General features: G+C 32.9%; 8 protein-coding genes and 1 non-coding gene across 14 annotated transcripts; 4 read left to right on the forward strand and 5 right to left on the reverse strand.

Annotated features, from left to right (window-relative positions):
* Nucleotides 1-992: 992 nt before the first annotated feature.
* LOC140874880 (calcineurin B-like protein 7) lies at nt 993-4,154 on the forward strand. 2 transcript variants are annotated; one of them, XM_073278345.1, is made up of 9 exons: nt 993-1,035; nt 2,057-2,178; nt 2,294-2,376; nt 2,897-2,956; nt 3,050-3,158; nt 3,270-3,322; nt 3,406-3,486; nt 3,562-3,674; nt 3,927-4,154. In XM_073278345.1, the coding sequence occupies exons 2-9, from the start codon at nt 2,088-2,090 to the stop codon at nt 3,994-3,996; spliced, it is 660 nt and encodes a 219-aa protein (XP_073134446.1). In that variant the 5' UTR covers nt 993-1,035; nt 2,057-2,087; the 3' UTR covers nt 3,997-4,154. The 2 variants fall into 2 exon arrangements, with proteins under 2 accessions (XP_073134446.1, XP_073134447.1); XM_073278346.1 differs by lacking the exon at nt 993-1,035 and adding an exon at nt 1,543-1,680.
* A 4,456-nt stretch (nt 4,155-8,610) lies between these two features.
* Nucleotides 8,611-11,495, forward strand: LOC140875299 (uncharacterized). Of its 2 annotated transcripts, none has more exons than XM_073278956.1 (4): nt 8,611-8,845; nt 8,943-9,098; nt 9,717-10,026; nt 10,473-11,495. In XM_073278956.1, the coding sequence occupies exons 1-4, from the start codon at nt 8,693-8,695 to the stop codon at nt 11,270-11,272; spliced, it is 1,419 nt and encodes a 472-aa protein (XP_073135057.1). In that variant the 5' UTR covers nt 8,611-8,692; the 3' UTR covers nt 11,273-11,495. The 2 variants fall into 2 exon arrangements, with proteins under 2 accessions (XP_073135057.1, XP_073135058.1); XM_073278957.1 differs by having other exon boundaries at nt 8,943-9,044.
* A 4,073-nt stretch (nt 11,496-15,568) lies between these two features.
* On the forward strand, nt 15,569-16,195 carry LOC140871831 (uncharacterized). The gene has a single exon (XM_073274572.1). The coding sequence runs from the start codon at nt 15,569-15,571 to the stop codon at nt 16,193-16,195; it is 627 nt and encodes a 208-aa protein (XP_073130673.1).
* A 1,161-nt stretch (nt 16,196-17,356) lies between these two features.
* Nucleotides 17,357-21,186, reverse strand: LOC140876703 (UDP-glucose 4-epimerase GEPI48-like). The gene is made up of 9 exons (XM_073280510.1): nt 20,634-21,186; nt 20,024-20,073; nt 19,530-19,665; nt 19,336-19,437; nt 18,973-19,200; nt 18,599-18,677; nt 18,179-18,261; nt 17,846-17,937; nt 17,357-17,600 (listed from the first exon to the last, which is right to left on the reverse strand). The coding sequence occupies exons 1-9, from the start codon at nt 20,925-20,927 to the stop codon at nt 17,516-17,518; spliced, it is 1,149 nt and encodes a 382-aa protein (XP_073136611.1). The 5' UTR covers nt 20,928-21,186; the 3' UTR covers nt 17,357-17,515.
* Nucleotides 21,187-21,998: 812 nt separating this feature from the next.
* On the reverse strand, nt 21,999-27,256 carry LOC140893624 (uncharacterized). Its single transcript, XM_073302708.1, has 12 exons — nt 26,752-27,256; nt 26,010-26,179; nt 25,373-25,450; nt 24,464-24,543; nt 24,115-24,199; nt 23,582-24,001; nt 23,219-23,326; nt 23,043-23,110; nt 22,833-22,920; nt 22,671-22,742; nt 22,530-22,583; nt 21,999-22,440 (listed from the first exon to the last, which is right to left on the reverse strand). Exons 1-12 carry the CDS (start codon nt 27,158-27,160, stop codon nt 22,351-22,353), a joined length of 1,722 nt encoding a protein of 573 aa, XP_073158809.1. The 5' UTR covers nt 27,161-27,256; the 3' UTR covers nt 21,999-22,350.
* An 85-nt stretch (nt 27,257-27,341) lies between these two features.
* Nucleotides 27,342-27,414, reverse strand: TRNAA-CGC (transfer RNA alanine (anticodon CGC)). Its single transcript has one exon. It is a non-coding gene; the product is annotated as a tRNA-Ala (tRNA).
* A 9,032-nt stretch (nt 27,415-36,446) lies between these two features.
* On the reverse strand, nt 36,447-41,367 carry LOC140874740 (uncharacterized). 3 transcript variants are annotated; one of them, XM_073278110.1, is made up of 6 exons: nt 41,225-41,367; nt 40,934-41,032; nt 39,702-39,860; nt 38,396-38,656; nt 36,827-37,447; nt 36,447-36,743 (listed from the first exon to the last, which is right to left on the reverse strand). In XM_073278110.1, exons 1-6 carry the CDS (start codon nt 41,261-41,263, stop codon nt 36,654-36,656), a joined length of 1,269 nt encoding a protein of 422 aa, XP_073134211.1. In that variant the 5' UTR covers nt 41,264-41,367; the 3' UTR covers nt 36,447-36,653. The 3 variants fall into 3 exon arrangements, with proteins under 3 accessions (XP_073134211.1, XP_073134212.1, XP_073134213.1); XM_073278111.1 differs by having other exon boundaries at nt 41,154-41,365; XM_073278112.1 differs by having other exon boundaries at nt 40,934-41,103; nt 41,225-41,340.
* A 3,479-nt stretch (nt 41,368-44,846) lies between these two features.
* Nucleotides 44,847-48,052, forward strand: LOC140875824 (putative RING-H2 finger protein ATL21A). Of its 2 annotated transcripts, none has more exons than XM_073279620.1 (2): nt 44,847-45,591; nt 47,307-48,052. In XM_073279620.1, exons 1-2 carry the CDS (start codon nt 44,895-44,897, stop codon nt 47,792-47,794), a joined length of 1,185 nt encoding a protein of 394 aa, XP_073135721.1. In that variant the 5' UTR covers nt 44,847-44,894; the 3' UTR covers nt 47,795-48,052. The 2 variants fall into 2 exon arrangements, with proteins under 2 accessions (XP_073135721.1, XP_073135722.1); XM_073279621.1 differs by having other exon boundaries at nt 47,310-48,052.
* A 651-nt stretch (nt 48,053-48,703) lies between these two features.
* Nucleotides 48,704-53,517, reverse strand: LOC140876646 (endoglucanase 6). The gene is made up of 9 exons (XM_073280506.1): nt 53,091-53,517; nt 52,786-52,998; nt 52,376-52,576; nt 51,203-51,292; nt 50,901-51,065; nt 50,166-50,450; nt 49,733-50,081; nt 49,577-49,639; nt 48,704-49,457 (listed from the first exon to the last, which is right to left on the reverse strand). The coding sequence occupies exons 1-9, from the start codon at nt 53,301-53,303 to the stop codon at nt 49,162-49,164; spliced, it is 1,875 nt and encodes a 624-aa protein (XP_073136607.1). The 5' UTR covers nt 53,304-53,517; the 3' UTR covers nt 48,704-49,161.
* Between the last annotated feature and the right edge of the window lie 17,443 nt (nt 53,518-70,960).

Raw genomic sequence — 70,960 nt, forward strand, 5'->3', positions numbered from 1 at the left:
AAAATTAAAGTAGATTTCTAAATAGATTTTGTGTTCGAGATTGATTATATCCAAATACCTCTCCATCAGCTTGTTTTTTCCAAAAAAAAAAAAAAAAAAAAAAAAAATAAACTAAACTAAAAATGAATTTCCTTGTTCAATTTTTTCTAAAAAAATGAATCGATTTTTTTAGAAACACGAGATATATATGTACTTGTATGTTTGAACTTTTCTTCATGTTCGCGAATGTTTTTTTATGATATTAGAACATGTAATCGTTATCTTTCGGTGTATATTGGTAAACTCTCAACTAATTAACGCAATACTTTGCAAACCACGTTAGTCAGGTAAATCGCATTGGACAAACTCTGTGCGACTAACCAAAAAAAATGTTGATAGAGAAAATCGAACACCTAACCACTGATCAAATGTTTACTTATTCCATCAATTTGAACACCTATTGAAAGTTTCATGCTCATGGATACTTGATTTTAAGGTAGCTTCTTGGTGACTTCCGTACGTGGACACACTTTAGAAAACATGTAATCAAAATTGGGTATGAATTATGATAAGAAAGTATTATCCGAAATCAAGAATATTCTTTTTGGAAATATCAAGTATTATAATAAGGGTAAAATTCCATACATAGTTTTTTTATTCATCATTTCTATGTCATTAACTTTTAACATAACAGGAACTAACGATATTAAAATGCCTAGGCCCATGCTAAGCTAGCTATTAACTATTGCACGTACGTCAAAAATTCAAAATTCAACAAAAGATTAATTAAAGAAATTAATCAATTCAGGCACCAGCATAACATAAGCAATGCATTGTTTTAAACAGCAAATTTGACAGTTTCAAACTTCAACATTTGAAAATTGAATGAATAGAATAAATGAATAATGTCGGAGATGCTAAAAGTCAGATTAATAATTGAATAAACAATTACTAAATTAAATATTTAAATCAGATAAAAGAACATATATAAAGAATCCTTTACAAAGAACAACCTTGATTCACTCCACCTTCACCAGAACAAGAAAAAGTGAACTGGTAAGTCCACTTCATCTTTCTCTCATGTCTCCTTCCATGGAGTAAAAATAGACAAGAACATGCATTGCTCGAGCTTAAATTTTTTTATTAAATCCATAGTTATTTCGCGGTTGTGCAGTTGATATGTGGACGCTCGTTTTAAATTTTTTACGGACATATATATTTTTTAGTTAACATAAAAAAAAAAATTCATTATGTTTGGATGGAACGATATGATTTTGGACGACGCGGTTAAAATATTAAAGTGGCTCAATCCAAATTCATACTTGTATGATCATTTTGAAAGGTTTTAATTAGTTTTCTTTTTCAATTTTCTTATATCAGTATTGGAATGTTTTTAGCTGCATGGTTAATTTTTTAATGCGCATATATTTACGTGGGTGATATTTGTTTCCATGTATGCATATTAAGTATATTTTTAACGACTCTCAAAAAAAAAAAGTATATTTTTAACGAACATGAGCCCTTTATAGATTTCATTTACATTTTATTTGAAAATTTTGGCCTTCTCAAGTTTCTTCTTGTTTTAGGTTCTTGCACATGGAGTCCAAGCTTTAATTCCCATATCTCTAGCCCATATTGTTTGATCCTCGAGAATTCTTGGATATTCAAAGTTTTAATTATTAATCTCCACGCTCTGGGACGGTAAAATTCATGGATTTGAAAAAACTATAAGATTTACATTTTTTTAGGAGAAAAGATATACATTTTCAGCGGCCTGGAAATTGTGTAACAGATTAGGATGATTAATTACCAAGAGTTTAGTGGCATACCTGCAGATCTGATATTGGGAAGAAAGATTTTACAGCATATGCTCTGTATTGCGTTTCATCATCACCATCGCATACCAGTCATCTCTTACATACATTTTGTAAAGATTCTTCATTTGTAATTCATTTCAAAGAAATTGGAGAGAAAAATTTGTGGGTTTTTTAGATTTTTCAATGGATTCAGTGCTTACCCCTTTGCCACAATCGGTCTGTCACCTTATGCTAGTTGTTAACATTTGCAAGTGCTGCAGTTTGCATCTGTAAATCTTGGATTGGATTACTATGCGTTCCCTTGCCAGATGCTTTTGCTCCTCAAAAGCTAAACAACCCCCAAAATTCGAGGAACATGTCATACTTGCTTCTGAGACAACATGTGAGTTGTGAAATTGAACTAAAATCTTGCAATTGAATCTTCAACTGCATGTTTTCGTAGGTTAATTTGTTCGTGATTCTGTGTCTGAAACTTTTTGTTTCGGTTCAATTTGCAGTTAATGTGAATGAGGTTGAGGCTCTGTACTTCCTGTTTGAGCAATTAAGTAGTTCTGCAGTTGATGATGGTTTCATTCACAAGGTACTCTCAGTTTACGGCAAAAATCGAATGATATCAACAACGTATAACCGAGTCTCAAATACGGTTAAGTCGATGCCCTGTGGGTGGCGTGACGGATTTTGAACATGGGATCCATTGATTTTAATCATTCATGAGGTTACACGTCGCCCGCAGGGTACTGTAAGGTGTGTCTTGTCTTGTTGATAAGCCTAGGGGGTGAGTGAGTTGAGCCGGAACGTGACCACATGTGAGTAGTCAAATAACTGCTGGGTCAGAGTTTGAGAAACCCGAACCATTTTCGAGCCGGAACGTGACCACATGTGGTTCAATCTTGACGTTGTTGCATCAGAGACAACTTGGTTATCCACCAATCCACTATATCAAAAGTTATAGCTGATTGTAATATCGAGTAATTCTTGTATCGGTGCTATAAGTGAGCTCACAGGACAGTATATATAGACCATTTTATTTTCAATCATTTCGCACTCTGTACTGATTTCATATCTAGAATATTGAGATGGTTGGTGTAATTTGGTTTCAGGAAGACTTCTTGCTGGCACTTTTCAACTGCAACAGCAAGCAGAATCTCCTTTCAGAAAGGGTTTGTACATCTCCCATTTAATAGCTTCAAAGTTCAAGAGTTTGTGCAGTTATCAACAAAATAGGATAAAATTTTATTCAATGGTCTTTGCAGCTATTTGATTTGTTTGATGCAAAGCGAAATGGCTTGATTGAATTCGGAGAATTCGTTCGGGCATTGCACATCTTCCACCCTGATGCTCCGGAATGTGAAAAAATTTCCTGTAAGCCGATGATATATATAGCTAATTTTTTATGATCTTTTGTTCGTGATCTTAGTTCGTTATTGATGCTACTTTCATTTATAATGACGTAAAGATTAATTGTCTTTACAGTTGCATTCAGGCTGTATGACCTTAGACGTACTGGTTATATTGAAAGGGAAGGGGTGAGTTAATACCTTCTCAATATTCATTTCGTCTAAAGCACATTCCGGTGGCGTTTTTAATCGGTTTTTCGCGTGTTCTTCAGTTGAAAGAAATGGTTCTGGCTACTCTGAGGGAGCTAGATCTGTGTCTCTCGATTGATGTTGTGGAAGCAATGGTGGACAAGGTATTAAATCGCCGGTCGATTTTACTCAGAAAACTTGCAATGTATTATTAACTTTGTTCTGGTTTTTCGCGGTAGACTCTGCAGGAAGCAGATTTAAAAGGTGATGGGAAGATAGATGAAGAAGAATGGAATGATTTGGTTGCTAAGAATCCTTCTCTTATAAAGAACATGACTCTTCCATACCTAAGGTTGGTCCATCCCGGAGAATTTTGATGAGTATTTACTTAGTTTTTATCTTTAGATCGAGTGCAACAGTTTTTGTGTTTGACATATCAAATATTTTTAAAACGATTGAAATTGGATAAAATGTGACATGATTTTATTTGTTTTTACATCCACGTTAGATAGTTTGGTTACATTGAACAAACATTTCAAATTTTGTTGAAAGTTTTTGGTGGATTAATCGGAGGATAATATGTAACGGGTTGATCAAATTACAGGGAAATTACACTAGCATTTCCGAACTTTGTGATGGAAAGTGAAGTACCTGATTCAGAACTCGTCCGCTGAAATTGGAAAACTCTAGGACCTTCGATCTCTAAGGAAACACAGGCACTCTGTAACATGTTAGATCAATGGTGTGTTGATTTTTGCAAAAGTGTGTAAAAACAAGTGTAAAAATGTACGGAAAACAATTATCGTGTCCGTAATTTAACAATTCTTTTTGTCTCTTATTCAGGTAAAAAAAAAAAAAAAACAATTCTTTTTTGTCTCAAGTGTAACGACGTATCATGCCCGTTACAGCATTTTCAATTTTTCTTTTTTTTTTTAAAAAAAAAAAGCAAATAAAATGGCTTTTCCAATTAACAACTTATATGATTTTTCTGGGCTAATTGCATTAATCTCCCATGTGAAAAGTCTAAAAATCATAAATTCTTCTAAAAAATATTAATAGGCTAATGCATCCCTCAGTTTTTTAAAATGTAGCACATTTCACCCCTATGTTATACAAGCTCGCACATTTATACCCTCTCATAGGGGTTTTTATGTTAATTTTTTTATAACATAGGGTCTAACATACTATTAATTTTACACAGGGTGTTTTATGTTTTTTAGACTTTTCACGGAGGGGGTGTAGATGCAATTAGCCCGATTTTTCTTCAACTAACAACTTGCATTATCCTTTCCAAAAAAAAAAAAAACAACTTGCATTATTTTTTATTTAGAAAAGAGCCCAACATAATGGCATAGCGGACAATTTCAAAACCTAAATAAAATATTATTCAAAAAGGGGGGAAAAACAAAAACAAAATAAAATATTACCTTTTTATTTTTTCCTTTCACAATGGAGGTCCAACGGCTCCAAATTCTTCATGTACGAATAAGCAATATTATAATATGGGAGCTGACAATTGACATGACAATACTCAATATTTTTTTTTTATTACTGAATATATGCCACATAATTTATACAAACAAATTAACCAAAAATTGATTTATAAAATTGATTAACCAAGAGACATATTATCAACATTATGTCTTATCTTGTTTAAAAAAACATTATTAATCTTATCTTACTTTTTTCAAAAAAATTAAAAATAAAAATCAACCCCTCTACAGACTAATTTACATTCAATTTGATAAAATTTAATTAATTTTACAAACATATATTCACATTTTCATTATCATTTAACCTCTTTCAAATTTATCTCCAACAATATCTTATCAACTACCAGTTATTATTTATAAGCCACATCTATATTATATATATATATATATATATATATAAAAACAAAAAAGTTACATAAATAGAAATAAAAAAAAAAAATTCGTCAAAAGACATTTTCGAAAATAGTAAAGATATCATAAAATTAAAAAATACAAATAATATATTATTTAATTTAAAATTATATATAGAGATAATATTGAATATTCAAAAAATAAGATAATATTATAAATGATAAAATATTTGATCTAAAAATTTTAAAATATAGATAAAAATACAATTTAATCTTAATAAATTAAAATATATTTTATCGTGATCAAACAAAATTTAATTTTTGCTTTTAGCGTTGATTGTTTTGTTTGCCCCAATACAAGGAAATTTTACTATCAAAATATCATGATAAATTAAATACAAAATATCGCGATAAAATAACAAAATCTTAGGATATTATTATTGTAAATATTATTGTACATGATATTTGTTATACCTTTAGAATTTTTATATATAAAAACAGAAAACTCAGCTACAAATAGTTAAACTATAATTTTGAAAATATAAATAAAAAATTTGATTGAATTAAAAACAAAATTCAAAATAGTATTTTTACAAAATTTAATTTTTCGTTTTTCTTTGAGCCCGTTTGGATTTTGTAGAGATTTTTTAAAATAAGTGCTTTTAAAAGCTACAATTTTTGGCTTTTAAAAAAGCTCTAATTTTGACTTAAAAAAATGTTTATTTAAGCACTTTTTTGGTCAACCAAACTCCTTGTTAACTGAAAAGTACTTAAAAAAGTGCTTTTTTGGCCTAGCTTTTGAAACCAAACGGGTCCTTTATAAAAATACGATAGATTTTTTTTTTAAAAAAATATTTTTCATTATTAAAAAAAATTTAATTTTTGTTCTTAATAAGGTGTTTTGTTTCTTATATATATATATATATATATAAATAAAAAAATATTCAAAATAATAATAATATTATTAGTGGTATGCTATTTAATCCATAAATTTTAAATATACGTAAAAATACGATTGTAAAAAATTTAAAGTAGTCTTTTTTTTTATCAAATAAAATTTAACATTTATTTTTAATAAGATAATTGTCTATATGCATATATAGATATACACAACAAATATTCAAAAAAAAGTGATATGAACGATATATTATTTAATATAAAGTTTTAGTATATAGATAAAAAAACGATTGAAGTTAAATTAAATTAAAAATAAATTTTTTTGTGATCAAACAAAATTTAATTTTTACTTTTAATATGGTGATTGTTTTTGCTTATATATATATATATATATATATATATATATATATATATATATATATATATATATATATTCAATAGAGATTAAAAAACATAGTATTATGAGTGATATACTATTTAATATAAAAATTTTAATATATATAAGCAGCAAAATATGTTAAAAATAGAAACATGAAACTTTTCCGTTCAAAAATATTTTCGAAAAATAGTAAACGATTATCATTATTAAATAATTTTAAAATTACGATAATATGTGATCGAATTTAAAATATAAATAGATATAAAATTAAACATTCAACAAAAGATAATATTATTTTATCTAAAGCTGAAAAGACTGCTAAAATATAAACTATAGTATTTTTCAACCGAAAAATTATTTTCGAAAAGAGTGAAGACATTATCATCAAATTTAAAAATTCAAATAAGATATGATTGAATTCAAAATTATAGAAAGAAGTAATATAGGATATTCAAGAAAATAAAATATTATGATTTGAGTAATATATTATTTGACTAAACAATTTTAAAATATAGATAAATATACGATTTAATTTTTAAATTGTTTTTCATTATCATATTTATAATTTTTTTTGTTTATTTAATTTTATATACTTTATATATTAATTCTTGTTAATATAAAGAACATTTCATACTAATTGTACGGATTTTAATGTAACTTATCTTATAATATATTATGTATCTATATTTTATTATATTTATTTTTATATTTTATATTTTCTATTTTACTAATTAAACTTTAAAAATTTAAATATTTATTTTAAAATTTAAAAAATTTCTATTTTGTTTTTGTATGGAATACAAATATTGCATGCATCAAATTTATAATTATTGGATAAATAAATCCCTTAGAAAATAAAAATAATTTTAATACAAAGATAATATGAAGAAGTAAAATATTAAAATAAAACATTTATAAAAAAAAAGAAGGGTGGAACAACTTTTTCCAATATAAAAACATCTTAAGAGATGTCAAATAGGATTAAAACTGTTTTCTAAAAAGTTTTTCAAACAAATTTACAAAAATTTTAAACTCTGTCAAACATCCCTCCAACCGCAATGAACTCTCTAAGGATTTGAAATCCGTTGTGATGACCTCAATTATAGTATAATAAATATCAAGATGAATTTTTTTAAGTTATCTAAACAATGAAGAGACATTATATTCGTAGATTTCAAATCCTTTAATCCAATTCAAACTTAATTTATTTGTATTTTAATTATTTATTCAAACACTTATCTCTTACTATATTATTAAGTCTAAGCACCCTATACCAACTGATTTTGGTGTCATGGTGAATTTTCACCTATTTATTCCTTTATTACCCCTCAGCACTCTCTCTCTCTCAACTTCCTTCCCACTTCTCACTACTTCCAACAACCTTCATCCTCCGAATTTCTTATCCACTATTTATAATATATATTTTTAATTTATTTTTATTTTTGTTTTGTATTATTTCTGAATTAAAGATATAAATATTTTTAAATATCAAATTTTCGTCATTTTTATGTTTTACACACGCATCGCGTGTGCCACGACGACTAGTATTTACTAATTTTGCCAATAATTACATAAAAATAACACTCTGTGTATCGCACATGTGAAATACTAATATATTTGATAACTCATCCAAATTCTTGAATTTTATTTCGATCCAAATTGTTGTAATTATTAATATTTTAACTATTTGAAATTTATAAAATAAAAAATTATTACAATTAATAATATACATGATTGTTATATAATACATGCATCGCATTTGCTTGGTGCACTAGTATTTTATATAAAAATGTAGATGAATCAAGAAGTCTACTTTGAATACGTTCTCATTCGTATATACTAGTATTTCAATACATGCGTTAGATGATTTTTTTATAAACAAATAGCCACAAAACACAAGAGATACAACACACAAAGTGAATGTCATTTTAGTAAATAAAAAAAATATAATTATTATAACAAGAGAAAGTGATATAAAATAATTAATTTGCGTAATAATTTTAGTTTTGTTGAAAATAAATTATGGTATAATCGTATAGGTCCATGAATTATTTTCTTTTGATGTATTTATTTATTTATTTATTATTAGCATTTAACATGATATTTCATATATTATTGATACAGGAGACGTTTTTTTCCAACAAAGACGACGAAGAGTCAACAGAGAACTCGGACCGTTGGGACATGAACGAACGATCGATGCTGTCATCATAAACGGTACGAAAATCACTCAATCGATCACAGCTGAAAGATGGAACCGGAGAACCCACCAGCTCCGCCGTCTGCACGCTTTGAACGGTGCCTTCCATGCCCCTGCAACGGCGGAAGCTGCCGCCTCGTAACCTCCACCCAGAAATATCTGGGCTGCCTAAGGCAGTACTTCAAATGCCCTCGGCAGCAATTGGTACTCCAGTACTACTTGTTCCTTTTCTTCTGACATTTCCTTTAATGGGTTTTTCATCTCTGATTCTCTTTATGTTGTGGCTGCAATTTTTTTTCAGAAATGTGAATTCTTTAAGTGGGCCGATTCGGTAGAGCCGCATGAGTTCATTAACGTGCCGTACTGTGGCGGCTGTAAGGCCGGCGTTTGCCGCTTCACTAAGGTGAGGGTTGGACCTAATGCCGGCCGAATTTTGTTCACGTGCAGAGTAAAGGAGGTAGAGGTTTTTTCCACCTTTTTTCTTGTTTCACTAAATAACCAAAACATGGCTTTGTTTTTGTTAGCATAGATTCCTCTCTAAGTGTATTTGATTTGATTATAGTGATCCGTCATTATATGTTTATTTATGGTAAAACTTGATAGCAATTAGCCTTAAAAACACAGGCGAAGCACTTGGTTGATTTTAAATGAGTTTTTTTTCAGCACAAGTATGTTGTCCCTTTCTTTTGTCAAATTATAGTACTATTAATGAATTTTGTTTCCGTTTAAGGAAAAACAAAAGGAAAGCAGTTGTTAAGTCAAAAAAGAGTATTCTTTAAAAAGGATCTAACTATATATGTTTTATGCCGGGGTTTGGGGGTTCTAGAGAATTGAGTCAAGGCAATACATAGAAGAGCCTTAATAGTTCAAAATTTCCTACATTAAACGCTTGCATCGTGTGTGAGTTGGCTGCTTTCAGTATTTGGCAATGGGTAGCTAGCATTGCTTGGGAGTGGGAGTTAATGATTGTTTTGTGTCGTTCTTATTCCAAATTATTCTGTCCGGTCCAGTGTTCATGCTTTTTGGGTATGCAAGACTGACCATCCTAGAAACTTTTGTACTGAATCCTCCACAGGGACAAGGGTCTTGTGGATTTAAAGTTTGGCAGGACGAGCTTCACGAAAATGCAACTTTATTTACCGGCCGTGACAACGACACTGGCCCTGTAATTGCTGATATGGTTGTGGATTTCAACCTGATAAGTGACGAGGAGCCAGACGATGAGCCAGTTGATGAGCCATATTTGAATGAAACTTCAATAAATATGAAATCCCCTTGTCCTGATGTGAAATCTGGGAAGATGGAGCAATGGAATTGTCACGAAGACATATCGGATGAACTGTTGAGGACACCCTCCAAAGAATCTATAGCTGGAGACAATAGAAGTAATGAATCCAACCTTGGTTCTTTGTTGAGTTGCCAACAGTTAATGCAATGTAGGCAGTAGGATAAATAGTTGAGGAAAAGATTGTAGCTTTTACTCTGGAATCTTAAGAAATTTCCACTCCTTGTGCATATGCAAAGGACTCCTTTTGTGCATGTTGGTTTTCATGGAGGGTTAGTTTCTTTCTTTCTTTCGTTTTTTTCTTTTTCTTTTTTGTTCTTGAAGGAGCTTTAGAGCATCCTAACACAAGGAGTGGATTTCAAAATGTGACTTTTAGAGTTTCCTGCTTCTTATTGGCATAAGGAAAGAAATTCATTTTCACTGTTATATCTGATTAAATTCTGCTTCTATTTTTTCGAAAACCAATTTAAGAAGTCGTACTTGCAAAGTTTTATTGTAAATTAAGTGCTTCCGTATCTTCTATCAGCTCTTCTCTTTATTATGCAGGCTTCTCCCCTCTGTTACATCCCATTTCCGAGTCGAAGGAAGAATATTCAGTAAACGAGGGTTACAGCCCTTCCCAATTCACTCCAGAATTCAATTCTGAGCTCTCATGCTCTAGAGCTACCGAAGTTGGTGTTGATGCACCGTCATGTGCTGAACTTTTCCCTGAAACCACAACCAATAACATTATGACAGAAGCAATCTCAAAGTCATTCGCGCTGGCAGCTGAGCACCTCCAGAAGGGCCTCATAACTCGTCTGGAGGTGATGGATTTCAAAGAGCATGAAGCCATGACGCATGCATCAGAAGCCACTTTTGCTGCTCTAAATCGCCTGTTCCACAATTACCAACCTTTCAAGGAACGTGTGAACGAACTTATACATTCTGCAGTTTCATTAGCTGAGGTCGAAAAATCCATTCCCGACGAAGATACTTACCAATGTTTAATGGATCATTGTCATCGCGAAAGACTAAAGCTAGGTGAGATGGATAAAGCACATGCTAAAGTTGTGGGTACTGTTGATAAACATGGGAAGCGTTTGATAGCTCTGCAGAAGGAACTTTCTTCAATGAAGGAGTGGATTTCCCGGGCTGAGGCCGAAATAATGTGTTGCAAGGCGGAGATGGGGAATATGGAGAATCAGGTGGTAGAAATATCTAACCAGAAACAGATTTTGAAGGAATACATTCTGACTGCATCTAAGGAATGGGAGGATCGTTTGAAACTCCGGGAACGAAAAGATGTTGAGAAAAGTGTTGCTAAGGCCGCATTCGACAGGGCAAGAGCCTTGCTTCGAAGATGAATTCGAGCCAAGTTTTTGTTCTGAATCAGTGTTAATTATTGGAGCTAGCTTACTACTGAAATCTTGGACATGTTTTGAGTAGGCTTTTCATGTATGTATATATATCTAAAACTATTGTTTGAGCCAGCAATTTGTATCCTTATTAAGATGTCGGCTTCTACCTCGAACACTATTGTGTCAAGGATTCCTCGTTGCAGTTTATTTCAAACTTCCTATCATATTATTCAGTGAATATCCGCCAATCGTCATAGATATAAAACATGCATGTATGCTGATTCTTATTTTATTATTTTTTCGGGGTTAAATTCTGTGTGTGTTAATGTTAAAGATTATAATAATTTTTGAAATTATTATATTACAGGTGTTTTTAATTATTAATAAAATAGGATAATTTTACTTATTTTCGAAAGGCATGTAGTTGTATTATAATAATTTGTTGTATATAACTGATAACACATATTTATTTCTATTGTCTAGCTAGTTCATTATAATATCAAAAGATAATATATATATATATATATATATATATATTATCGAATATATGTATTTTTTTAAAATTTATATCATAGTAAAAGATAAAACATGAGAATTCTTGTAAAATTGTCTCACTGATTTTTACGTTTTATTATAAATATGAGCCAAGTCGACTCGATTCACGATATAGATGCCTAAGACGGTTTCAGAGGAAAACTACTTTAGTTTTTATTATACTTATTAATTATCTCTAGCGCATTGGCTTGCTAGTTAATATTAGTTAGGAGCTTATTTAACATACCCCCATAAGTCAAATCTAATGATACAGCGTGTTATAATATACTTAGGTAGTCTTTTGGGATAACTTGTACATCAACTTTTTCTTCACAATATTTCAAATATAATTGGAAATTAATATCAACTTACTAATATAGAAAACTTTGATGATAATTAAAATATTTTTTTTGAGTAAAATCGTTTGATGCAAATTCAACCAACCACGAAGAAAACTCCCCATTAATCCAAGTAAAAGACGAATGGGAGGAAGAAACAAATTGTATAATAGTATGAGCGACATTGTTTGCCGCTCGAGGTTCAATAATTGTTTTTTTTAGTACAGTTCAATAATTGTTTTTTTTTGTTCGGCACTTCAATAATTGTTAAATTGATACATGAACTTATATTAACTAGTAAAAAGCACGTGCGACGCATGTGAGTACACATAATTTATTTATAATTTGTGAGTCATATAATTTTGTCATTTCATTCATAATTTGAACATTTTGCTTTTGGTAGAAAATTACATTTTACATTGCTCATGAATTCAAAAATATTTATTTTAACCAATAAAAAATGAGTAATATTAAGTTTATATAATTATTAAGTTTGTATAATTATTATTTAACATTTTGTCTTCATATCTATCTATACAAAAATTTCAAAGTTTCAAAAAATATTTTTTAATTCTATTTTTTTAAAAATTATTATCGGAAGTTTTAATTTTTTGTTTTTATATTTTGAAATTATTTACAAAAAAATTTCTTTTAACTGTTTTGTTTGAAAAAATACTCGTTATATTGTTCATAGAGATGAAAAATATTTATTTTTAGCCAATTAAAAAATGAGTAATCAGACTGATATATAATTATTAAGTTTGTTATTTGTATAACCTCTTCATATCTACACAAAAATATATAAGACTCATAAATATATATCCGTATTTAATATAACATGTTTTTAAAATTACTATGACAAGTTTTAATTTTTTGTTTTTCTCTTTTCAAAACTGATTTCTTTACAAAATTATTTTCTTTTATTTTAGTTATTTAATTAATTAATTAAATGAAAACAAATCCCACCCATTTTGTTTTTCTCTTTTCAAAACTGATTTCGTTACAAAAATATTTTCTTTTATTTTATTTATTTAATCAATTAATTAAATAAAAAAAATCCCACCCAAATTAGAGCATGAAATTATTAAAAATTATTTTAGGCTTATTATATTGTAACATCTTTTTGATTCATTTATTTTAATCAACCAACTATTACTCAGTAATGAATGCATTTAGTTAATGTGTAATAATTAACAAGCCATGTATTTTGTATTTATTTATATAAAAATTTATACATTTACTTTTATGTCCTAGCTAATAATTGATTTTTACATTTATATCCTTATTATATTCACTTTTACATAAAATTGTGTAGAATAAAAGGACAAAATTGTAAATTCACAATTGTAAAACTTTGTCCTTTTATTCACATATAATTATTAAGTTTGCATAATTATTATTTAACATTTTGTTCTTCATATCTGTCTATAAAAAAATATCAAGGTCTCAAAAAAATATTTTTTTAATTTTTTTTTTAAATTACTATGGGAAGTTTTAACTTTTTGTTATTATCTTAGAAAATTTTGTCATTTCATTCATAATTTGAACATTTTTTTTTTGGTAAAAAATTACATTTTACATTGCTCATGAATTCAAAAATATTTATTTTAACCAATAAAAAGTGAGTAATATTAAGTTTATATAATTATTAAGTTTGTATAATTATTATTTAACATTTTGTCTTTACATCTATCTATACAAAAATTTCAAAGTTTCAAAAAATATTTTTTAATTCTATTTTTTAAAAAATTATTATCGAAAGTTTTAATTTTTTGTTTTTATATTTTGAAATTATTTACAAAAATATTTCTTTTAACTGTTTTATTTGAAAAATACTCGTTATATTGTTTATAGATATGAAAAATATTTATTTTTAGTCAATTAAAAAATGAGTAATCAGACTGATATATAATTATTAAATTTGTTATTTGTATAACCTCTTCATATCTATACAAAAATATATAAGACTCATAAATATATAACCGTCTATAAATTTTAATTATAACATGTTTTTAAAATTATTATGACAAGTTTTATTTTTTTGTTTTTCTCTTTTCAAAATTGATTTCTTTAAAAAATTATTTTCTTTTATTTTAGTTATTTAATTAATTAATTAAATGAAAACAAATCCCACCCATTTTGTTTTTCTCTTTCCAAAACTGATTTCGTCACAAAAATATTTTTTTTTATTTTATTTATTTAATCAATTAATTAAATGAAAAAAATCCCACCCAAATTAGAGCATGAAATTATTAAAAAATTATTTTAGGCTTATTATATTGTAACATCTTTTTGATTAATTTATTTTAATCAACCAACTATTACTCAGTAATGAATGCATTTAGTTAATGTGTAATAATTAACAAGCCATGTATTTTGTATTTATTTATATAAAAATTTATACATTTACTTTTATGTCCTAGCTAATAATTGATTTTTACATTTATATCCTTATTTGTATTCACTTTTACATAAAATTGTGTAGAATAAAAGGGCAAAGTTGTAAATTCATAATTGTAAAATTTTGCCCTTTTATTCACCTCTTCATATCTATACAAAAATATATAAGACTCATGAATATATAACCGTCTTTAATTTTTAATTATAACATGTTTTTAAAATTATTATGACAAGTTTTAATTTTTTGTTTTTCTCTTTTCAAAACTGATTTCTTTACAAAATTATTTCTTTTTATTTTACTTATTTAATTAATTAATTAAATGAAAACAAATTCCACCCATTTTGTTTTTCTCTTTCCAAAACTGATTTCGTTACAAAAATATTTTTTTTTATTTTATTTATTTAATCAATTAATTAAATGAAAAAAATCCCACCCAAATTAGAGCATGAAATTATTAAAAATTATTTTAGGCTTATTATATTGTAACATCTTTTTGATTCATTATTTTAATCAATCAACTATTACTCAGTAATAAATGCATTTAGTTAATGTGTAATAATTAACAAGCCATGTATTTTGTATTTATTTATATAAAAATTTATACATTTACTTTTATGTCCTAGCTAATAATTGATTTTTACATTTATATCCTTATTTGTATTCACTTTTACATAAAATTGTGTAGAATAAAAGGGCAAAATTGTAAATTCACAATTGTAAAACTTTGCCCTTTTATTCACACTTTTAGATAGATAAAAATAATAGATTATCTCAAATTCTCAATATCCGTAAACTATCAAATGTTTTTAAAAAAATAATGGATAAATAAAAATAAGTTTTATTAAAGTGCTTTTCTTCTTCTTTTTCTTTTTTTTATTTATTTTTTTATTAAAGTCATTTTTCTTCTTTTATCCTCTAGTTCCAACAAAAAGTACGTAAATTCATATTATATCCATTAATATAAGTGGAGAAACTTCCCGTCTGCAAACATACTAAAGTGGAATTTGGAAGCACAGATCTGATCAAGAAATGGGCAAGTCTGGTCTTCCCCACGAGCCACCGAGCGGCGATGATGACGGCGGCGGCGGCGCTAACTTTGCTTCCTCATGTGTAGTCGCCGCCATTGTTGTTATTTTCCTAGCCGTCGCCGCATTCACCGTCTACTTCACAATTTTCAGGCCCAAACACCCAACACTCACAGTCAATGCCGTCCTAGTCCCCGCCTTCTCCGCCGCCAACTCCACCGCCAACCTCACTTTCTCCCAATACGTCACCGTTCACAACCCCAACCGCGCCGTCTTCACCCACTACGGCGGTTCGGTGCAGCTCCTATACGCCGGAAATCAGGTGGGTTACCTTTTCATACCCGCCGGGGAGATCGAAGCAGGCGGGACTCAGTACATGGCCGCCACCTTTGCCATCAAGTCCATCCCACTTTCTGTTCATGAGCCGCCAGAAAGCATGGTACCCTCTGCGGCGGACGGCCTTAACGGGTTCGGGTCTGGGTTCGGGTCGAGGATGGAAGTAGAAACAAGAACTGAGGTGGCGGGTAGGGTACGGGTTCTGCACTTGTTCACGCACCATGTGGAAGCCAGAGGCGAGTGTAGGGTAGCCATTGCTGCTACTGATGGATCTGTCTTAGGTTTCCACTGTTAATGTTAAGAGTTATTTATTTATTAAAAAAAAATAAAAAATTGGCCACACTTTGGTGAATGGTGTTATGGATTTTGGGATCTTGATTAATTCAGTATTCCTTAAAAAAAAAACGAATCTTAAAAACAGATCCTAGGCCTACGTTGTAGGCTAGAGTTAGTGAATGCATGCATCTTGTACAAACAAACAAATAGAGTTAATTAACTGCATGGACAGTACGTAAACTACAGTTATTAGATTTATGTAGTATTTGGAAGAGCTTATACGAAGCACTTTTCAACTTGTCATTAACAAAATATCACAAAATTTTAAAATTTTATTAATAAAAAGTGAAAAATATTTTCTAAAAATTCTCTCGAATACTACCTTAGTATAATCATGTTACGAGGCAGTTTAAATAAGATAAAGCATATATATAAGCTTAATTGTCCGGACCCAACACAAGGTGAGGTTACGGTGCAACTCACGTGTTATGATTTTGTTTCGAAGGCAGAAAACACATAAAGAGAAGATGATGATGTGACGCTGGAGGAGTGAATATATATGCATGAAAAGATGGGCCATGTACGTCTTCAGTGGGGCGGTGACAGTAGTAGGGATTCCATTTTAATTTGTGACACGCTCCCCTTCCCTTCCTTGGGATCTGATTTATTACTTTTACATTTTTTTTAAAAGATTGAATTTCAAATTTATAGATTTTGACTATAATTTTATTGTTTACAATTAAAAATAAATCAAATCATGAATTTATATTTTGTTTATCTACACATTAATAAATAATAATACAAAAGATAATGATTTCAAATGATGTCATATGAATTTAAAATTCATTGTAATTAACAAAGTACTGTGTAAATATGTAAGGAGTAAACAATTGGCATGGGCAATTAAGGGGGAAAATATTATTTATCATCCATGTGAAAACAAAAAAGAACAAAAAAATCCTCTATAAAAAAATAAATTATCATAGCAACCCTGTGTTTTTTTTAAATTTAAGCACAAAACCCCTCTCTGTTTTGTCTGCAACTGTTTTTTTTTTTTTTTGGCAAAAATTAATTCAGTATACGAATTTCAACTAGAAAAAACTACTGTAGGATAGTTGAACAATTATGTAGTTCAATATAATATGGTCTTCATTAAATTATGTGCAAGGAGGAAGAAGGATTTATAGGCCAAATTGTCTTTGCATTTATTGTCAACACATACTAAAAGATCTTGTATTGTGTTCATTCAAAGATTACAACCCACAGAAGAAGATATGAGACATCAAGATGAAAAACATCGTCGATGATGATGATAATGTGGTTAGGGGGCGACATGGTTTCATTTTGAAGCCTCGTAGCCATAAGGGTTTTTGCTAGCCCAGTTCCATTGATCCCGGCACATCTCATCGATGCCAAACTTTGCCCTTCACAAAAGATGAGAAAAGACGTCGCGTAAGTCAAGTGGAGTTCAAGAGCACAAACGACTGTTTACCACTTTATCAAAAGTTATAGCTGATAGCTTGAGTGTATCGCAGAGACTTTAAACTGATAATTAGAGTGAATCTCAAGGAGTTAAAACTATGCAGCGAACTGAACAATTAGAATTGCATATAGGCAGCCATGTAAGAGACTGGGGGCGGATTTGACTCAAAGTAGTTGAGACACTTACTTCCAGTTCAATTCGCGTTCAGCTTTGTCAGTTTCAGCATACACGACCTCAGCATCACCAGGACGTCGTTCAGCCATTACCAAAGGAATTTTCTATATGAGCAGGCAAAAAAATGTTATCACGCGTGGAAATAACAGAGCGACGAAGAGGTATCAATGACAATGCGTAGAAGTAGATCATCATTGTTCCAAGAAAATAGCTCCTACACAGGTCAATGGTCATTAAATTATCGGATCGCAACTACTGCAGACAGTAGAAGCGAAAGACAGTGTGTTGCATGGATCAAAAAACAAGTATAAAGCGTCATTTTTGTACATCAACTGAATAATTTACCTTCCCAGATGCTTTCTCAAAAGCTGCTACCATTTCCAGCACAGATGTACCCTTCCCAGTCCCCAGATTATACACCTCGCAACCTGCAGTTGCACATATTTCATCAATACTACAAATTGAAAAGGCCACTGCTTTTCAAATAAAGCTGGAATAGTAAACACAATCAGTTAGCAGAAACTATCTAGTGAATATTACAAAGAACCTATCAAAGGAGAAGACTCATAAGGAAATATACATCTCTGTCTTGATTATAATGACAAAGAACTGCATTCTACATTCCGTTGGATACTGTTTGAATTGGGAGTAGGAGCTGGTCTTTACACATAAGAATAAACGTCAGGGCGTAGAAGAATACTAGTCCAACCATGTGGAAGCAAGTACACCGTAGTAAAGAACGTAGCTACTATTCGGAGATCATACCTACAGAAGGGTCAGAGAGCTTGTTCACGGCAGAAATATGGCCATCCGCTAAATCCACAACATGAATGTAATCGCGTACCTGACAATATGGAAGCAAGTAAATCCCACTTAAATGCAATCGCATACAATGTGCACAGAGTTTAAATTAATTCTCTGAGTGCATTGCATGCAGACTGCAGTACACAATGTTTTGAGAAGGTAAACATGGTACAAATATCAAAATAATCAGAATTTAAACGATGATAGATATAACTATCCATCCACAAATTTGAGAATAACCCAGCTAACTCGAATATTGACATGTAGTGAATACCAAAACAGAAGATAAAGAATTGGCAATGTATTCCAAATATAACCCCCTGCAACATACTTACCCCTGTTCCATCCTTTGTTCCATAGTCAGTTCCAAAAACTGTCAGTGCAGGTCGCCTTCCAACGGCTACTTGTTGCACGAAAGGCATAAGGTTGTTTGGGATCCCGCGAGGGTCTTCACCAATATAGCCGGTGGGATGTGCACCAACTGGGTTGAAGTACCTCAGCAATATGATTTTCCATGATGAGTCAGATTGGTAAATGTCACGGCATATCTCTTCGATGAAAAGCTGGAAAAATTGTTAGTGTCAAGCGAGTTAGCTGATAAAGAAAGACACGGTTCTTTTTTTTAATTTATTCTGAAGCTGAGGACTACCCCATCTTTATTCTCAAACCATTCACATAGAATTGTCTGAATAAATCACCTTCGTCCGTCCATAAGGATTTGTAGCGCCAATGGGGAACTCTTCTGTGCATGGCACCTCTTTGGGCCAACCATACACAGTGGCTGATGATGAAAATACAAGCTGAAATTAACATACAAGAAAACCCGGTAATGACAAGATATAAACAGGAAATGAGGAAAAGTATGAAGCTGAAAGGTAAATCCGACAAGTACTTTTTTACATCCATGTGCAGCCATAACTTCTAGTAGAACAATGGTACCAATAAGGTTATTGTCATAGTACAGCAAGGGTTTCTGCACACTTTCTCCAACAGCTTTTAATCCGGCAAAGTGAATAACGGCCTCAAACCTTCATTCAGTGCATTAGAAACAAATATGAAGTCAACAACACTTGCTGTTTTGGAAGGACCAAATAGAAACAAAAAATATCTCAAATAATTTGTTAAACCATTGTGAACATAAAAAGCCATTGGGGTCGTGCTTTAAGGATCTAGCTCATCTGATGATTCAAAAATCTGAATAACAATGAAATGTGATGATTATGGAAAGAACTACAAGGCAAAAAAAAATTGACACCGAATTTCTGATTAAGTTTTCTTAATGAAGAGTGGATGGATACCAAACAATTCGACTCACAACTTTAAACAGATTTTACGCTTTTTTCAGATACAAGGACGAGTACATAACATGACTTCAAGAAGACTCACTTTTCAGAAGCAAATAGCTTCTCAAGTGCTGGCTTATCCCGAAGATCTATCTGCAGTCAAATACAAAAATCATCGAAATGGACGCTAACAAATCATCCTCGTCAAAAATTATATATCAGAACTTCCATAACAAGACGAGACCGTCTCAGATACTAAAATAGATTGCTAAAAAATTAGACGATCATAAACACCATGCCTTGTAATTCACTATCACATCACGAAATGCTTCAAAAGATTTTCACGTAAAGATATCGACACAACCCGGTCATTGTTCTATTAGATGATCGACACCCTAAAACCAAACCAATATTGCCAAGTATTCCACGACTATCTAAAACTAAACACAAACAGCAAAATCAACCAACACATTTATACATAACAGAGACCGAGTCCAATAAGGGCATTGCAGATCAGTGACCAAACGGATCAACACCAAAAGCAATAAATGTGCCAGATACGCACATTCCATTTGTCCCAAAGAAAACACAGATCCAACACATGAAAAAACAGAAATAATCCAAGAACTGACTATCCAAGATCATTCCTTTCCAACTTTCCAACCAAAAATCACAAAACCCAAAAAGAAATGAGCGTAATAACAAAAGCGGACCTTGTGAAAAGTGAGATTGGAGCCACGTTCAGCGGCGAGTTCTTTGACTCTCTTGATGGCAATTTCGGAAGAATTGTCCAGATTGTCCACCACTACGGCCTTGTATCCACCCAACAGCAACTGCAACACAGTGTGACTTCCGATATATCCGGCACCCCCTGTGACTAATATACTGGACGGCATCTTTCTTGAGGGTGGAAGTATCAAATCCAAGAATTTAATGCGATATTGGCACACAAGACTGAGGAGTCTGGACAAGACTGAGCTTAGATCAGAGACAGTGAATATATACATCGACTCACATTTATATATACATGCACGTGATGTCTAAATAAAGGATTTTTAAATATTGGTCGTGTTTGGTAGGCTCTTAATTTGGATTTCTGCTCTTGTTAATCTTTAGACAAGAGAAATTGGACATTTTGTTTGGTGGGCATGTGGCCAAATTGATTATATTTAAGGGAGACACGGCAAAATCTTTGCGTCACCTGGGAGTCAAGAATCTTGAACATGGAAAGAAACATATAATTTTATGATTAGTCATTGTTTTTTTCCTTTGTTTTTTTTTTCCATTGAGATCGATTAATCTTTGTTATCAAATGAAGAATAAAAAGATATATAAAAATCTAATCTTTCATTTTGTTGGAACACTTCAATATAGTTGGAGAACAATATGGGAATGCCCTTCATTTATGGCGGTTTGTCGCATAGAGAGGTTCGGATTCTTCACTTTTCTTGTTTTTACTTGCTTTATTCACATTCTTCTTTTATCTACAAATGAATGAATATTCATTCTACCAAAGAAAAATAGATAAACAATTACTAGATAGAGTAGTCTTTTCTTATAGGGAAAAAAATTGAGTAAAGTAAGTTTTTTAAGTTCTAGTAAATTTTTATAAATAAATCATAGACAGTTGAATTAGATATAATTCATCATATCTAATACAACATTGTATACCTTTACACATTTTCACCTTTTTAGTGGCTCGACCAAACAAGTAAAGTATACGTGTTTCACACATTTAATTTCTTATTATTATTATTATCACTCTATTTCGATTAGGAATCAAGATTCGAATATAACTCCTTGAGGCTTGAAAGAGAGGTGAAATACTCAGATTCCACACGCAAAGATATTCCTTTTTTCCCATTCTTTGAAAACTCCTACTTTATTCCTCGGTCATCGTTAAATGTCAATGGGATATGATATTTTTTTTGGTTCTTCGCTTTCAAAAACGTCAGGAAAATTTTGCATGAAAATATTACTTTTTTTACGAAAACATAAACCGAGTCAATGATCATGTACAAGCTCATTTCAACCATACAAACACATATCAAATACCATAAATTATAATAATCACATAATAATGTAGCAACTGTCCAAAATTACTCGTAAAAGTACAGTCATTGACTTTGGAAGCTCGAGAACTCCGTTTGCCAAGATTTTACTCAGTTTCATAAGAGCAAGATCCACAAAAGAATGCTATCCAGAAGTACTTAACAATAACAAAGAAGTATACATCATTTTATCAGCAGCTTAAGTCACCTTTTCGCGTTTTCCTTCATAAGGCTGCAACCTGACTGCCGAGAATGAGAATGACTTTTCCGATTCCATGTTGACAAAACCAGTGCATTCGTTCGGTAGAGAAGCCAAACGCCACTCGGGATCATAATTTTTGGAAGAACAGTAACACAATGCTCCAAAATTCTTGAGTTACTATAGGTCCAAACCCTGTTCTGAAGAAACAGGTTCGGAAGTAAGAAGCTTTTCAGCTTCATCATTTGCCTCAACTTGGATTCTCCATTTCTACATCAAAAGAACAACAAATCGATCATGTTAAGAGGGAAGAGGGTAATTTTGCTTGTTATAACATTGGTAAACAGATAATGACATGCCTCTTCAAGATTCTCAATTTCCATAATTTGCTTAATCTGATCGGCGACATTTTCCTGCAGGTGATGAAAGGTATGGATATTTGTCTGGAATGAGAGAAGTTAAGATAACATGGTGTCGTAATTTATTAATTTGGTGTATACCACATTGCCGACGGCTTCGGCAGCAAGAACATCAGAATCCAGTTCTACTTCAATTTCTATCATTGAAGAAATCTGAAAACAAAATACCATAAAATAAACTGTAAGGCACAATCATTTTCAAGTGAGTTTTAAATATTTTAATTTTTTTTATGTGTAACATACTCTAGCATAGCTTTCAATCAGCTCAATTCGATTCTTGAGAGAACTTTCCAATCCTTCGCGTACCCTTTTAACTTTACTTCTCCTAGCGCTAAAAGCAAAAGGCAAAAGCAAGTTAAGTAAACAAAAATGAAGCTTCTCTAGCGATTATGAAAAAGAAAAAAAAAATGGCACTGAAGTTGAGACGTGCTGCGTGAAAGATTTAGAGCTTACCGATAAGAAGGTTCTCCAACAGCATAAATTTTGTTCTCTAACTGGCACATGCGAGCGAGCATCCAAACCTTTTTTTACATATATAAACTTAATTTGGTCATATAATCAAATGGCAATTTCAAATTCAGTATAATGAAAGGATTATCGCACAAGAATTCGTCGAGTCTACAAATTACCTCATTTTCCACAGCTTGCTTCAACTCTCTTATCCGAGACTGAAGTAAATCATACTGAGACAGAAGTTGTTGTCTAATGGCCGTTATCTCAACTGATCTTTGAGGTAGCTGGAATCACAACACACACAATTTATAAACATAGGACCAAGCATTTTCCATTGTCTGAAGGTAACGATGCAATTCAAATATTATAAATGTATAATAGCCCAAACATCATATCGTCGAACATTTAGCCACATTAGACATAGTTGCCCCCAACAATGATGATAGGACCAAAGCAAACTCTTGTTTGATATGAAACTATGATTCTTTTAAAATGCCGAAAAGATCTTACACCAACTTGCTATTAGCATATGAACTTGCCTTGTTAAGTTGTGGAAGAACCAAACCACTAAAAGTTGCTCCGATTGCAAGTGAAGAAATTGCGGCAAACGATATCAACTGCGGCAAGCTAGGATCTATTATTCCAGAGGCAGCATCTCCTGTGGCCAGCACCGCAAGAACAGGAAATAATATAGAGGGATTAAATATGGATGGGCCCGAATCTTTTTGTGGGGCTCTCAACAGTTGAGATTCTCGGCCATCCCTGTGATTTTTCAGGCACATCGGCTCCTCAGGGTAGAATTTGGGCACTCTTGAACTCAATTTCAATGGGCCAAATTCTCGGTAAACACTCAATGGAGACGCTAGGGCAATTGTCACTCTTTCACCTTCCTGAGCCGGTAAATCAACTGTTTCAGTGGCAAACCTGTGAGTTCTAGCCAATCCAGATGGAGTTTCCACCTGCAAGAAAGAAATATTGTATGTTATTGAATTGAACCTTGTAATATCAACTAAAAAACGATGATCAGAGGTCTGAACAAAAATGTGATTATATTTAATACTAAAATATTTACCACAATGGAATGAACAGCAGCTGGAATGTTCTGCTTTAGTATCTGCAAGAACTGTAGCCCACGTTTCCATGCAGGAACATCCATGCTGCGTTCGGTAGGAGGAGATCCTTAGAAAAAGTGAATATCCCAGGATCAACACCATATGTATTTACATTCTGATTATTCTATTACCAACCGGAGAAAAAATAAACAAAATAAGTTTCTGGCCACTGACGATTGATTTACCGACTCAATACCATATAGGTTGTGGACATGATTGATATCTCAAATCGTAAAGGTGACACAAAAGTATATAAACGAAAACATGGCAATGAAACGAGAGAAAACAAATCAAAATGAAGTAACCTACCTGATTTCTTCTGATTCAATGGTGAGGATGTTTCCTGAAACTAGTTCATACTGGTAGCGGCACTTTGAACAAGACACAATCTGAAAAATTTTCGAGTGAATGTGACCACAAATAGTGTCAGAAAACATTTTCATTCTGCCAAAAGAAAAAGTAGCTGGAGCATGAAACAGGACTCTTAACATATCATATCGTAAGAGATAATCACACTTGCATTACCCTATTAAGTGAACTAGTTCGACGGAATAACAAGCAATTTATGCTCATTATAAAATGTCAGGGCAAAAAGAACTACTATATCCATTCATCGTGACTGTAAACAACCGAAAGAAAAGGATTGGGGTGACTTCTTTTGGAAGGTAATTGCCCAAATATTTTATATCAATAATACTGTAAAAGCCTATAAAAGGAAGGATATACACTGGAAGTCGGTATAGATAAAAATTACTTCAATGGTACAGTAGAACCTATCTTTATTTAACATACCCAATAAACTTAGATACTCTACAGTCACGATTCAATAAACTTAGATACTCTATAGTCCCAACTCAAGTCTGATTTATCGGTAATTAGAATCATAAAGTAGCTAAATTATGACAGGAATTGAAGGGCAAGTAAGCAGACAAAACTGGCAAATTCGCAAAGAGAATTATACTGTTCAATAAAGACCATTAGTTTGCTAACAGTAGCAGAATCATCATCTTTGATCCATTATATCGTGAATGTAATCATAGAAATTAAAGAAATGCAGTGACAGCTTTTCTTTGCTCTCCTTCACAGACATTAAAATCAGCAGACAACAAAAATTCAACACTGATTTTATGCAGCATTACTTCCAAAAAGAATCAAGATATTTCAAGAGTATTCGGGATGATGAGTGATTGAGTATTCAGACAGATTAAATGCACATACCTGAATACCATGCTGTGGTTGAGCAACAGCAGCAGCAATCATACAAGTTGGGCATCGAACCACCATTCCAAAAGGAACCTGCGTATTCATACTCAATGTTATTAATAAAAAAAGGTTAAGACTTATAAGCAGAAATGTGCAATTATTTCCATCAACAATATAAACACGTTAAAACCAACAAGTTAAATATTTCTAAATGATCTAACATATACTGCCATTTGTGGATTTCCAACATATGACTACTCGAAGATCGAACTGATTCACCAATGGCTAATTTCATATAGGTTCCCTCTCTCTTAGTTCGTAGAGTGGTCCAAGTTCCAAAATGTCAAAGCTACAGACAAGAATCTGTTTTAGATATACCACATAAACATGTCATTGTATCATCAGCACTAATTACATTCCTCTAAATGGGAAGGTACAAGTATACATAAAAGTTGTCAGGACGCAAACTAGGAAAACACAATATATTCAATCCAAGAACAAAGACCAGTCTGCCATATTTCTCACTTATCAATATTACCAACAGAAAGTAGGTGCAAAAAAGTTGCAACAGGCATCAAATCGATTGCTTCTGCTAATTCACCCTCTACATCTACAAGTCGCAAAACAGATTCTATCACATAGAAAAATATACCTCTTCACCGGGTAACACCCCAACTCGGCAAACACAGTCAATTATCCTTATGGCATCTGAGACCCTTAATAATGCTGCGAGACCCTTGACTAGTAATGCATAAGTAATTACATCTGGCCTTGACCACCTCCATCTTTCAACTGATGTAGCATTTTCACCCCGTCTTGCACCTTAAAACAGAAGTCGTGATGTTCACATGGGGAGAATCAACAATGAGAAAGATATAAGTGGTTGCAACCAGCAAAATTCAATATTCAAAAGCATGAGGATGGATAAAATCATTTCAAAGAAATGACATTCTAATTCTTCATCTGATTGCATCAGTGTGTTACAATCCTGTAGTTTTTTTTATCAGAAAACAGAATGGTTTTCATTTGTTGAATGCGAGCATTGTCATAGGTCCTCTCTGCGCACAACTTGGTGGGGACATAATTTGAATCCCAAGAACAATCATACAAAAGGAATTAACACAAAGCACGTGGCTGCAAGGATACCATGACAGCATACATCAAACTATAATCACACAAACATGCATACTAGAACAAATAGAGACCAGGATATCTCCCAAAAATGTTTCACTTAAGAAACCAGTATTAATAAAAGAGCTTATCGAAGCCCCCATCTTTTTCATATATATATAAACCGCATTACTCCATAAATTTCAAATAAACATTCTTCACCACATTTCCACAAATCCCATAAATATAATATCACGCATACATACGCACACGCAGATTTATACCAGAGCCAAAGCTCGAGCGCATGGAGGAAAAAACAGAGAGAGCCAACTCAGCATTGCCACGATCAAGCGCAGCAGAAAGAATCAAATGACAGTCAGAAGCACTCACAACACCCCCATTCTTCTGACTCTCTTCCGCAATCAAAGCCAGCACCTCAGCCGCATCCTTGGCGGCAGAAACCCGGCCCAACAACTCATCATCCAACAGTTCAGAAACCAACTTTCCTCCCTCAGATGACGACACCGGATTCGTAGCTGCCGCAACAAGATTCTTAGAAAGATGGAAACTTGGAAACGAGGTGGGATGGCTGTTCTTTGTGGGAAAAAGAAAGCAACAGTGGTGGTGTTTTGGTGGGTAGGAAGCGGGAAGAGGGAGTGACGGGGAGAAGCAGCAGCACAGCTGAAGAGTCATGTGCGTTGGTTTTTTGGCTGGAGCATACGGAAGAAAGAAATGGTGGGCTTTGGGGAATTGAGCGAGAAGAACAAGAAAGAGAATGCAGATTGTGGATGAGGATTGAGAGGTCGTGAGGAGGAGAAAAAATGTAATTTTATGGCGTAAAAATGGGAATTGTTTCAAAGCAAGAAAAAAATTATGGAGGTGCGGGGAATCGAACCCCGTGCCTCTCGCATGCGAAGCGAGCGCTCTACCATATGAGCTACACCCCCTTGTAATATAACCTGTGACTGGATATATTTTAACCAATATTCAAAACATGAAGCTCTGATTTTTTTTGAAGCTCTGATTTCAACCTATAGGAAGTAACACCGTTAGGCCCTCAATTAATTATTGATCGATTTATATGTTTTATATTCTAATATGAGCGGAATTTTATTTATAATATATGCATGCTAAGCATTTCATGAACCAAATAGAGAATAATATATAAATTTTATCATCCAGCTAAAAAAAACTTTAGTTGAAGTTTATTCATGGACTAGATAGATGGAGCAACACATCTTTTAGAAGGAAAATGGGAATGATAGAATGTTTATTTTCTTTTTTCTATCTAATTAATAATTCTTCAAGAAAGCATTTTGATTGAATAATTTGATATTCAAATTAATCTTATATTTATTTAGGCTGTGTTTACTTAGTGGGATGTGATTACATATGGATAAATCATACTAAAACTATTAAAATGACTTTAAAGGATGTGAAATAATAATGGATAAACAGTAATATGTTTACTTTGAGTTATTAATTTTGAGATTGAAATAATGATTGAGGGATGAATTACATTTTTACCCTCCATCTATAATAAATAATCTTAAGTTTATTTTTGTATTCATAAAATTTGGATTGAATTATTATTGAATATTTTAAATTATTATTGATTCACATGTGAAACATTTTCATTTAACAAAATTATTGGTATAAAAATATGTATTTTTCATAGTTAAATAAAATTGATAAATTTAAGAAAAAAAAATCTTCCTCTCATGAACGAGGAAAGTAAAATGGTATATGATACATCAAATACAATTCAAAACATTTACCACATGCATCATAATACGATAAACTATAATATGCAAGAAACAAAACTAACTTTTTAGCCATAAATACAGTGAGGTTGTAATTAATTTTGAAAATTAAAATTGCATAAAAAAATTAATTTAACAATTAAAACTTCTATAAGCATGAATATCCTCTAGATAAAAATAAACATAATATGTTATTGATATTTATAAACAAAATTCAAAGATAGAATTATAAATCAAGAGAAAGTAGATTAGGTTTTATGTAGATTTTTTTTCCACAAATATAGATCAGGATGAGTTATTATACCTTGAGAAATGAAGGATGAGGTATCACGTGAAATGAAGGTTGAATGAAAGGCAATTAGATTTGTGGAAAATTAACTTTTTGTAAGTAAACAAAAGATAAAGTTGAATTAATAAACTCATCATAAGTTTATCAAGCCAAGTAAACGCAACCTTACGTTATAATTATACAGTTATACTAATCACAATGAAATTCGAATTCTTGAGCAAAAGATAGAGTTGAATTTTTTAAATTTTTTTAAGTTGTCTAAACTCTTAACAATGAAAATGAAACTCTTTTTTAGTAGAAAATATATCTAGCCTATCATATTTTATCGTCAGCTCCGATCCATATTCAAATTATTTTGAAGAAAGGTCAATCGATTCAGAATTGAAGCCAAGAATTGACTTTAACTAAACCATCAAATAATCATTGGATTTGGTTCAAATAGAGGGGTGGATATGAAATCTTGGATCTTGGTGACAAGTGATCTAATCTATTTTGAGAAGGCAAACTAATTTGTATTAGAAAGTCGTGAATGGAAATTCCTTTATTTTCCCCCATTTTTAATGGAAATTCTTAGCATCCAAAATCCAAATGATAAAATATATATCATGATCTCGACTCCTGTATTATTAAAAAAAAAAAATTGATTTCGTGTGATATACGTCACTTTTTAGTCTCCTCTATTTCTTCGTTGTTCTGTGTATCGTAATTTTATTATTTTTAATTTTGTTCAGGGACACCCACTTGTTCCTTGTTTCTTGCTTAAAATTAAAATCCACATTCAATTAATTTGCCCCTTCAGTGATAATTCAAGTTTTCTTTTTTTTAAAAAGAAAGAACTTTCTTGGTATAATGATAATATTACCATGAATAACTCTCATCCAGTTAACGCCTAACGGGTGGTAATAGAATTATTAGTTTATTACTTAGCTTCACACATTATTTGTTTTTTTTTAAAAAAAAGGAGTTATTTGATTCAAAATAAGTTAAAATAAATAAATTTAAGGTTCTGTTTGGATTAATGGATCTCATTTGATTTGAGAGACCATAAATTTAAAATGACACTCATATTTGAAATCTATTACGATTATTATTGATAACTTTGGTTGAACAAGAATTTGTGATGTTTCACCATCTCAAATCCATTCTTCTATGCTCAATATAATAGTGGGAGATTTAATGAAAAACATATTGATTATTTTATGTTTTGGACATGATCACAAAGTTTAATTCAAAATGAGACGAAATACACAAAATTTCATAGTGGGGATTTAATGAAAAGAAAGGATCAACAAAACCATAGAAGCTATAAAATATAAGACAATATTGATGCACAATAAAACATACATTCAAATCAAAATAACTCCACTACAAATACGTCTCATATGTCTACATATCATGAAACACATCAAAAAAATTTATACAACCCACAAAAGTAAAAGAAAAAAAAAAGATGACATAATAAAAATTTATCAAGATAACTAAAATAACTTAGCTCATCTATGTATTCATCTATATAATATCTCCCCATTATTCCATATCCTCTTGCATTTCTTCAACAATGCTATCCAAACGAGGCCTCCGAGCCAAACCATTTTCCCTACTTCTTTGTATCTCTCTCAAAACATCCTCTAGCCTTTTCCCTCCTGTATTTTTCACCTCCATCAAAAGCCACTCCAATTCATCCTTTGTTAGCACTATTTTCACTCTCGTTTTCCCGCTCTTCGTAGCCTCGTCCGAATTCGGATCCTTTTCACGGGGTTTCCTCTCTTTTTGTGGGGTTTTCTTGCAAGAATTCATGCAATTTCCCATTCTTTTATTGGGACTTTGTAGTATCCCTCTTGGAGAAAGATATATGGGCTCGTCTTGTTGTTTGATGAACAAAGAATGAGTAATTTATTCAGTCATGGAGTAGAGTTGATAGGAGTGGTTATGGTGCATGTGAGTGTGGGGGCTTACACCCCTTTTTTTATAGAATTTTTAAACACAATAATCAATCAACTTCTTATTGATAAATTGTTGGTGTTTTGTCTTGACACGTGATTATATATAATAGAGAAATAGTGACAAATAAATATATAAACTAATACACGATTAGTAAATATATAATAGATGGAGTTGAAAGATACATAACATGTTATGCGGAAATTTTGTATAGGTCGGTCACATTAAGTGAATTTCAATGTATGAATATGCGACGTTTATTTGCTACGGCTACCAATACAAATGCTACCGTATCATACAATTAATTTGAATCGAGATATTAATATATTTGAAAACGTAAGAAATACCTACGAATTTCATGCATATCATTGTTGAAGATCGGTTTTTCAAATATGTATATATGTCACCCAAATTTAACTAGATGGGTAGATTATGGATATATTAGTTTTTTGAATTAAGTCGATATCAATTTAATTAAAAAATTATTATGCAAATATCGATATTTAAAATTGTCAAATTGAGTGCTTAAACTATGAGAATAGAGTATTGGAGGTGCATCGTAAGGATTAAAGTTTGCCAAACCTCATCTGTAGTCAATGGGAGAGTCAAGAGAGACATCCAAATCTCTCTGCTTTCTCTGTATTTCATTTTTGCGATGGATTTTTAAGTATAAGCTCTTAGATTCAAATTTATAAGATAGGCTGACGCTGAACCGCTGACGTTGTAAATTTGGGACGAATTCTCGAGTTCGACACCCATATAACAAATTTAGTCCTCCATTAATCTCAGCTTTAAAAAAATTTAAAATTGAAATGACGGTGATTATGCTCTAGGGGATAAATTATTAAAAATCGTGGAACGGAACAATATCGTCTAAGTGTGCAAAAAAAATTTCAACTATTGCCTCAACCACATAAATTGGATTTTTTTTTACTTTGCAAAAACTTCTATAAATATTTTAGGGAAAACAGTTTTTTTATCATGTATGTTTATTTCTTTGACATTTTGGTCGTCTGTCTTGTTAAATATCAATATTATTTTCGATATATATATTATAATTTTAATCTATTTTCTGACATGACACTGCAGTTGTGATGTAACTGATGTGTGTAGTAGTGTCGCATCAACAATCTCAATGGAACAAAAAATTAAAATTGCCAAAAATCGGATAATAGACTAAGAATGAAATTTAATATATATATATATATATATATATATATATATATATATATATATATAACATATATGATCAAAATCACAAAATGACAATTATTCATTTACGAGATTAATTTAACCGTGAATTTCCATTGCATCAAAAATACATTATCGAGTGACAATAGACAAGAGATATTAAATTGAACTAATTTCTATCCCGTGGCCAAGAAAGACATAAACAACCTCACAATTCAATTTCAAATATTTACTTCTAGATGCCACGATCATTGGATTATTAATCATTAATTAACCCCTAGGCTACGCTATTAATTAACCAACTTTTACTGTACAACAATGGTACACATCAAGAAATTTTGGTGTGAACTCTTAAAATTTTGGGATAAAATATCGTACTTGGACCGTTTCAGCCTGAGTTGCTAAAATCATTTGTCCTAATGTATTTTAGCTCTTACCATTGACGGACTAATTTTCATGTGTTTGCCGACTCATTTGTATTTTTCTATTAACAGTTTTGGCTTATATATGAAGATCATGAACTTATATATGAAGATCATGAACTTTCTGAAGATTGTTGAGCATGTGTCTTGACACATTGTTCGATTTACTTGGTTATCGTAATTTGGTAGATTCTTATTTGTTCGGAAATTTTATTTATAGAAAGATTGACTCTGCATGTTTCGCATGTATGGGTAAGTAAAGATTTTGATGAGAAATTATTTTATGTTTTTTAATTTAAGAAAATATTCTTTTCAAAAGATTTATATATAAAGAATTTGAGGAGATATCATATAATATCGAAAGCAATGTACTGTCTTTTTTAAAAAATGAAATAAAATAAAATAAAACCGACTCCTAGAGTCACCTTATTATTAACAATAATAAGGTGCAGTGTAAGCATGACAACATGTGACGTAGTAAAATAATTTGATATAAAATGCGTAAACACTATTACACTAAAATAGTAATCTTTATTATTTATTTAGATCGGAAGGCTGTGAGTAATCGGTGACGAAAAAATGCATGGTCAAGATTATGATAATTATTTTTAATCTCAATTTGTCCTTATTAACGTGATTTTTCTTCAAATGTAACTGTCACGCTTGAGAGAGAATCTAAATATAAGTCTCGTTTTTCGTAATATATATAAAAATAAATAAATAAACAGATTATAAGTATTTCTATTTTTTTAAAAAAAAAAATCATCGTTGCAACATTTTTTCCGGTTGTCTTATAGCACATGAGTTATCCAATTGAATTTATCTAATTAAAATGATTTGCAAGTTATATTATGTTAGTTTAAGAGTTTATTTCGTATATACAAAAAAAAAAAAAAAAAAAATAGCGACAACATATTTCATGAAGCCTCATGGGGCTATATTGGGGCTGCCTCTAAATTTTTATGTCAAAAAAATTCATAGTTTATAAAAATTGTATAGTAAATTTATTAATAACACAATAAAATCTCGTTCAAACATCTTTATCATTAACCATCAATCCACGTTTAAAAAATGAAAAGAATTTATCTTTATTTTTTATTATTTTAATTCATCAATTCTACATTCGAACGCCGACAATTTTTCGAGATAGATCGAACTATTGGAAGAAATTGGAAAAGAAAGACAGAGTCAGAGTGGGATCAAAAAAACTAGCGAAATGATCACTAAATAGATCAAAATAGGTGAAAATTCGGAGTTCGGACATTACAACATCACACTTCATTCTTTCGCTCCTTGATCGCGGAGCGGCATACCCAAAAAAGAAAAAAAGGATTCAATCCAACCATTGGGAAACCTATGACTACCTTGTTACGAAGGCGCGCATTAAAGCAAAGCGCATGTACTACATGTTAATATATTAAGGTTGTATTTATTTAGTGAGATTAATTATATATAGATAAATAATACTAAGACTATTAAACTAATTTTATAGGATGTTGAATAATGATGCATGAACAATCACATGTTTATTTTGATGGATCAATTTTGTGATTGATATTATGATTAAATGATGAGTTACAATTTTGCCTTTTGTGTATAATATATAATCTTATTTTTAGTTTTTATTTGTAAAATTGAGATTGTGATTTTTATTAATAATGTAAATTATTATTAATCCACATGTAAATTATTTTAATTGACCAAAATTATTCAGTATAAATATTATTTATTTTTTTAAAAAAAATTAATAAATTGAGTTAAAAAATATTTCCCATGAATAAGGATAAAATCTAATTAAATGTATTAATCATATATTAAATTATTAAAATTTTTATTCATGTTTTATAATTTTTAAATGGATCGATTTTTCATATATTAAAATCAAATGAAGTGTATTAATATATCTTAAAGTATTTGAAATTTATATTCATGTTATATAATTTTTTAAAATGAGGTTTTCATATATTATTTTTTGGGAAGTAAATTAAGGATATTAGTGTAATTTTTTTCAATTGAAAACATAATTAGTTAAAAATAATTATTTATCACACCATTTATTTGTGATAAATCATCAAGGTTTAAAGTTTAAATTAGGTAAATATGATTGGACTTTATGAGTTAATACAGGCCCTCAAAAAGTAAGTAAACATGTAATTGTATAATATTATTAATATAATCTTATAGTTATCATAACAAGTAAACACAGACTAAAAGAAATATATATTTTGTATCTTATGAATATAGTCTATTAGTTATTTTAAAAAAAATTAAATTGTAAGGTTGTGTAAGCCAGATCTGAAATTAAAAAATATTATTTATATTTCGTTATTATATTTTAATTTTGTTTATATATAGATGATTATATATACACATACCTTGATACCTATCTAGGTGTGTTTTCTTTGGAACGAACAGTATTTTCTTGTACATCACAATTATATGTATGTTATTAAAAAAATATATATTATAAAACATTCATAATCTAACCAAATTAAAATGTTACCCCAACCATTATCTTTATAATTTGCCTAGTTTAAAAGCCCTCCTTGAATCTCGTGCAAGAGAAAGTTAAAAAAACTTTTAGACCATTTCAGTCGATCAACACTCATCAAGTACAGTCGCACCAATTTTGAATGTCTATTGTCTAACATCGTGTGTGTAGATTATATATATATATTATTGGAGTAAAAGATTGTTATAATTGAGTTTCGAATGAGAGAGCTCGTCATGTTAGCTTATATTTTAAGAGCTATACCGACAAAGTTGATCTATCTAAAAATAAATAAATAAAAGGCAATGCATCCAAACAGTTATACCATGGAACAATGGCAACAAAACTAATTCAGCCAAGTGCATGTAAGCTCGAAATTGAACACCTTTACATGGTCAAGAGGATCATACAAACAAAATTTGACAGCGTTGCCCTTCAAAATTGAGACGGAGTTAGAAAATTTCATTGATGGGGTGAAATTTTATTATTGTTGTTTTTAAAAATATTATTAAAATAAATATTAATAGTAAAACTATTTTTATTTATCAATTTTGTTGCAGTTATAGTTTTTTTTAACAAAATATTAAATTATTAAATTTAAAAACTTGTATTTAAATTAGTAGGACTTTGAGAGATTTTGACTAGATTAAAAGGAGGACGGGGATGTTAAAAAAAATAAAAAAATAAAAAAGCCTTAATAAAATAGGAATAAGAAGAAAGATTGGGAAGTAACGGTGTTCATCGACCAGCTCGATTTTTATTTTTTATTTTGAATTTTTCAGTTTTCGATTTTAGAAATATATAATCCGATATCCGAACCATTTTCTTTCGGTTTGGTTCGGTTTTCTACTAAATCAGTTCAGTTGTATCGATCGGTTATTTAGGTTTTGATATAATTATTTTAATTAATATTATAAATATATTTTAAAATATAATATGTTATCTTGATTTCTTTCTAAAACTTTCAAATTCAAAATCTAAATGACTTAAATAAACAACAATCAATTAAAAATTATAAAGATGATTCTTTATTCACTAGATATCATCTCATTAAATATATAATATAAACAATTATATAAATAAAATTATTATTTTAATAAAATTTCGATTTGTTTGGCCGTTTCGATTTTGAGATATATAATCCGAAACTGAATTAGATAAATTTTGGTTTTAACATTTATATCCTAATTTCAAATTTCGACTTTCGGTTCTGTGTTTGGTTTTTCCGGTTTGAATTTACGATTTTTTCGGTTTTATCCGAAGTTTGAACACTTCTATTGGGAAAAGTTAAGGGGAGCGGTCGAACTCACCGCTTCTTTTGGTTTCGTGTCAGCTTCAAACTGACACAGTAGAAAACGAAACATGGTATGTACCAAAATTTTAAGCTTTTTTTAAATATATATATATATATTACAATTTGGAACATCTCTATTAGTTGATTAAACTTAAGTATTATGTAAAAACTATCAATATATCATTATCTAACTCTTTAATTCGTTTATTCAAATATCACTTTTTATATCCACACTTTTTCGATTTTTGTTCTTTCAAATTGATAATTTAGAATGCATGTTGCTTTTTCAAGAAGGGGAAAGTATCCTTTTTTAACAAACTATCATTTGTTCTAAATTAGATTAATATATTAGATAAAATTTTCACGGAATGCTATTGTAATTATATAATAATAATATATAACATTAGATATTCATTATTTGAGTTCTTTATGCTTAAAGTATATGTCTCTATGGCTAGTTATTATAAAACCTCCACGCTGCTTCCATGACCCATGAACAAACATGAGCCTGAGAGAGACGCAGATAACAAAATCTGAGTGCACGTTTCTCCCTGAATCTTCGAAACATCCCCCGAAATGCATGCAATATATAAAAACACTAGAGTATCAACGATATGAGGTCGAAAAAGTTACTAGTAGTTACAAGAAATCCAAGGTACACAACAAAACATCTAGATCGTCAATTCTTCTTATAGGGAGAGCCAAAAACTATGCAATCCAGATTTTTCGAGAATTGAAGAGTACATGCACCAAGTACGTACAGATCATATGCAGCAACAGTTAGATTCCAAAGACTTATGGCATACGTTTTCTCTTCTTGGCAAGATTTTCGAAAACCTGCTTAATATCTGCAGGTGTAACAGCCTTCGAGGGGTCGGAGGATTCCTGCTAACAAAACGTCAGATGCTTTTTTATAAACAAAATACATGAATTGCATTGTTTTCGGATATATTTAGTAGCAGACATACCAGGAAGGCTCGAAACTCATTCTTCATGTCAGCAATACCACTTAATAGCTCCATTTTCTCCACATGACCAAGATCATCGAGAAGTTTCTTTTCAACACCCTCCTGTTTCTGTAAATTTTCATCTCGTTTCTTTTTCCCCATGCTCTCATACTCAGCAATTGAGTCCTCTTTGTCAAGCAAGAAACCAACTCCCCTCTTGGCATAGAAGTCTGCACATTTTTTACATTTGCAGATGATGTCTCTCCAGCCTTTGGATAGAAACATAGCCTTGCTTTTGTCAAGTGATGGTGAATTTTCAACCAGGTCTATTTCAAGAACACATTTCGTATCCTGACCATTAACTGCATCTCCTGTATTAGCTTCTACAGGTGCAGTATCAGAATTAACATTATCAGAATTAACATTATTTACGGCATAGCCAAGGGAAGAACTTCCATTATCAAGCTCATTGGATGTAATGACAGTAGGAGCGGTTTCCAGAACTGCCTTTTCCTTCAAAGATTTTGAGGGATATGGTGCTGAAAGAGTTTGGGGATAGCACGTCAAAAAAGAGCAAACAACAGCACACCCCTGACAGATGAAATCCTCATATTGAGGCTCGCCGTCATCGTCTTTTGGGATCTGTAAAAAAAGGATGGTGTTAGGTCCTACAGTTGTAGAGCACAACAAAATAAGAAACTTTTGAGATACAGAGTGAAACGCTCTCAATTGAACCTAGGGGATCAAATGCCATTGCCCACCTTGATTTAAAAAATTTCAGTCAAGATATATTTTCCCTGTGACATACAGGTAATTCCCAGTGGAACAACTTTAAGCAGCAGTTGCAATTTTAAGCTTTCCTACAAAATGACAGAAAGGACTTTTGCAAGATGGAAACAAAACTCTGAAGAGACAATTGTCTGTCTCTGAACTTCGAAAGAATCCCAGTTCAATATTTACATCTTCACGTCTTGCATAGAAAACAACTTTTTCATGAAGGGAAGGGACTCCACTGCTTCCTCTTGCCAGTTTCATGAACAATCCGCTATAGAGATTTTGAAAAACAGCTTATGGAAGATAGTGAAAAGAAAATGGAAATTGTGAAGATTTCATATCAATTCCCAAGTGCGTTTTCATAAGGTATATCTAGGAAGTAGGAACTAACCCAAATGCGGGAGGGAAACAATAGTGATACTGAGAATACACACTTGATGATCTCTGCAACAATTCAAATTTCAAATCCCACCCAAGGTTTTAGCAAATTCAATATTTACGATTTCCCGATATGTTTATCTACGAAGATCATTTCACACCTGAGGAAAAGGGAAGGGTGCTCGGGATAGCATAATTCATAATGTATACATTATCATACAAGAATTGGCTACTTTTATGTGACAATCACGTTTAACACTCTCACATATCTCAAACTTTCAAATCTGGCCGTAGGCAGGCATTTGCATTAAAAACCCTATATGTATTCTAATCTTAATTATGAGTTGGATAATATAGAAACCTATTAACACTCCAGCACGTTAGAGTAAGCATCCATTACGGCTCTGGTAAAACATAGTCATAAAAAAAGCTGCAAACCTTATCGAGGTCTTGAAGAAAAATATGCTCCTCATGAAACCAATCCTCGCAGATACAGCATTGAATCATCTCTACTTGTTCTTCAGCATTTGGATCGGGGTAGGGCAGATTACATGTGCAGTAAATGCCTTTGAAGTTATGATTGTACATGTTCTCTGAATTTTCCACCTCTTTGTTCGCTAAAAGCTTGCAGAAGAACTCCCCAAATTTTGAATTTCCACAATCACACCTAAAATTCCTTTTTGTCCACAGTTCCACGATCTTTTTCAAACAGTAAAGAGATTAATTTAACATCCATAATAAGATAAGAAACGGATGCCCAACATCAAGCTAGCAACTGAAATTCGAAAAAGCGGAGACCGATGTGTTTAGAAGCCACATCCTCTTTTGAAGCACAATAGTCAATCATTCATACACTTCCATAGTTCCATTAGGGTCAGGTTATCATGAACATTCTCTGTGTTTCAGCATACAGCACACTTGCATGTATAGTAGTTAGTTAGTTAACATTTTATGAATCTCAGATTAACAAACCCCAACAAAAAATGAGTTGCCTTAATGTTAGGTGCTTAGGTCCATGGGCCTTAAGTGATCAAGAGAGTGATATTGTCATAAGCCTAAATACATTGGGCCGAAGCTATTATCTTAGAAGGGATGACTTGGGAGAGGGGCAAGAGAAATATATTAGGGGGAAAATGGTTAGAGTTAGATATTCAGTTATTTGGCTTTTGCTTGAATATTACTAGCTTATGCCAGGGCTAGCTTTGGCTGGGGAACAGAGATCATCTCTGGGTTTTTCTTTACTATAATTCTCTTCTATTATATATATAAATTATGGTTCCTAACACTTAACATCAGTTTACCCTGCAAATTTATATCTGAGGCAGGGTAATTGCAGAGAGAACGTTTCCAATACCAGTAGCAATGAGCAGGTAGAATGAATATAAACGGAAGAGTTGTAGAGCTATCGAACAACCTTTTTCTCTTTGAGAGAATCAAAAGATTGAATTTAGGTAATCACAAGCGAAAAGAACATAAACAGATATACATTCAAATCATTCCATGTTAAAGCATAGATAGTGTTATGAGATAAAATTTTAATACTTATGTGGAACATTGAAATGCATAGTCTGCAGCCAATTCTATTTTTGCAACTACTATTGCAAATCATATCTTTACTCACAACAAAGAAAAAGTACCTAAATAACATCTGCTGAAACTTCAGTCTACAATACTTCCAATACTTGTGCATTTTAAAAATTTATGAAAAACAAGCAAACATTAATGAAAATTCTCTAAGACATACCTCATGGCCATCATGGCATGACAAGCTACAGGCTGTACACACTCCAGCATTTCCATCTGGTGTGCAGGTCAAACATGAGAAAATTGCCTGCCTCTTCATATAACCTTTACCATAGGTGCACTCCTTGCCTTCATCACCTCCCAGGACCAAATCTACTTCCTTTAGAATATATTTATGCAAAAGAAAAGGACCAACGATACTTAGAGCACGTCACTATCCTCAAAATAGGAAGAAAGAAATTAAAATAGAACGGAGTAAACAATAAGCAATCAAATAGGTCATTGATTCTCAAATTCAGTTTCATTATCAATCTAATTGATTTCAAACCAAAAGCAGACCCATCTGTTACTCAATTGTAGCTCAATTTTAATCTGCTTAAACTAATGAGTAATGACATCCAAAACATCTGGCATTTGCACATTCTAAACTGATTGGTTGACACATTAAGCAAGTCTTATTAGCAACTAACAAACACGTGATTTGCATCAAAATATGAAACAATAAATGAATGTGCTTTTAGGTAGAAACAGTTTGAGTGAATGTATAAATTCCCATATTCGATTTGACTGGCGCTACTTTCGAAACCAACAATTCCTTACCAACCAACGAGTGGCCACACGGACTCGTAAATAGCACTACTGCAATTTAGTAAAACTGGAAACAACCACAAATGAAGCTCGAAAGGGACACGTGGACGCCATCAACAGGTTATATAAACAAGGCAGGCTTGTAGAGTTTTAGAATAACACCAAGAACTCCAAAAAGGGCAACTAGAATTAAATGCTAGTTGGTCGAAAAATACGCGGAAGTCATACCACTCTCAACCATCAGAATTTATACCCTGCTGGTTTGCGCATACAGTTAAACTTTAGATGTCATCAATTACTAAAGCCTATGAAAATATAATAAACAGATGTATAAACTCCATAATTGCTTGTTCCAACATTAATTGAAAATTTGAATTCTCTTAATTGAAAATACATCACATATATTAAATTCAAGCCTCAAATCTTCACACGAGATCAAATCTAAATTTAGGGATATCTTTCAGCGTCATTTCCGCAACTACATCCGAATTCCATCGTAAATCCAGACTAATATTATTTTTCACCTTGACAGGTCCAACATCTCAATAACAAATAAACACCACTCTACCAAAATCAGATCTTCCCACGAAAAAACGAAATAAATTGTAACTGGAAACGACAAAGATAACCACAGAATTCACTGACCAGCTCTTCTTCTTCGACGGCCTTGAGGTAGTCTCCGATTGAAATCGTGGGCTCAGTATCGGCTTCATCTTCAAACATGTCAGCCATTTTCAGCAAACCCTATCAAAGAAAGAATTTTAAAAAAAAAAAACGATTTTACATGTATATCGAGATTGAAACCCTTGTGACACCTGAAAAGTAAATAAATTAAATTATTTGACAAGGAAACGTAAGTAAATACCGAGCTTTATAAACAGAGAAGAAACCCTATCTTCTAGAGCAAGGGGAGATAGAGAGAATCGGGAATTATACTTTCTCGTGAAATCCAGTAGTGAAATGCACGGAGAGCATTAATTCATATTGAATTAGGGTTCCACGGGGAAATGAATCATTTGGTGTAAAAAACACACACTGGATGGATATTTTCCCGCCAATCGGGGCTATCAAACGAACTTCGCTGCAAATTTATGGAAAAATTAATTACTTGTGCCGCAAAATATAATGTGAAAGTTACGAACCCATTGATTTATTATTTTATCTAATTTTGTATAAAGTGGAGACAAAATTAATTTTTCTAAAATCTTTAGATAAAGATTGTATAGCTAGGTGTTCGCGGAATCGCGTATGAGAAACAATTTAGCAATACATTTTGATTTTCAATTATATACAAAATAATAGGTCTCTAGTATAAAAGTGTCGTACAGAGTTATACTCGTAAAACAAGTTGATCGGATTGGACTATTCATATCTACACTTGTAAAAATAATATTTTTGAAGCAGAAATTTAATTTGAAAGTTGAAAAATAATAAAAGACAAAAAAAAAAAAGAAGAAAAGATAAACTATTCATTTTTTATCCCAAAATTGAATAGGGGGGGGGGGAACTTATGAATTGTTTTTTGTAATTATAGCACCACGCACTTTTCTTTTCTTTTAGTTTTATGTCCCTTTAAAACTTTCAAACTAATTTTTTAGAAATTCTAGAAAATTGTTTTTTAGTCATCTATGTTTGTCGTTTTGCGATTTCGATTATCTATATTTTCATATTTCAGTTTTAGTCCGATATCTTTGTTTTTCGCCAATTTTAGTCATTTTTTCGATGTTACGTTGATGTGACATCAATGCAGTGCTGATGTAGAGCTGGCGTGTATAGTGCTACGTTATCATTTTTCGAAGAAAAATGATTAAAAATCTAAAATTGTAAAAAATCGAGGCATACATGACTAAAACTGAAATATGAAAATATAAATGACCGAAATCGCAAAGTTGCAAATACATAAAACCAAAATTACAGTTTTTCCTTAAAATTTAAATATTTTCTTTTTACTCCAATTTTAGCTCTCAAAAGAATACATATATTACGCAATAAATTTTTTATGTTATAACTAACAATATATATATATATATATATATATTGTAGTAAAAATGATATTTTTAATATAAAAATTAATTTATTAGTCGAATCACCGTATATTGTATATTTTGTGGTACCATAACTAACCCAAAAAAATAAAATTTTACAATAAAATAATAATAATTTTGTCGTAAATAATAAAAATTTTCAATGAAAAAGTATCACATTTTGCTACAACAATAAGGCATACGCTATTAATTAAAGTGTTTAGAAAAAGCAATCGGCATATATCAGAAAGCAAATAAATTGATATTCAAATTAATTTATTAAAACAAACACATCGAAGTAGAGCTAACTAGTCAAAAATGATATTTTACAATAAAAAATAAGACTTTTCAAATTGGGTCATATTCAATCAAGTCGAAGTTGCGGCACGCAAAATTAACTTGTGAGATTATTTTATGTTTGATTTTGTATATAAAAAAAGTTAATTTAGATCATTAATATTCTCATTACTCATCCAAGATCGATGTTTTTTTTTTCCAAATTACATATAATATTTTGAAGATATAAATATCGTTATATTTTTGTATTGATTCGTATATCTGAACTTCAACGGACTAATTACGTTATAAAATGAAGACTAACCCATTTGCTTCATCTCTTGAATTGATTTTCATGCTCAAATCAACCACGACTCATTCCATTCTAATTTTTTTTATGTGTCTCGTTAAAAATAAAAGTTTTTGTTTCTTACTTATGATATCAATCATGATGCATCCTGCAATCCGTTTGATCGAGTTTGAACCTATCCCATCAAAATGAGTTTAATACGGGTTGGGTTTATCATTATCATCCTTATAACATAAAATTATTATTCAAGAATCATATTTAATGTAATCAATGCATCTATGAGATCTATCATTTCATTTTAAAGGAATTTTTATTTACTCTTCACATTTTAACTACTATATTAAATATTTAATAGATATTTAATGTAATCAATTAATGCAGAAATGTGATCTATCATTTCATTTTAACGGAATTTTTATTTACTCATCACATTTTAACAACTATATTAAATATTTAATAGAAATCTCGTAGAGATGCTAAACTAATTATATATTAATGAATGTATAAGAAATATCATTTTTGTGAAAGTGATAAAATATTATCATTACCATGTATAGATCGTAGACAAAAATAAAGGACGAATACAAATATTTAGAGTGTAGACTACACGTTTATTTGAAAATTAACTCAAATTTATTTTATTATTTTCTGATTTAATATCGAATTTAACCTCTTACTTAGTACCGACTCGACATTTCAACATTTGCTACGAATTTATACCAATCTAGAAAGTCCAAGTTCAAGTCAACGTGGATATGTGTCCTTCACCACATTTTCATAAAATTTAAATTAATTTAGGGAATTTTTTTTTTGCTGGGTATATTTATTATTTTGTGATTTCGATCATTTAAGTTGTTCAATTTCAATTTTAATATATTATTTTTGTTTTTTTAATAATTTTAATCTTTTTATGACATTGCGCTAACGCACACCAATGATGCAAAAACTGTCAAATGGGTTGCTCGTTTAGGTTGGCCCGACTCCAAACGAGCCATTAAAGCCCCAACCCATCCTAATCTTAAAATACAAATTATAGTCTATAAAAATGAAGCGAAGATAAACTTTTTCAGAAAACTATATGATCTTGAATTTGTTTAATTTGTTATGATAAAATTATAGTTGATTGTAAATAATGTGGAAAAAAAATTGTGTAATCACGTATGCAACACACTTTGATTCTTTAAGTTGTCATCCCCACAATACCACAAACTCGTAACTCTTGAAATTTTGGATAAATTATTTTTTTGATTCTGTATGTTTGTTATTTTACAATTTTGGTTATCTATGTTTTTAGATTTCAGTTTTAGTTCGTCATCTTTATTTTTCTTGCAATTTTATTCATTTATCCGATGTGGTGCTGATGTGACACCAATGCAGTGCTGATGTGGAGCTGACGTGTAAAATCTACGTAAGAATTTTCGAAAAAAAAATGACTAAAATTGTCAAAAATCGAAACATACATAGCTAAAATTGAAATCGAGAAACACGGAGGATCGAAATTGCAAAGTGACAAACATACCTATCAAAATTGCAATTTTTCCTAAAATTTTTAAATATCACTAATTAATGAAAACCGCTCAATTAAATATTTTCGATCTTAAATTAACTCAAGAACGTCGAAAAGATAGTCATATGTCCCCTTCAAATCTAGAAAATTAATTTTATCGAAAAATACATTAAATAAAAATTGCTCTATTTAAATACAAAATAATAAAATAAATACCAAGTTATGCCACTATGTTAACAGGACCAATAATTGTATTTTTATTATTTCGTAGTATAACTGCATGATAGAATGTCTTTATTTATTTATTACACACTCTTTAATGGGTACAAAATAAATTTCGAACTAAAGCAATTTAAATTTTTTTTGTTATGTTCATATAATATGACCTGACTTAAGTGCTATATATATAATATAATTCCCTTCAATTAAATTCCCCAACCCCAATATTCAGCTATCCATTTTTCCTGGGAAAAAATAATAATAATAATAATGGAAATCATATTCCAAATTCTCTTATTCACATTCTCCATCTTGATCATCTTCTCCATTCCGACCCAATCTGTTGCTTCATGCAAACCCGAATCATGCGACATCGATCTCGGACCCGAAGTCCGGTTTCCTTTCCGGCTGACCCGGCAACCCGTCCGATGCGGGTATCCGGGTTTCGAACTTTCCTGCAACAGCAAAAAAGAAACCATACTAAAACTCCCAGTATCCGGCGAATTCAGAGTCAACTCCATAGACTACATTTCCCAAACCCTCTCCATGAGAGACCCGGGTCCATGCCTCCCGATTCGGATCCCGGGTTTCGACCCGTCGGGCACACCTTTCCGTGGAGCTCATGCAAAGAACTATACTTTCTTCAACTGTTCTTCTGGTCGGGTGGAGACCACGGGCGCGCACGCGTGGGAGCCGGTTCGTTGCCTTAGCGGGAGAAACTACACAGTCTTGGCGACGAGCCCGCTTTCTCCGGAAGAGGTTCGGGTGCCGCCGACGTGTCGACGGATCGCGAATGCATGGGTCCCGGGTTATATTAATGGGTCGTGGAGCAGCGACTGGCGCGAGGATTTTGATCTTCAGTGGAGTGATCCAGCGTGCTCCGACTGTGAGAATCAGGGTCGGGTTTGCGGGTTCAAGAATGATTCCAGACTTCAAACTGGTTGTTACGAGCGAGCTAGACGTTCTGGTGAGTACGTACGTGTGATGAATCTTTGTCCCCATTTTACTTGCGTGGAAAATAGTTTTTTTTTTATATAGTATTTGTCGGGTTTAAAAATAAGTGATCGTTGATTTTTTTTAACAAATTTGTGTAGAAAAAAAAATTCAATAATCACTTATTTTTATACTTTTCAAATTAAACCCTACCTAAATTGTTTATGTTTGGGTTTTGGTACACTAGTTTTTTATTTTCAACTATTTTGGTCTAAATTCTGACGTGTCATTGAAAAATGATGCATGAAACCGTAAAATGACGATGTGGAACTTGGAAATCCTGACATGTCAAAATCAAATGACAATTTTGGTCAGTAATTTGGCTAAAATAGCTGATAATTAGAAGTTAGTGTACTAAAACCAAACTTTAAAAAATTAATGAACCAAAGTCCAATAAACAAATTAATTGACAAAAAAAAAAATCATTTTCCTCAATTATGCCAAGTTTAATATGTTTGTGTCATACGGGATGTTTGAGTTGATGGAATATGTAAACTATTAACAAGTAGTTAAGAGTTCGATTCTTTTTGCTAACACTTTCGGGTGAGCTTGTCGTACAGGACTTGTTCAGTGCGGTTTATCTAGCTATCATAGTGTGTAGGCTATTGCGCTAGCCTAGAGTTCATCCAAAACGCACCGAAAAGTAGTTGCGGCAGGTTCTCATGTAATAAAAAAATAATTTAATATGTTTAATTGTTAGACTCTCTTTTAAGTAATATTATTATTTTTGGATTCAAATGGTTAATTTGAAATTTTGCTGTCATATTCTAAATTTGTTTAGTCATATATTTTGACTCAATGTAACGATTCGAGGTTGCCCTATAGTACATAAGTAGGAGTATATTTTCAATAAGTCAGGACCAATAGATAAAAATCGAAAACTTTAAAGTTTTCAAGAATTTCAACTTGAGTAATTTCACATTTAATTCAAGAAGAGATGAAGTCTATATTACATTGAATCAGATTTATTCTATCTAGGAAACTCATTGTCCAGTGTTTACTGGATGCCACGTGAAATTCAAGTGAAATTTATATAAATCTATCTCCCAACCTATATAGTGTGACAAAATCCTGAATTAGCTGCGAAATAATTAAATCAAATATTGCACCTGCTTGGTGACCAACTACGTGCATGGGCGTTTACTTGGAAAAAGTTGTGGACGAAAATGGCTTTGATGTCAATTTAGAATTAGTCAAAGATAAGAGGAGGGCCCATGCATTTTTGTGTGATATATGCGCATTCAGGCATGCAACATTGATGCTGCCAACTTAATTAATTTTAAATGAGGTGGGAAACCGTTGAAATTTATTATAGGTTTCGGATTTTATGCCTTCATGATATTTTAATCCACGGTTCGTATAGATCAGATCTTTTTTCATAAGTCAAATCAAAGCTGTCTCATAAAATTTTACTTTGAGACCGTTTCAATAGAGTTTTTATACAATAATTAAGTTGCTTTTTTTTTTTCCACCATTGACTTGAAAGTTGGCATGTGACAATTGAGCTTTTTGTTTTGGGGATAGTTTGCAACATGACTTTGCTTTTTTTTTTTTTTGAGTTTAAAAAAACTAGTTTGACCAAGGTCATTTATTAAAATATTTCAATTCGACATTGTGACCCATGAACCATGACTTTAGCCCATTCTTGATTAATCTTTTGAGTTTGCCATTAATTAGAAAATCTAACAGCAGGTATGTCAAGAAAGACAAAATATGGTCTGATAATAGGAGTGGGGATACCGGGACTAGTGTGCATCATCGGGCTCGTGTGTCACACTTGTGGCCTCATCAAGTCAATATGGCTCAGGCCAAGGCTAAATTCCGAGCTCCCCACGGTTATGGTTCCCGATCCACAACTCGTCACCCATGGCCTAGACGAGCCCACGATCGAGTCATACCCGAAAATGGTGCTAGGTGAAAGCCGTCGGCTCCCCGAGCCAAGCGACGGGACTTGCCCGATTTGTCTTTCTGAGTACCAACCCAAAGATACACTGAGAAGCATCCCGGAGTGCAACCATTACTTTCATGTTGGCTGCATAGATGAGTGGTTGAAGCTTAATGGGACTTGCCCGTTGTGTAGGAATTCGCCCGATGGCTCGACGGTCACGCCGTGCTCTTCGCTGTCGTCGTTGTCTTTGATCACCCCCTCGTCGACACCATCATCACGCAATCTTTGATCGGGTTTCTAAATTCTTGGCGACATGGTTTGTAGTGCATCAATATATGTGTGTCTGTTCAAAAAATTTGAAATATAAAATTAAGTAACAAAATTATTTGTCGAGGGTTCGTAATTCAATATATGTGTGTCTGTTCAAAAATTTGAAATATAAAATTAAGTAACAAAATTTATTTGTTGATTAACTAACTTACGAACCCTCGAACCATCGTATGACTCTGGTATACTATGTTAAGAATGAAAGACGCCGTTAAAGGGAAAAAAGAGGGGAAGAAATTTTATTTTCTCTTCGTTGAATATGAATGTCTGTTTCACGAACGATCAGTAGATTAACATTTGTATCAAAGAACAGGTTGCGAGCGTTGGCACGAAATTAAATCTTAAAGAAACAACACCGCATATATATCGATCATTTGATTGTAAAATGTACATTAATGTGAAGGTATCATATTAACAAGTTTTTGGACACCAAATATATGATACTTGACTTCAACTACGAAACATGTCGGAAAGATATTGGATTACGTTTTTTTGTCAATAGGCAGTTCTGCGTGTGAATGCGCGTGCGGGGAATTTCAAATATGAACCAAAATGTTCGTTTGCTGAGTGACCATATCCATAAAAAATAAGAATATATTTTTAATCTTTACGTTCAAGAATTTGAAAATATTTTCTTTGCAAATTAGAGAGTGAGTCCTTTATTGTCTTAAATGCTTGCTTTGATTTTAAAATTTATATATATACATACAACGATCGAGAAGCACTTCAGATTTGAAAATCCTCCATGTTCCCTCTCCCCTTCTATTCCGATATTTGGCTCTGTTGCAAATGTTATATTCAAACTCGTACTCTTTGATTGGGCTTTCCATGAAACGTAGAGAAACAATAAAATGCAAGGGATTTGCCTCAAAATAACACATCAAATAGCAAAATATAAGCTGTCATAAAGTTTACAACATCAACCACAAAACAAGGCGACACAAGAAATCTGAAATCTCACACCTTCTCTGAAGAACAAATAATAAAAGACACTGATAATATTGAGAAGTAAATTATAAATCTTGACTTCTCATTCTCACTCTTTTGCTATCTATATCTAAATATTTCTGGATATATGTATCCTATGACTGGTGAAGTGGAGAAGAAAGAGGATGAGCACCTGTTTTCAACGTCTCGTCGCTCCTTTCTCTCCCCGATTTCCAACCTTATGCACCAAGACTTAATCTAAAAACCCTACTCAAATCACAAATCAACAGGGAATTGAAACTAATAGTCACCGAAAAAAACAGATGGAAATAGAGATTTTCTTGTCATGTAGCTGCAGAATTCTTGATCACCATCTAGCTAAAACAGATGTGATGACACAGCTTAAACAAGAGTATAACTTGATACTGAGACCTCTGCTGGTGAAGCTGAGTGGATATAAACAAACTCCATGCTTCTTCCAGCAGCCAAATTGTTGATCCATGATGGGAATAAATAAGAATCACCAGCCTTTGTGAGACCCCATATAGGACCATATAGTTTAGAAATGTTGAGCTTCAAGTTCTCCACATTCTTCGAAGATTTATTGGTGATTGTTGTTGAGTATCTGTAATAAGTTAACCCATTTTGAACCCATGAAGCTGTCAGCTTTTGAGTGATAGAAATCGGGTTTGGTGTCGCTGCAAAACAGTAATTTGCTGTTAATATGCAGTCCAAGAATCAATATACTCCTCTATCTAAGAAGTTTCTCACAAGTACACAGACACCTTGAACAAGAAACAAGAATGACTGATGGTACCTGAAGATGGATTTACAGCTTCCTTTGGAGTCATATTATTCGGTTCAAGGGCAGGTAGCTCCACTGAGGTTACAAATGGTAAAAAGCCGTTAATTTTCAAAGGAAACTCCACATGAAACCTTGCAGAAGATGCATATTTGAATATATTTAACTAACCTGGAAGGAGCTGATTATAGCCACTGTGACCACCATGTAGTCTTGCCAACAAGCCCATGAGTGGAGCGTTGTTGTAAGTAGCTGGCTCGGTTTGCTCATAATTGTCTCGTTCATCAGCAAAATTGTCGTAAGCATCAGGTCCACCCACAATTGCACCAGTAAGAAGATTTGGGTCGCTTCCCTTTCGGTTATACCATGTGGCATATCCTCCCCTGCAGCTGACAAAGGAAGGGTTTACCTTAAAAGACACAATAGAGGAACCCCTATGGTGCACTTGTCTTGGATAATTGTTTCCATATCCAACCATGTAACTCGTAGCTCGCGGGTTGTCTCCAAGAATGTAGTCCACCTAAAGATCACAAAATATTCATTTTATACCATGTAACCATAAGTTCTTTGACATCATATATATAATAGTTGTGGGTAAACACACCTGAGATTTGGCAAATGAAAGAAGCTCAGTGGGTGAGACATTGCCGGATGCACACTTAAGGGACTGGCCAGCAGAAGAAAGATAATCAGAGTAGACTGTCATGAGAAATGAAGCACTGGTAACAAACTGCATGTTATTCCATCTCTGCCGGAAAAGGAGACCTCCGGGAGTTCTTTGAACATTACGTGTCCCCTTTCCAAGACATGAACACATGAAAAACTCAGCCTTTTCTTTATACTCCTCAAAGACTGATGTATGTTGACCACTTTTCCCTGCCATCAAGAACTGCGAGAAGACAAAAAGAAGACCAATAATCAGTAAATATACTTGAAATTCCCTGTGATTGTCTCAAATTCAAAGCTCCAATCACTTTTTGCAGAACGCCTCAAACAAAACATGATTTTTTTTATAAAAAAAAAAATTACAAGTTATCCAGTATCGTGATAAAATAACTGTACCAAATGAAACATATCATCCACCAAAACAGAGGTAGTATGATAACAGGCACTAATCTGGATTTGTGCTAAACGACCCAAAAGATTATTTACACACACGGGCGCACACAAAGTATAGGGTGGCATTCCATAATGTAAGATCAATAGATCGTATTTGATATACCTTTTGAACATTTTATAAATGAAATCCCACTTGGAAAAACTCAAGATTATAACTAAATTTCGTTACATCTTCTTAATTTTCTTTTTCTCAATCACATTCCATGCGTCAATAATGTACCTTAGCCACGAGGGTCTGAACACCAGCATACTTAACGTCCCAACCGAATTCGGTCATAGCCCAACCCGTTCCTCCGAGCGAATCGCCATTGTTCCCCAAGTAATTCAAGTAATACTGATTATTCGTAGCCTTGTACAGCCATGCAGCTGCCCACAACAACTCATCCTGCCCAAAAATAAAAATCCAAATAATCAAGAACAAAGAAAAGGAAAAGGAAAAGGAAAAGGAATTAATTTTTGTTTATACATATATAGATATTAATTTCATTAATCCAAGAATTAATTAATGGCAGAATGACGTACAGCATATCCGCTAACAGATCGGTAGTACTTCTGTGCAATAGTAATGCTATTGTCGTATTTGCCCCTGTATTTGTCCGCAAAATCAAACAGCTGAAACAAAGTAAAGATAAGGTCAGATAGAATAAGGAAAGGGCAAAATGGACATTCTGAAGTAGTTCCCTTGCACCGACAGCCATGTCACTCCAGATGCAATGAAATTTTAATTGGACGGTCGGGATTGAAAGCTCACCCTACACGTACGGTCCTAGACAAGGCCCGTGATCTACGGCCAGATTTGCACATGACCCGTTTTATGCGCCGAAAGATTTTTAACCCGCATTTATTTATATCAGCTTTTATTTTAACTTATTTATTGTAGTAACATAATTTCTTTGTTTCAAAAAAAAAAAACATTATGATAAACATATTTGGATATGAGTCTTATTTATCTGGTTTATGTTGCTTTTTTTTTTAATGATAGATAGTACTCGATTGAATGCACATCTAATAATATACTCCCTCCGTCCCATATATAATGTCAACTTTGAATTTTCACATAGATTAAGAAAAATGTATTGGGAAAACAAATTTTATATAAATTTTATATTTTATCCCTATTTTATGTATTAAAAAATGATTGCACAATTTTTAAAGTGTAGTTAATAGGGATATATTAGTAAAAAAATGTAAAAAAAATATTACTAAATATGGTATATGACTATATATTTGGGACAAATAAAAAAGTAAACATGAATAATATAATTGGGACGGAGGGAGTAATTACTAAAACATAATCAAATATGTAGAAGATTGAACAAAGGAGCCTTTACTATTGCATTAGTTTCTATCCAAATTAAAACAGTATTTGCAATTTTTAAAATGGTTACAATTTTTAGATGTTGTAAATATTCATAATTAATTAGGCAAGGAATTAAATGTCTTGTTATAATATATGTAATATATATGGTGCTAAAATGCGCACCAAGAAGCAGATCGCTTTGGCATGCACAAATCACATCACAGTAGATTTTAGAAATAAATGTGGTGCCCACTTCTATAATGCACCGACAACAACCTCACTCACTAAAAGCTGAACTCCCCATAACTAACTAATTTACTGCGACCGTTTCACACCCAACCGTTTGCTAAAATACGCCCAAAATCACCGAAGAAGAATCAATAAGCTTAGCTTACCTGGTACGCGTGTTTAAGGAGCAGCGCCGAGTAGGAGGGATTGTAGCGGCGGAAGACGATGGAGGCTGCCGCCATGGCCGCGGCGGTCTCTCCCGCCAGGTCGGATCCCGGACGGCTGGGGTCGATCCTGTAAGCTGCTCTTGAGGTCGTCATGTCCTCCGGCCTTTGCCAGCAGTAGTGGTCTGTGTTTCCATCTCCGACCTACACATATCAAACATTTCCACCATGAATATCACACAAATAATAATTAATTAATCCTAATTTTCAAACCAGATTTGTATAATATATTCAAGTTCCTTTCAGTGAAAACGACAAGTGGAATTAAAAATCTAATCGTTTCTTAACGAATCGGTGTAGTTTCACTATTAACAGTAAAATGGATAGCATATATATTATAACTTGGGGTTTACCTCTCCGTAGAGAACGTAAGGTTGGGGATGAGCTTTGATGAGATAATCAGTGCCCCATTTGATAGCATCAATGGCGTGGCCAAGTTCGCCGCTACCACCCATCTGCCCGCCGTATTCTATCACGCTCCATGACATCATGGTAATGGTGAACGCCATGGGCAAACCGAACTTCACATTGTCCCCTGCATCGTAGTATCCTCCCACCAGATCCACCTGCGAAATTTCAACGATTAGACAAGCTAAATCCAGAAAACGGGACAGAAAATTGTACAACCATGAGCTACAGTAGTAGTACTACTACACACCCCATTAAGTTTTCCATCATTGAGCCCAGAATTACCCCTCCATTGCACTCTCTGGGAGCTGGGCAAGTAGCCAGATCTCTGAGCTTCAAAGAAGAGAATGCTCTTAGTCAGAGCTTGGCCATAGTCATGTGCAGCCATTGCAGGACGAAGCAGAACCCCAAGTACCAAAAACAGGGGAACCATCGAAAAACAAAGTCCCACAGATTTCTCCATTATATTCTTACAATGAACTCAGAAAACGATGAAAAACTCAAATTTTGTAGTATACAGATCTGTTTCTCTATACAATTCGCAATGTAGTATTAGATTTACGAGCTTAAACTAAAGAAACCCACAAAGGGAAAGAGAAAAGAGAAAAGAGAAAGGGGGAGAGGGAGTGAGAAAAAGCAAGAGCCAGAGAGCGGTATATATGGAGAAAGGAGTCCGCCATTGGTAAAGAAAAATGGGCTGAGATAATAAATAAATAAATTAATGGGTTTGTAATTAATTTTAAAAAGGGAGGAAAAAAAAATTTACTGCAATTAATGCATTCTTGATGATGGGGAAGATGCATGTGCTCTTGTTTGGCACTTTGTGGAGGAAGAAGGGGCCGTGCTTTGGAGTTTTGCACGCTTTCTGTTCGGTGCTAAATTGAGATTTATTGATTCTGTGCATGGCATCAGCATCTTTGGTCTTTAATTTTTTCAAGAACATGTGAAAATTCAAATATGTTATTTCAATTCTTTTGAATTGTAGCAGTCGATTGGCCTAATTTTTGGGATATTAACTGATTTGGAGCTTCATTGGCACCGAGTTTTTGAAATGTCCAAAGGAATTGTGTGCTTTTTTTGTAGCTGATGTATCGTGATTTGTGGTGGTTCAGAATATAGGTTTGGTTTGTGCATGAGTTAAATCATTGGGTTATCATTTGGTCAAAGTCGTCCTTGTTCCGAATGGGGGGAAAATTTTGAGTGGAACTCGAAGGGATTTATGTACTTTGTGCATTTAAAAGTTGAAAAGGGATTTGCTACCAGCAAATTGTGATTGTCATATGTACTACGCATGAATGTCTTCATACTGTTAGTAGTGGGATGAATGATGATCGTCCTCTTTAGACTCGGATATCTTGTAATCAGTTTGTCTCCCTCCGATTTTCATAGTAGATCAAAAGATATAGTTATTAGTACATGTGTGATTTTGTTTATTTATAATGTGACGGTATATAACTCATACTAAACGACGGGTGGACATGAAGGATTTCACCCATCGGGGTACAAATGAGTCATGAAAACATATTTGAAATGGTACTCAAACAAGGCTTAGGCATCCCTTCAATTAAGCACGACTTTTAAGCTTTGAACAACTTTCACGACAAAAAGAGCTCATCCATCCGTCTATCGATAAGAAGCATGATGATACAATAACAATAGTACAACACCCTGGTGATTGGGTGGAATTTTTGCCAAAATGCAAATGTTCCATTGGTCATAAGATGAAGCGTTCGAGCATAAGCCAAAGCTCTTTATCCCAAAGAAAGAAAAGCAAGAAAGGAAAGTTGAATAACTCTATTATGCATAAATGGTAAGTAAAAAATAAAGAAAAAAAGTTGCACTGTGTGAATGTGGAACTAAAGATTTTCTTTTTAAAAAAAAAAAATGGGAATCGTGAACCTCAAAATTAGAAAAGGCAAAAGAAGAAAAAATAAAAGCCCCAATTACTTGCACTTTATTCCCAACCGCAATCAACGCCCAAAACAAATACATCCACACATTTTTTTAAAAAAAATAATAAAGAGGAAAAGAAGAAAGTAGGTCTACGGTATTAATTTTTTTGGGTAACCCCAAATCTGAACACGACATGGCACAAGTCAACCGGTTGGGGGGTCTCCGTTAATTCCGGTTCGTCTCCGGTTTACGTACGTTCTCACCATTTTGATTTCCGGGCACACTAACTAGAAGCAGGTGCAATATTTAAATGCATTTTGAAATATTATACCCAAAACGACGTCGTATCTCTCTCAAAAGCGGTACATACGGTCTCCCACCATTTTGACTTCTTTTTTACGAGTTATTTAATTTCTAACTTGGAATTTTGAAATACCCTCGCATTCACACCCCACCAATATGTACCATTACCATATTATAAGTGAGTAATGAGTTCATGGGAGATTAGGTAAATTTTGGATCATGGAGCACAAGTGCACAACCAAATATTGGCAAAATCGTGTTTGTTGAAATATTAATAACTGTATTAGTTATTCGAAATCAAACCGCTTGTATCGAACATAGAATTAGCAATCTATTACTCTTTTTTCAATATAAATCTCATCAACTTTGATAATTTTATCACAATGTTTCATTCCATATTCCTAAAACTCTGAATCAAACATAACCGCGGCATCGTTTCTCCATTTCCTTTACGGCTTTACATTGATGTTATAACTATCTGGGACATACATTTTCTTTACATTTCGTTACACACAAAATATATGCAATAACGGCAGATGATCGACGTTAATTAAAGTAATTCTACTATATATTCATCACCATTAAATCATAAGATATATAATATAAAAGATTAAAATGTTTACATTTATAGATCAAAAATGATCACGATAGCGATTGTAACGCACATAAGACGTTGTCGTCGACTGCTAAATAAAAATATGCAAAATGAGGAGGCACACATCATTAGTTAGCTATCTAGCCAGCCGTAGAAGGATTTGTAATGAAGCCTCACATGTGATGATTATTAATGTGGCTACTGCCGATGTAATATTGGGTGCATCGCCAGTTTCGGTAACATGGTCGATTTTAAGATTTTCATGGGACCCTATGTATATCCTTTTTCAGATCAAATCTTCATTCAAATCCCGACACTTTCACACATTTAAACAGTAAATATTAGTCCAAGAATTGTAATATCTGATGGGCCTCAGTTGTCTTTACAAGATTATTATTATTGGAAAAAGGTTTTAGTATATTAAAATACATGTGGTATATTATATATACAATAATAATAATATTAATATTAATATGGATCTATGGGAGTTCTGTAGATCGTTTCAAGGTGTTTCTTGCTGGATATATTAAAATATGATTATCAGATTAAATAATATCGTGGCGCAAACATGTATTTTTGAACCCGTTTCGAGGAAAATGCATTTTCCCCAAAAAAAATATTTAATGGATAGCTCAGAAATTGTTTATGAAAGAGTGTTAAAAATTGAAGTCAGAAACCAAAAGATGCGGATTTTCTGGTTTCTGCTTCCATCTTCTCTTTGAAATAAAATGGAAATAACAAATTGTTTGGTTTTTCATTTTTTAAAAAATTAACTAATACCACGCGTGGTGCAGTGATTAGCAATGTTCTAAAAAGTGCTAGGCGCTAGGTAGACGGTCACCCACGGCTTAGCGCCTACGGCCTAGCCGCCTAGGCAACTGCCTAGGAGAGACCTTGACGGTTTTTTCTTTTTAAAATCTAAATAATAAATAACTTGGAATATTCATTAGTTTTACTATAAAATATAATTTTTATGTCTTATATTTTTCAGTTTTTGTACGAAACTCTTATAAATTAATAATAATAATAATAATAATAATAATAATAATAACAACAACAACAACATAAATATTAATAGATATCAAATTTTCATATGTAATATGAGATTAATCTTTTGTTTGGCTTTCTTTTCTGCGCTTCTTTTTTTTTTTCTTTTCGTTCTCGCTTCGTGTTTCTCTTTTAGTTTTTTATTTTTAATTTTTTTAATAAAAAATAATAACCGCCTAGACGGATTTCCGCCATCCTGGGCGGCTTGGGCACCGCCTAGGTGGAAAACGCCTAGAGACATAGCTTATCAAGAAAGCGAGACGGTGGGCAACAGCCTAGGGCCTAGACGACGCCTTTTAGAACACTAGTGATTAGTGAATATAATATATACCTATCGCCCAATAAAAAAGAGGTTTGAATTCGATCAGAGCGATTAAAAAAAACTCAGTCCCTATATAATAATAATTAGTACTCGTGTGTACGTATGTTATTGAACAGTCTATTTTTTTAATGAAAACAAAAAAAGGAAAATTTTAAAAAAAAATAAAAAATATAGTGATTTCGTAAACAAATAATCACCAAATTAAGCGCTTATATACATCAATTATATGTAAGTGAGTGCCATTTTTGCAATTAAAAAAAATCAAATGATACAAAGTGAATGTCATTGGGAATAAAAAAAAATATAATGACTAAACAAAGAGAAAAGTCATACAAAATGACTATTCTGGCTAATATTTTGTTGGAAATTAAAATTATCAAGCAGCTTTACCAATGAATTAAAAAACAGTTAATTAAAATATCTCCTATATTAAGATAGTAAGAAATATGTTTTTTGTTATTACTATTACTATTTACAATAAGAGTAGCTATCTTGTGAGACAATATATCTCACGGATCTTTATTCATAAGATCTGTGAACCTTGTTCATATTTATTATAAAAATTAATATTTTTTTGAATGATTTAATTAAGAGATTTGTTTCACAAAATATATCGAAATATTTTGTGTAATAATAATAAATATGAAATACGTAATAATATAACATGGTGTTCATAATTATTTGGTGGAAGGGAGGATGCATTGGCCTACATGAACTAGGCGCAAATCAAGGGCGACAATGGGAGTTAATTATAGGCCCACCGCCATTAACCTAATCACGGCGGCATGTGGTGCCTACTCCTTTTTGTTTTTCTGTCTCTCTTCATTATTATGGCTAATTCGTCTCCTTTTTCAAAAATCTCCACAAATTTTGTTACATAATATATACACCTCTATTTTACATTCTACACTCTCAGCAAAACTACACCATTGCAACCATCTCTCGGGAACAGACAATTCTAACTGTTTTTCCGGTTTCTGAAACTAGAATCGGAGTCTTAGTTCCGGTTTATAAAAACTACGCGATAATTCACGTCTACGTATATTTTTTTTAGAATCTTTTTGCAAATCAGTTAGTCATTGAAGAATTTAGGAAAATATGTTTCTATGGTCGGTTTATTTATTTGATTTTAAATTTTAAAAATTAAATTCCAATTCAAATTATATCAAAAGTCTAAAAAGGGGATCATTACATGCTACCCTCAGGGTAGCTGCCCTAACTTGATTTAGACGGACCAGATCAAATAGTAGATCAAGTGATTTGATCTGCTGATGTGAGCTACCATCAGGGTCGACCGTTCCCTAAAGAGGTAACAGAAATTGTCGAAAACCGAAAGCGGAACCTTATCCCAATGGTTCGATTCGGGGATCACCTTTCATTATTTATTTCACTTGCTTTTCATCTTCATGTTTTTCAAAATTATTATCATAGTTTTAAACAAAAATTTCATCACATTTCATAGAAATCATAACACTATATTATATTTAAATCTAAGACATGATCATGCCTTATAATTTTAAAACAAAATTGTGAAAATAATATTTCAGCCACTCTTTAATATCCTGAATTGTGCGTGTCATATTTAAACACTAGTCAAGCTAATCTTCTCTGCATCGTTTTAGTTAATTATCAATCATGAAAATTTTTATGAGACGTTTTCGTGATTAATTTTGTGAGACAAAAATTTTATTCGACCTAATTAATTTATGAAAATGTATTGTGTGATACCTCGGGAGGAGATTAGCTCAACTTATCGATGACCCTAAGCTCCAAAGGCTATTATTTGATAAGCTACGATAGGGACAGGGACCTCGGCTGTGACGCCCGGGGCTGAAGAGGCAAGGAGTGATCGCCGGTGCCAAGAGGTTGCACGGACAATGAGCGGCTCCTGGTAGGCTTCTAGGCGGAGGGAGACATGAATGAACCGATCCCGTGCCGGAATGAGAGGGATTCTGAGACTGTGTAGGTATGGGACTACATGGTTGAGGAGGGTTTATAAGATTTCATATGTACTATTCATATCAAGAAGGTGCATCTTCTTTTCGGGAGCTCATCACATAAGAACTCCAAAGTTAAGCGTGCTTGACTTGGGGCAATTATAGGATGGGTGACCCCCTGGGAAGTTTCTCAGGGTGCGTGTGAGTGAGGACATAAGCACGCTGAAAAGACACGTCTTGATACAGTGGGTCGTTACAAATGGTATCAGAGCCGACCTCTCTTAGTACGGTATGGTTCGGACGAACCAAGCAGAAGCTGGTGGGCATGTGACGCCCGGGGCTGAAGGTGCATCTTCTTTTCGGGAGCTCATCACATAAAAACTCCAAAGTTAAGCGTGCTTGACTTGGGGCAATTATAGGATGGGTGACCCCCTGGGAAGTTTCTCAGGGTGCGTGTGAGTGAGGACATAAGCACGCTGAAAAGACACGTCTTGATACAGTGGGTCGTTACAAATGGTATCAGAGCCGACCTCTCTTAGTACGGTATGGTTCGGGGACGAACCAAGCAGAAGCTGGTGGGCATGTGACGCCCGGGGCTGAAGAGGCAGGGAGTGATCGCCGGTGCCAAGAGGTTGCACGGACAATGAGCGGCTCCTGGTAGGCTTCTAGGCGGAGGGAGACATGAATGAACCGATCCCGTGCCGGAATGAGAGGGATTCTGAGACTGTGTAGGTATGGGACTACATGGTTGAGGAGGGTTTATAAGATTTCATATGTACTATTCATATCAAGAAGGTGCATCTTCTTTTCGGGAGCTCATCACATAAGAACTCCAAAGTTAAGCGTGCTTGACTTGGGGCAATTATAGGATGGGTGACCCCCTGGGAAGTTTCTCAGGGTGCGTGTGAGTGAGGACATAAGCACGCTGAAAAGACACGTCTTGATACAGTGGGTCGTTACATCGGCAGCTTGGGAGGTTGGGACCTCGGTCAAGCCCCTCGTGGTACTTCCCAGGTCAGGTCGGCATGAGGAACTTGGGAGCTCAGCCAAATTTCCCCATCACCATTCCCAGATCAAGCCGGGAGATCAGCTCTGGGAACTCCGCTCAGCTTGAGCAGATCAGCTCAGCCCAGATGTTTCCCCATCATCATTCCCAGATCGGGTCGGGAGCTCAGCTCAGCTCGGCCCGATATCAGTAGAGAGTTAGCTTATTAGATCGGTTTGGCAACCTCAATAAGCTAATTAAGATGTTAGGATCAATTTTCTTGGGTGAGCTTGGGGTTCAACGTTAGCCACACACTAATCTACATGTCAGTCTTGATAGGGCAGTTCAGCTCAGATTAAGCGTATTATTATTTCATGTGTTAGACAAGATTCGGGAGAGATCTAAGCCTAACCCTTCGGGATCGTGATCCCGATATTCTTGGGTTCTTGATAAAGAAGGTAAGCGCTAATCCGAAGGCCTCTCCTATAAATATCAGGTTCACTTTCATTATTTCGATCCTAATTTTTTCACTCGTGTACACACACAAATCTCTATATCTCGCTATTCTAGCATCTGACTTGAGCGTCGAAGGGGATACGCCGGAACACCTTTCGGCCCCCCTTAACCCTCTTGTTCGTGGTTTCAGGTCAACAACAGTTCATCTTTTGTTGAAGAAGTTTTGTCAGCTCATCCAAGAAGATCACTTAATTGAAGTATATCATATTGCTTTTCATTGAATATATGACTCGGACCCGTAAAATCGTTTCACACGAAAACTGCATACTTTTCACTTATATTCTACCCGCCTTGCTTAAATTCAATTTTACGAAATAAGAATTCAAGATTCGTCCAGGTGTTTCGTTGTGCAGATGATCCTTGAGAATCACACTTTGAGTGGAGACTTTGACCACTTTAGTATCTCATTGAAGGCAGAGAAACAAGCGTGGACACACCGTTTCATTAAAGCTGATTCATGTTTTTTTAATTCTACTAGGTTAATTAATACAATATTAATTGCGCAGTGAATTCTCGTTAATTTTGCAAATGGGTCACAATCAAATAAATACATTTTTTAAATCCATTATTAAAATCTAAAATAGGGTAAATTATGTATTTATTATATGACATGATGTGTGACAGATTTATTCCCAAAAAATACAATAATGAATAACGTGCTCGGTCCTCATCAAGTCGTTATTTGTATTTATAACCATTCAATAAATATGATGGTTGAATTAGAAGCAAATAACAAATTCTTAAATTTAATGAAAATGTTTCACTAAAAAAATGAAAAATTGAATAATAATAATAATAATAATTAGGAAATTATGTGAGCACCGACTGATATGACGTTCTGTACATAAAATAAGTGAATATCGCATTAGCTGATGTTCACGTAAGTGCTCAGAAAATCAAAACTCAAGTAGATATTGTAGTAATAATAAAATGGATCCTATTGATTTATATTTACAAAATAATTATATAATTTCAAATGTACATTGAGTTAAAACGGAACTGACTTGTGTGGATAGTTTAGATAAGAAATCAAATACCTCCATGAGTATGCTACGACATCTAATAAGTTGGTATCTAAAAGTCTAAATCGATTAAATGAATAGAATATTTTAGATATAGATATAGTACCCCCCCCCCACCCCCCCCCCCCCCCCCCCAAAAAAAATAAAAATAAAAAATAAAAAATAAAAATAAAAGTAATATAGTAATTTAATTATTATAGTTAACTATAATTTTTGGGCGCCCGAAGAAGTAGACAAGAAGGAATAATGGTCCCTCAACATTTCTCAATCAAACAATAAATATGCAATATATCTTCAAGCATGTTACATTTTATGTAGTTCGTTTTCAATGGCTACAAAATGTATTTTGGCAAATAGAAATCAGAATATTTACAACTAGTTAACCCATACAATCTAATAATAGGTGCCAAAAAAGCTGAGAAGATAAAAATAATGTCATTGATTAATGAGAAGAAAACTTAAACCACTACTTGACTCGTGAATGAAATGTTGAACTTGAGCTAATCATTTGACAAAACCAAAATGAATAATTAATTAATATTTTATCATTCACATCAAACGGTACCCAATAGTATTTTTCTAAGGTCGGTTTCAACGATCCTAATTTAAGTAGCATTTTAGAGACATAGCTTCTATGAAGCACTTATTAGCTTTTCCTTTACAAAAATTTAAAATTTTGTTAAATTTTATAGAAAAAAAGCTGAAAAATACTTAATAAAAGCTCTCTTAAACACTACTTTAATTACTATCACATGTGGGATGCATGCACATAAAATTAAAAAAAATCACTTGAGCGTCGCATGTAAGCATAAATATAGGTTGTTGAATAGAATAGACGCTTGAAAAACTATACTTCAATTATAGGTGGAATCAAACGCATTCATAAAACAAATTACCGTGGAGGAAAATTTAAAACATGTTTACATTGATTTCAAGAATTTATGAGAGAGCAAACAACTTCCGATAGATAAAGTTAAAACACTTGGTTAGCACAATAAAACAAACTTTAATCTTCACAATGTGATTATATTCAAGGGAATTGGTGGGATAACTTATCAAGCATAAAAATATATTTTAAAATATATATAAAAAAAACACACACACACACGCATAAAATGGGATTTAAAAAAAAGCCGACACCCGAATCCCAGGATAAGAACGTGCCCCACTAACCGTAACTGATTTTTGGTCCCATTTTCTTGTAATTTACTTGCCAATATGGTGACAACAAAATTATGAGTTTTTTCTATTATGGTCGTTTTCCAATAAAAACTATTCAATTATAAATAAAATTTTAATTTTCCCTCCATTATTTATTTTTATTTTTATTTTCGTTTGTTAGCTTGATTCGAGGCTGCAGCCATGGACCAGGAAATAATTAAAGTGGAAAAACAGTCAATTGTCACGGTCTCCTAGAGCTCGTGCCCTTTGGGAAAAGCCCTTTGATTTTATTTATTTTTGGTTACATGAATTTAAATTGTTAAAAAAAGAACTTAAATCATATTTCATCAGTTTATGTGTGTATTATTTTTATATATTTTCTGCACGCTGTTTATCGTTTTCTATTAATTATGAAAACTATAAAATTTGTTGGATAATTTAATTTAGTGGTGAAACCGAATGTGATCAAATATTGTGTTCTGATGCTTAATTTCCTGAATTAGTGAATAAATAAAAACCTTTTTAAAAATAATAGCATATTTTTTTTTAAAAAAAAATATAATATGAAATAAATAAAATAGAATTTTAAATTTCAAACTGCGGTCATTTAAAATAATTATGATTTTATTTTCATTTTTAAAGGCCAAACATTTTTATTTTCTAAAAATTTTCTGTTTATAAAAAATGGTATTAATTAGGAATATCCATTTTTTTAAAAAATTTCTAAGTCACTAAACATTTTTTTTCTAGAAAAAATGAATGTTTCCCAATGACTAATAAAGACAGGTGAGAGGCCAATATACTATAAGACAAACTGTCGAAATTCTAGTAAGGTCCGCAATTTCATTTAGCGTTTGGGCCTGAAAAATAATATGGGTATGAATATTAACTTTTGTTTCTCTGCCCAATTGAGATTTTATTTAGACATGTTTTTTATATATTTGTTTTTCTATTAAGTATAAATTTTATTATCAAATTATAAGCGAAAATGTCACATTAAATAATAAAAAGGGAAAAAGGTTTTAGCTTATTAATTTTTAACGAATCAGACGTAGCCTATTGATAATATACACATACATCTATATTGGTAAGACACTCAAACTAATCCATATATGCAACGAAAAATAATAATTTTGAAAATGTAATATTTTTACATAAGTAGACTCAAATTAGATATTCGTCGCGTCAATTCACTCGTGAGGAGATAATATGAGTTTGAATTTGCCATTTTCAAATTGAAAGGAATATTTTATTCCTTAAAATCATCCTATTTTGAAAAAGAGTTTATTAAATATCTTTCGCCTTTCTTGGACATGAAGTAATCTTTATTTATGTGATTTATTTTCTATTTGCGATATTGATAAGCTGATTAGAATATTTAACATATCATATCTAATATTTATCTTTCTTTATTTGTGTAGATTTGATATGATCAAATCAAAGGAATCCCACGCCTACAAGGAAATATATTGAGGAAGGATTCTTGGTCTATTTATTTGAGATAGGCGTTCATAAGAAAGGAGAGATAGAGAGAGACCGTGAGATTTTCCAAGAGCTTCATACACGTACATTGACAGAAGGATTGAAGATCTTTGAAAGCTCAAATCGGTCAAGGTTACTTGATGCTTGAAGAACACTTGAAGATCATTGATTGAAGAGTGTTTCGACTATACAAGTTTTTGACATCAAGATTTTTAACTCCTTACTCTATTTTATTTATTCTATTTTGAATATAATTTTTAGGATTTATTTTTATGGTTTATTTTCTCAATTATTTTGAGAAATTGAATTTTACAATAATCACTAGTGTTAGGGTTTGTAAAACTCTTTGATTTGTTTTTTAGTGAAGTTTTGCCCTGAGGCGCTGCAAGAGTATTTTATACTCTTGCTTAAATCATATTGAGTTTATTTATTTGGTTGCTTGTTTATTTTATTTACGCTTTAATTTTATTCCGCTGCAAGTTACTCAAGGTGTTATTGTAGGTGTGGTCAACATCTTGTGACAACACCTCAAACAGTTTATGTGCAACCCCTATTCCCTTACAAGTGGTATCAGAGCCATATTCTTGATACACTAAGAACTGATCTTGGTTTGTTTATTTTATTACAGGGAATAAGATGGACTCATCGTCTGTTGCGAACTCGTTCCTGAAACCTCGGGTCCTTGATGGAACGAATTACGCACTATGGAAGAATAGGATGCGATATACTATTAAGGCTATGGATGTTCATGCTTGGCAAAGTATTTTGACTGGTTGGACTCCTCCAAAGACGCTAGATGAAGATGGAGACTACATCATCAAGCAAGAAGAAACTTGGACTGCCGAGGAAACACAAAGTTCAAGCTACAATGCTAAAGCACTCAATGAAATTTTTGCAACTGTTGATATGAGGATGTATGGAATCATAGCTGATTGCATTGTTGCTAAGGATGCATGGGATGCTCTTCAAGAATACTTTGAAGGGACTGATAGCGTGAGAAGAACAAGATTGAGATTGTTAAATGCAAGATTTGAAAATATCAGGATGGATGAGAATGAATCTATTGCTGATTATGATAAGAAACTTAGGGAGATAGCTACAGAGGCACATGCTCTTGGAGGACCTATTGCTAGTGAAACTATGGTGAACAAGGTTCTTCGATCCTTGCATAAAATATTTAATGGGAAGATTTGGGCGCTTGAAGAAATTAAAGACACTTCAAAGATAAAGATGATTGAACTGATTAGCATCCTTCAAGTTTTTGAGATGAACAATTCAGAACAAGAGAAGGATAAAGGAAAATCAATAGCCCTTCAAGCCTCGAAACCCTCATACGAGGAGTATGTTCAATTTCATCAAGAAGTTCATCAATCTGACTTGGAAGATGATTCGATCTCTCTTATGACTAGGAAATTCAATGATTATCTGAATAAGGTGAAAGAGTTAAGAAAGACGGATCAAAAATTCAAGGCTCCAATGTTCTCTACAAGCCTTTAAGGATTACTGGACCAGAACAATCACCAAGGAAACCTGTTGATACTCCTAAGCCTCGACTGATATTGGAAGGGAAGAAGAAGTTTGTGTCAAAGAAGTTGGACACTGTTCAATGTCATGCTTGTCAAGGTTTTGGACACTATACAAATGAGTGTGCCAACACGCTTAGGAAAGGGATGAACACGTCCTTGAGTGATGGAGAGTCTGAAGAAGAAGAACAAGAAGATGAAGAAAGCCATACTGCCTTACCTGCCTTACTGAAGAGCAAGAAAAAGTTTCAAGTCAATCCTTTAGGTGTTGCCGCAGGTGTTGCCACACCTGGCCGCAACATCTCCCAAAGGTCAGTTTGTTTGAATTCCTTCATTACTGATAACATGTGTGATAATGATAGAGGTGAAGAGATAATGTTCATGGAAGAAGCTCGGATGATGTTTGAAGAACTTCATACTGATTGGATTGAAAGGAATAAGATGAATACTATTCTTTCAAAGGAAAATTCTGATCTAAAGGCTGATGTATCAAGACTGGAAGTCATGCTGAGTAAGAAAGACATGGAACTAAGCCAAGTGAAGAAAGAACTCGGAAAAGCAAATGCTACATTGACCAAGTTTAATTCAAGCACTTCCAAGCTTGATTCGTTACTCATGATGGGAAGAGATGGTACGGCTTGTTTAGGTTTTGAAAACAACATATTTGAGGTTGGTGAAAATTCGAAAGACCCTGTGTTTGTCAAGGAAAGTAGCAGTGCAAAAAGCTCAAGCAAAAAGGCCTCACCAAGTGATCCTCCAAAACCAAAGCCACAGCTTGCTGCCCCTTCAAAATCTAGAAGGAAACGTAAGTACATCTGTCATTACTGTCATAGACCAGGTCATATCAAACCATACTGTTTTAAGCTGCAGGAAGACTACATGTATAGATCTGCATCGAAGGTGTTGCCAACACCTCCCCACAACATCCCTAGAAACAGATCTTATGTAAGAAAGATTTGGGTACCAAAAGCTGATATTCAATGTCATATGATTTATACTGCTTTGAAAACTAATGTTTCAGGTGCATGGTACTTTGATAGCGGTAGCTCTCGTCACATGACAGGTTCCAAAAAGTTTCTCACTGACTATGTTGAACAGAAAAGTGGAAAAGTAACCTATGGTGGAGGTTCAAAGGGAAACATTGTTGAAAAAGAAACTCTGGATGTTGCTGGTCTGCCCAAGCTTCGCAATGTGCTTCATGTTGAAGGATTAGCTGCAAATCTAATAAGAATAAGCCAACTTTGTGATGATAATTTGCATGTGCAATTTGATAAGAAATTATGCAAAGTTTTTTATGATTCAATTTTGTGTGTCATGACAAGTACAAGGTCATCGGATAACTGCTATCAACTCGGAGAAGAGATGGCTTGTAGGCACACAAAATTGAATGAGTTTGATCTATGGCATCAAAAATTGGGTCATGAAAACTTCAAGACTTTAAAGAACTTAAGTAAGTTAGATGTTGTCAGATGTATGCCTAACTTAAAATCTGGTATTTCATTTGTGTGTGAAGCGTGTCAGAAAGAGAAGCAGACTAGGGTGTCACATGAGGTGTTGTCAACATCTGTGACAACACGCTGCCTTGAGCTTTTACATATGGACTTGATGGGTCCAATGGATGTTGAAAGCTTTGGAGGTAAGAAATATTCTTTTGTTTGTGTGGATGATTTCTCACGATATACTTGGGTAAATTTTTTGAGAGAAAAATTGGACATATTTGATGCGTTCAAGAAACTGCTCACTAAGATTATGAATCTACATAATCTGAAGGTAATCCGTATTCGCACTGATCATGGTAAGGAGTTCGAAAACTCTTCTTTTGCTAGTATGTGTGATAAGAAAGGTATTTCTCATGAATTTTCTGCTCCTAAAACTCCACAACAAAATGGAAATGCTGAAAGGAAAAATAGGACTTTGCAAGAAATGGCAAGAGTGATGTTGAGTTCGAAAAATATTTCAAAACTTTTTTGGGCTGAAGCCTTGAATACTGCATGTCATATTTCAAATAGAGTTTATTTGAGGAATGGTACTACTATGACATCCTACGAAATTCTCATGGAAAAGAGGCCAAACCTTAAATATTTTCATGTTTTTGGATGTGTATGTCACGTTTTGAATGATAGGGATCATCTTGCTAAATTTGATGCAAAAAGTGAAAAGTGTATGTTCTTGGGATATTCATCAAATAGCCGAGCCTATAGGATGTACAACTTGAGAACACAGACTATTTTTGAGTCAATTAATGTTGTTTTTGATGACTTTGAAAATCTAAAGAAGAAAATAGCTGAGGATGAAGTTAATGATCTGCTTGAAAATTCTGGAAATTTAGATGCTGTCAAAGGAGTGTTGCCAACACCTATGACAACACCTCCTATAGAAAATCCAGAATCAAAAGTTGAAAAGCCTACTGATGAGAATATTGATGAGAACAGTGAGGTAAATGAAGCTGGAAAGAACGTTCCAAGAAGAATTCAAAAGAATCACATAACCTCACAGGTCATTGGAGATGTGCATGAAGACTTGCAAACTCGAAGGAAAGAGAAAGTGGATTATCGAAAGATGGCAGGTTTGTTTTTGCATGAGTTCTACATATTCTCAGGTAAGATTATCTTGTTTCGTGTCAAACATTGAACCCAAAAAGGTAGAAGAAGCTTTAAAAGATGAATTTTGGGTCAATGATATGCATGAAGAGTTAGAACAATTTGTTAGGAATGATGTTTGGTACTTAGTACCGCGTCCTGCTCATGGAAATGTCATAGGAACTAAATGGATTTTCAAAAATAAAACTGATGAGTCGGGAAACATCATTAGGAATAAAGATAGGTTGGTAGCTCAAGGGTATACACAGGTTGAAGGGGTGGACTTTGATGAAACCTTTGCTCTTGTAGCCCGCATTGAGTCAGTCCGACTTTTGCTTGTTGTTTCATGTTATATGGGAATGAAACTGTTTCAAATGGATGTAAAGAGTTTCTTTTTGAATGGGATCCTAAATGAAGAAGTCTTTGTGAAACAACCTAAGGGTTTTGAGGATCCAAATCATCTTGACTATGTGTATAAGTTGAAAAAGGTATTGTATGGATTGAAGCAAGCACCACGTGCATGATATAGGAGACTTACTGAGTACTTGCTCAATATTGGCTTCAAAAGAGGTGAAGTTGATAAAACTTTGTTTGTGCAAAAGTCTCAAGGTAATATATTAATTTGCCAAATTTATGTGGATGATATAATTTTTTGTGCTTCAAATGATAAACTTGAAACATCCTAAAACCCAAATGAAACATCCTAAAACTACTACTGATTTTTTTTTTTAAACTCTCTGATAATAAAATAATGAATATAAATATATATATGCCCATACATATATATATCATACTTAAAAATAACTTTACTTAATTTAAAATACATAAACACAATAAATAAAATAAAAGTACACACATTCAATTAAATACTTAAAATTAATTACTAAATAATATTTCATAAAAATTTCATAATAAAATTCCTAATTAATACTTCCTACACAAAAAGTTCATGCAAACTAAAAATAAATAAATAATTAAATCTAAAATCCAAGCATACTCTCAAAAATCTAAAAATAATGAAACGTGTGCGGAAATACGTATTTTAAATCTCAACATAAGTATCATAATTGAGCGATGGTCACGGGTTCTAGCCGCCTGAAAACTCATACGCCCTCGCCGCCAATCGGGAACACATTATCCTTATTGACATTTTGCTCACCTGCACCATTTAAATCTAGTGAGCCTAGAGACTCAGCACGTTCTATCCTTACATAACAAAATGAAACCACACACAAGCACACATCATATAAAATACGTGAATAATAATTATACGTGCATGATCTTAAAATTATATGCATATAAACTTGAAATAAAATAATTATACTGATTTATCATAATGCTAAACATATATCATCATACTTAATAAACCTCATAAAATAACTTATCATGATTTTTTAGTTCTCAATAGGTCGTATCCATGTCGGTGGCATCATACTAAGCGATTGATCAATCTATAAACCAACGTACGCGGCGGTGGGGTTTCCACCTCTGTGCTGCCATTTCACCAGCCCTCTCAGCTGGATCCATAAGCTCATCATACTTATACATCATTAGGAAGGTCACCGGGCCCAGGTATCCCGGCCTCCAACCACATCACTTTCCACCTTCACTTCAACTTCCATAAAAAAATATATTTTTCTTAACATACATTTAAACTTATCATAAAAATTCTTACATGATGCATGAACTTAAAAAAATCTCATTTATTTCTTTATTTCATGAAAATTTGTCCATAAATATATATTTAATTTATTTTCTTAAAAATCATACTTATATATCTAATAAAAATGCGTGCATGAATTAAATATATATTTACGGACATTTATTTTTTTCCAAGGACTTGTTCGAGCTGCTGACCCCTTGACTTAAACCCAAAAATTCCTAAACTGATAAAAAACCCAAAGGCCCAACCTGACCTGGCCCATGGAAACTAATGAGCCCACTTAAAACATAAATTAGGCCCATTAACTAATTAACTTAAAATTAATCCAATAAATTATTAACTAGTTCATTATCCTAGGGATTAGACCGTTAAAATTACTAAACCCGACACAACTTGCCCAATAATTCTCATGGATCACGCGGCCCATGACAAATTCGTGGGCTCACTTCCATAATTATTAAATCCCATTAAATTAGTCCAATTAATTAATTAATCAAGTCCAACCCATTAATTAATTACTTAAACTTTTAATTAATTAAAATAAAATACCCAAGCCCAAAAAAATAAAAATCTAGACTCGGACTAAAATTATTTGACCCATGATTTTAGACCCGAACCGGACCCGGATCCAAGGACCCAAGCCCGGCCCAAGAACACCCCAAACCCATGGCCCACTTACCCAATACCCAACGTGACCTGCACAAAAATTGTGCAGGTCACGGCCGTGTAGCAGCAGGCTTTGAGGCCTGCTGCCGGCCAGCTCCGGCCGTCGAATGGCCGGAGCCCCACCGCCCAGACGTAGCCCACGTCTGGGCGATTCCAACGAACAAAGCCTCGCGTTGAACCGATCCCTACACCGCCCTAGCGACATACGATTCGGGAATCCCGAAACTGCCGATCCTACACTAATCCCCAACCCCATGCGGCAGCTCCTCACTTTAGCCTTAGACCGCCCTGCTCCGGCTGCCCCTGGCCGGAGCCCCGCCCACAAGACCACCCCATGGTCCTGTGGGTCCTTATTGGTCCATCCATGGTTCGAACCATGAAGTGCATGGCTCGGCCATGGCTGGTTTTTCCCCCCTTCCAACCTGC

Source organism: Henckelia pumila, chromosome 1, assembly GCF_033568475.1.
Source record: "Henckelia pumila isolate YLH828 chromosome 1, ASM3356847v2, whole genome shotgun sequence".
Lineage (NCBI taxonomy): Eukaryota > Viridiplantae > Streptophyta > Magnoliopsida > Lamiales > Gesneriaceae > Henckelia > Henckelia pumila.

Bases quoted from the DNA above. Each gene is read 5' to 3' on its own strand.
- LOC140874740 (XM_073278110.1), bottom strand. From the start codon at position 41,263: ATGCTCTCCGTGCATTTCACTACTGGATTTCACGAGAAA. The intron at 41,033-41,224 runs GTATAATTCCCG...TTTCTTTGATAG, and splicing joins CTACTGGATTTCACGAGAAA to GGTTTGCTGAAAATGGCTGA. The intron at 37,448-38,395 runs GTTTGCAGCTTT...CTTTTTTTACAG, and splicing joins TTCTTCAAGACCTCGATAAG to ATCCCAAAAGACGATGACGG.
- LOC140875299 (XM_073278956.1), top strand. From the start codon at position 8,693: ATGGAACCGGAGAACCCACCAGCTCCGCCGTCTGCACGCTTTGAACGG. The intron at 9,099-9,716 runs GTAGAGGTTTTT...AATCCTCCACAG, and splicing joins TCACGTGCAGAGTAAAGGAG to GGACAAGGGTCTTGTGGATT. The intron at 10,027-10,472 runs GTAATGAATCCA...TTTATTATGCAG, and splicing joins TATAGCTGGAGACAATAGAA to GCTTCTCCCCTCTGTTACAT.
- LOC140871831 (XM_073274572.1), top strand. From the start codon at position 15,569: ATGGGCAAGTCTGGTCTTCCCCACGAGCCACCGAGCGGCGATGATGAC.
- LOC140876646 (XM_073280506.1), bottom strand. From the start codon at position 53,303: ATGGAGAAATCTGTGGGACTTTGTTTTTCGATGGTTCCCCTGTTTTTG. The intron at 52,999-53,090 runs GTGTGTAGTAGT...GAAATTTCGCAG, and splicing joins ATGATGGAAAACTTAATGGG to GTGGATCTGGTGGGAGGATA. The intron at 51,066-51,202 runs GTACGTCATTCT...ATTTTTGGGCAG, and splicing joins GATCTGTTAGCGGATATGCT to GATGAGTTGTTGTGGGCAGC.
- LOC140893624 (XM_073302708.1), bottom strand. From the start codon at position 27,160: ATGACTCTTCAGCTGTGCTGCTGCTTCTCCCCGTCACTCCCTCTTCCC. The intron at 23,327-23,581 runs GCAAGTTCATAT...TTGTGATTCCAG, and splicing joins TTCTTCCACAACTTAACAAG to CTACCTCAAAGATCAGTTGA. The intron at 22,584-22,670 runs GTATACACCAAA...CATCACCTGCAG, and splicing joins CCGAAGCCGTCGGCAATGTG to GAAAATGTCGCCGATCAGAT.
- LOC140876703 (XM_073280510.1), bottom strand. From the start codon at position 20,927: ATGTATATATTCACTGTCTCTGATCTAAGCTCAGTCTTGTCCAGACTC. The intron at 19,201-19,335 runs GTGATTTATTCA...CAATTTTTCCAG, and splicing joins ATCCTTATGGACGGACGAAG to CTTTTCATCGAAGAGATATG. The intron at 17,601-17,845 runs GTAAGTGTCTCA...TCTTTTGTGAAG, and splicing joins GAACGCGAATTGAACTGGAA to GGCAAAGTTTGGCATCGATG.
- LOC140874880 (XM_073278345.1), top strand. From the start codon at position 2,088: ATGCGTTCCCTTGCCAGATGCTTTTGCTCCTCAAAAGCTAAACAACCC. The intron at 2,179-2,293 runs GTGAGTTGTGAA...TTCAATTTGCAG, and splicing joins ACTTGCTTCTGAGACAACAT to TTAATGTGAATGAGGTTGAG. The intron at 2,377-2,896 runs GTACTCTCAGTT...ATTTGGTTTCAG, and splicing joins ATGATGGTTTCATTCACAAG to GAAGACTTCTTGCTGGCACT.
- LOC140875824 (XM_073279620.1), top strand. From the start codon at position 44,895: ATGGAAATCATATTCCAAATTCTCTTATTCACATTCTCCATCTTGATC. The intron at 45,592-47,306 runs GTGAGTACGTAC...AAAATCTAACAG, and splicing joins CGAGCGAGCTAGACGTTCTG to CAGGTATGTCAAGAAAGACA.